The sequence below is a fragment of the Ptychodera flava genome, chromosome 7 (genome assembly GCF_041260155.1).
Source record: "Ptychodera flava strain L36383 chromosome 7, AS_Pfla_20210202, whole genome shotgun sequence".
Classification (NCBI taxonomy): domain Eukaryota; kingdom Metazoa; phylum Hemichordata; class Enteropneusta; family Ptychoderidae; genus Ptychodera; species Ptychodera flava.
This window is the reverse complement of record NC_091934.1, coordinates 34,681,749-34,746,184: the sequence shown is the minus strand read 5'-3', so window position 1 is coordinate 34,746,184 and position 64,436 is coordinate 34,681,749. Positions and strand designations below refer to the sequence as shown.

The 64,436-nt window shown below is 38.5% G+C and overlaps 6 protein-coding genes across 6 annotated transcripts in view; 1 reads left to right on the top strand and 5 right to left on the bottom strand.

Annotated features, from left to right (window-relative positions):
• The first annotated feature begins 4,407 nt into the window (after positions 1 to 4,407).
• LOC139137386 (kynurenine formamidase-like) lies at positions 4,408 to 21,792 on the top strand. Its single transcript, XM_070705441.1, has 9 exons — positions 4,408 to 4,750; positions 5,340 to 5,543; positions 11,488 to 11,582; positions 12,630 to 12,722; positions 13,992 to 14,344; positions 15,036 to 15,239; positions 20,417 to 20,512; positions 20,736 to 20,829; positions 21,231 to 21,792. The coding sequence occupies exons 5-9, from the start codon at positions 14,171 to 14,173 to the stop codon at positions 21,461 to 21,463; spliced, it is 801 nt and encodes a 266-aa protein (XP_070561542.1). The 5' UTR covers positions 4,408 to 4,750; positions 5,340 to 5,543; positions 11,488 to 11,582; positions 12,630 to 12,722; positions 13,992 to 14,170; the 3' UTR covers positions 21,464 to 21,792.
• A 7,477-nt stretch (positions 21,793 to 29,269) lies between these two features.
• Positions 29,270 to 30,265, bottom strand: LOC139136462 (E3 ubiquitin-protein ligase TRIM56-like). The gene has a single exon (XM_070704188.1). It carries the CDS (start codon positions 30,263 to 30,265, stop codon positions 29,270 to 29,272), a length of 996 nt encoding a protein of 331 aa, XP_070560289.1.
• A 4,692-nt stretch (positions 30,266 to 34,957) lies between these two features.
• On the bottom strand, positions 34,958 to 35,404 carry LOC139136461 (tripartite motif-containing protein 2-like). Its single transcript, XM_070704187.1, has one exon. The coding sequence runs from the start codon at positions 35,402 to 35,404 to the stop codon at positions 34,958 to 34,960; it is 447 nt and encodes a 148-aa protein (XP_070560288.1).
• A 13,193-nt stretch (positions 35,405 to 48,597) lies between these two features.
• Positions 48,598 to 50,196, bottom strand: LOC139136460 (tripartite motif-containing protein 2-like). Its single transcript, XM_070704186.1, has one exon. The coding sequence runs from the start codon at positions 50,194 to 50,196 to the stop codon at positions 48,598 to 48,600; it is 1,599 nt and encodes a 532-aa protein (XP_070560287.1).
• A 9,114-nt stretch (positions 50,197 to 59,310) lies between these two features.
• On the bottom strand, positions 59,311 to 60,495 carry LOC139136459 (E3 ubiquitin-protein ligase TRIM56-like). Its single transcript, XM_070704184.1, has one exon. The coding sequence runs from the start codon at positions 60,493 to 60,495 to the stop codon at positions 59,311 to 59,313; it is 1,185 nt and encodes a 394-aa protein (XP_070560285.1).
• A 2,036-nt stretch (positions 60,496 to 62,531) lies between these two features.
• LOC139137389 (G-protein coupled receptor GRL101-like) overlaps positions 62,532 to 64,436 on the bottom strand; it is a 38,074-nt gene continuing 36,169 nt past the window's right edge. Inside the window, exons 24-25 of the mRNA XM_070705445.1 lie at positions 63,997 to 64,072; positions 62,532 to 63,074 (exon numbers count right to left, since the gene is read on the bottom strand). The gene's annotated coding sequence lies outside the window, so the exon portion shown is untranslated. The remainder of the gene's footprint in view (positions 63,075 to 63,996; positions 64,073 to 64,436) is intronic.

Sequence of the window (64,436 nt, the reverse complement as noted above, 5' to 3'; positions counted from 1 at the left end):
GCCCGTGTTCAAATATCACTTAAGGTTAACACATCGCAAAATGTCATTACCTTCTCAAACTTAGTCTCATTCTCATTGATACAAACGACTAGTCTATCGTATGTAGTCTAGGATCAGGCTATTTGATTATGCAAGTTATAGTTGATAATGTTTTACAAACTCACATCCATCGTTGACTGAGCGATGGTTCCCTGTACAAGCATGCCATTTTAATAAACAAATGTAAAATGGAGCGTGCTTCGCCTAGTGAATTGATGTAGGCCAAACAAGGTCAAAATTCACTACATGTTTCTTTCATCTAGCGCTAAAAACTCTCAAAGCCATACCATTGTGGGGCCGAAATTTTTTGGGTTCGACCAAAAATCAGGGTATCGGCACCAGACAATAGGATTGACCATGATTTATTACATGCCTCGATGTGAGTGCAATTCAGTGCATTGATTGGAATAGGAATATTCGGGATGTTAACGGGCCGATGAAAGATGTACTGACCGGTTTCCATGGTTACCCTGTCCAGTGAAGCCTTTCGAAGTTTTCGACGTACAAGTAGACGCTTAACACTAGATGTAAAAAATCCATGCGCGCACTGCTATTTGACCTTCTTTAAAATCTAATTGATGGTGGTCGATAATGGTAAAAATGTTTGAAAATGCCCTGCATGTAACTAAATGTCATATGCATTTACTGTGAAGAGGCATGTAATAAAAAATATAATTGCCTGAATACATAGGTTTATGTGCCCTCGCAGCAGGAGACAATATGCCCTCCTGGCGTCGGGCAAATTGTCACCTGCGCTCGGGCACATAAACCCATGTATTCAGGCAATAATATATAATATTAAATGGTTTGTCCTGAGATTTCAAGTGACAGACATATTTTGATAATTCTGTGCTGTTGGCGTATGCCTTACTTCGGAAAGATTGGACATGATTCGCATAGCGTGTTTTAAATGTGTTGTCAGTTAGACCGATGTAATGTTTCGCCTCATTGGCATCGCTTGTAACAGTAGCTTTATAAATTATAGATTTAGACTGGCAAGCTCCCTGGAGTGGGCAATTGGTCTTGATGCGGCAATTACATACGTTTGTGTGTTTTAATTCCCACGGACACCGTCCATGGTGAGTTATAGGTTTTGTCATGTCCGTGCGTGCGCGCGTCCGTCCGTCCGTCCGTCCGTTCACGCAGATATCTCAGAGATGCCTGAAGCGATTTCATTCAAACTTTGTACAAGGATTACTTCATATGTTATACATATGCACCTTGATTTGTTTTGTGATACGATCCAATATGGCCGCCAAGTGGCCATTTTATTACGAGTTTTTCATGTACAAAACCATAATCAGACATGTTTCAAGTTATTTTATTCAACATTGGTACAAGGACATTGACGTATGTCGTACATATGAACGTCAATTTGTTTTGTGATACGATCCAATATGGCTGCTGTGCGGCCATTTGTTACAATTTTTACATGTCTTTAGCCAAAACTCAGGCATGTCTCAACCGATTTTCTTCAAACTAGGTATAAGAACATTGACCCATGATATACATATGCACATTGATTTGTTTTGTGACACGATCCAATATGGCCGCTGTGTGGCCATTTTGCTACTATTTTTCTTATATGGAGCCATAACTCAGGCACATCTCAACTGATTTTATTCAAAGTTGGTACAAGGACATTGACCTATGTCATACATATGCATGTCAATTTGTTTCACGATATGATCCAATATGGCTGCATGGCGGCCAGTTTGTTACAATTTTTTCATGTCCTTAGCCATAACTCAGGCACGTCTCAACGAATTTATTCAAAGTTGGTACAAGGACATTGACCTATGTCATGCATATGCACATTGATTTGTTTTACGATAAGATTGAATATGGCTGCATGGTGACCATTTTCGTACGATTTTTCATGTCCGTAACCATAACTCAGACATGTGTCAAGCATTTTATTCAAAGTTGGTACAAGGACATTGACTTATGTTATATATATGTACGCCGATTTGTTTCACGATGTGATCCAATATGGCCACATGGTGGCCATTTTGTTTTGTTTTGTTGTTTTTTCATGTCGAGAGCCATAACTCTGGCAAATCTCAACCGAATTTATTCAAAGTTGGTACATGAACATTGGTACATGAACATTGACTTATGTCATAAATATGCATGGCTATTTTTTAGACAGTAAGATCAAATATGGCTGCGTGGCGGCGATTCTGTTACGATTTTTTCATGTACACAGCCATAACTTAGACATATTTCCACAGTATCATTCAAAGCTGGTACAAGTACATTGACCTATTGACTACATGCACATCAATTTGTTTCACGGCATGCAGTAGTATCATGTCAATTACAGAAGTTTTGTAATTAGGCTGATATGTCAAGAACACTGCATCAAATTTATTAGATTTGGTATAGATGTTAAGCTCACATTGCTTTAACAGTGAAAAAAGACATTTATCAGTGTCCTTTTAATAAATTTGTAATTGCATATGTAATGAACTTTCCTAATTAGAGTGATATATCCACAAATACTGCGTCAAATTTGATGAAATTTGATACAGATGTTGATCTCATAGTGTTGTAAATACTGCATCAAACTTTATGAAATATGGTACCGGTGATAATCAGTTAGTGTTTGCAAAAATGTTTGGCAACGTTCTGTCCATTAATTCCTACTTCACTCATTGATGACCTTTTGTAATTAGGATGGCCTACATTGGTTTTATGTGTTCACCACCATGGAACTCATTCTTAGCCATTGAGCGCCATCTGTATCAAAGTATCGTTATCACAGACCTAATTAATGAAGAGGACTCTATCCTCTCCCAGGACTTGTAATTAAAGTACCCATTAACAAGTCGGGAATGTGTCATCAACGATGACTTGTTTATCATGCGCGGGGTGACCCGTTTTTTGTGTGATTTTATAATACTGTCCATGTTCTGTATGCAGCAAACAAGCGTTCCGAGTTGGTCTCCAAGTGCCGACACGAAAACAAATTTTACTTGTCAAATTTCAATCCAACCTACCAAACACAATGGTTTGACCAAACCTGATACTTATATGTCAGCACCTGAAGCAAATTTCATAAATAAAATCTACCTATCTGACGATCGCGTGTATGCGTGAAACTCGAGTAATAGGTACCAAACATACTTGATATGTTCTCATATTTATTGTAATATTGTTCTGCATCCCCTGCATCGAGCACTTTACCCCTCTGAGAAGAAAAAAAAAATTTTGGTATATATATATATATAATATATATATATATATATATATATATATATATATATATATATATATATATATATATATATATATATATATATATATATATATATATATATATGACACCTCTTCATCGAATCTTCCAGAGCCCCCCACAATATTACATTGTCCACCCTTATCTGCCTCTACAGGTGTTATTGCCTGGATATTGTCCATGTTTTACAACCAAACCCATTCGTTGATGTATTAGACCTTTATCAATCCTTTCAATCTGTAAGTCCGCAGTTGATTTGTGTTTACTCTGGGCGTACACTGCATGTCAGTGTAAACTTTAACCATCACTGCACAGTTCGTTCATTCACGTCACCGATGTAGCGCATTTGGCTCTATACTCCGAAACTTTGGGCGTTTTTACACTAAAGCTATATTCTACTATATCCAGAGAATATATTCAAACGTAAGCGAACGGATCTGACTCAAAAGAAGTCAACAGAATTTTAAAAATAGTTTTGAGAGACAACAATATAGTCGAGTTACTTCCAGAACTACAATGCAGTGAGCAAAATGAGACACTAAGTGTATATTTTCTAGAGGTATTTGTTTAGCGGAACGCAATCCTTCAAGGGACTCTGTTTACATCAAGCTAGTTCCGAAGTAATCTCTGACCAATAGCAGTCAGTGTTGTGATAACTCCATTTTCCGACGTGCATTTGCATTATTTTGAAGAAAACCAAAGTTGGACCGGAACACATCATGGTAAATGATTAAAATTAAAAGAATTAGCCAGTCAATAAGTCACAAGTCAGTCATGATTCTGTCAAGACTGAAGAAAATGGGTCACGTGTTATAATAGAACTTCACTAATTTTCCTCCAGGGTGGTCTTTGAGTTTAATTTATTCTAAAAGATCCCATTTGAATGGAGATGACAAAAGTACAATGGATTGTGCTTTGTATTCAGTCCAAAGTCCCTCATCCCACTGGGTGGGCGGAGAGACTGTGGTCAGATCCAGGCCGTCATGGCACGTCACCAATGCTCGATCGCTTGATCAATGACTGGCAGCACAAAGCAGTGAACCATGGGTAATGTGTCTTAAAAAAGACATTGCGAAACCCAGTGAAGTATTTTATGGTCATTGTGTTATTGAAGCTTACGCATTTCATTTAAGATCGACAGAAGACCACTGAGAGACACACCAAGGAAGTAGTCAACTGGAATATCGAGACTCCTTTTACAATGAGAAGAAAGGAGTATTTCCCACATATTTTGTAATCGTCATCGCTGCCACGTCGATTGTCTCAACATTAGCAGACGTCTCCCCCTTCTTGGATATGACATATGCGTTTAAGACGGGCGAGACCATCTACTGGCCGACAGCAAGACCCTTCGAATTAGAGATTGTGCAAGCTGGAGAAAATGATCGATTCGGAATATACATAGAGAGGAATAACTTCTGTGCAGGTGAACACGGAGGGACGCATTTGGATTCTCCCTCTCATTTTATGGAGGTAGGAGACGTGCATGTTGGCCAGCTGAAACCATATGTTTTTTTGATATTTTTCAACAGTTGACACAAGATCACTCGCACACATCAATTTTTACCCTTCTGGTGTCTTTTATTACCGTTTGATATGAATCCATCAGCAAGGCATTTCAGTGTAGCAATAGACGGGTCAGAGTCTTATGAAATCCGCGAGGAGAAATTGTATATGCATTCTGAGCTCTGTTTTAAATGAAATGATGAAATCACATCCGATATTTTGCTTCATATGCCATTGAATACCGTTTGCGAAGGCCAACACAAAGTAAATTCGACACAGCTGCGAATTGAAATTCCTGGAGGCTTTTTTCCACAGAAAGTCAGTCATGTTTCTCATAGCCACCAAGGGACTTGCCAGAGAGAGAGAGAGAGAGAGAGAGAGAGAGAGAGAGAGAGAGAGAGAGAGAGAGAGAGAGAGAGAGAGAGAGAGAGAGAGAGACTGTATTGGTAATTCATTTACAGGGAAAATAAAATAGGAAGGAATGCCAATTGTTATACTTTGTTTTTACTGCGGCCCTCGTAATGGTAGCTACCGATACTTATTGTTACTGACATAGGGGCGCAATAGGGTCCACGAAGTAGCACTGGACACCTTAATTGGACCGGCAGTCAAGCTAGACATCAAAGATAAGGCAGACGAGAATAGCGATGCCGAGTTGACCGTTTCTGACATACAAGACTGGGAGAAAATCCACGGAGAGATACCAGATGACGTCATCTTGTTGGTCTACAGTGGTTGGGGAAGTCGATGGCCAGACAAGGTACACTTCTTGTATACATATCCTAGTCTTTCCGGTTTAAAATGTCTATGTAGACTGCAGTATTTGATACCATATTCGAAAAGCAGTGTTTCAATATTGTGACTGTCCTGTATATCAATTTAAATCTTTGTCAAGCAAAATTATGCGATGGGCAGCTCATCTGCCATGTAAAATGAGATGTTAAATACGATTACAATTTCACTTTTTTGTAGTAACGTGCTCCGGAATTGAGAGACTGAAACTTTCGTTCAAGTTTTCCTTGTGGTAACTTTAGACGATTCCCTTTCCGAAATCAAGAATAAAAAATTAGGAATCACATTGAGAAATTTGGTGCTACAGAAACAATACACCTTGTATATTTCATGACACTTGAAATTCAAATTGGCCACCACACCTTTTTTGACTCGGTTGGGAAAAATAACTTTTCGATTTTCACAAAAATAAGTGGGAGCTTCAAAATGAACCCCACAAGTTGTAGACCGAATAAGTATCGTAAATGTTTTAAGTACGAATATCTGTCCCCGATGCTACTCTATCTTATCATACACCTACATTCACGTGCCTTTGTAAAGCTATGGGAGAAAGCGCCCTCAGATCCGTACATTTTTTTACGTATCACACCCCGGCCCGGAGCGCGTTCGATTAATACGATCATTATCGTGATTGGCCAATCATGATTGTTATCGTGCGTTCGAACATGTCCAATAACAATAATATTTACGGCCACGCACAACATGATCTGACCCAGCAGACGTTTTCCTAATCTCGCACTGGCTCTGTATACGAATGGAACGTTTGCGGATAGCAACGCGCTTAGTAACCAGAATCGAGGTAGTTCAGAAATGCACGCGATTGCCCATATTTGGGCACTGGACCGGGGCGTGATACGTAAAAAAATGCAGGGATCAGAGGCCGGGGCGTGATGTCGCCTCTGTTATTAAAATATAAAATACCTTGATTTACTACGAAATTTGAAAAAAAAATGTTTATTTGTTCAGAACACAGTGCTGGGCGCACTGTACCGAGTACATGTATAGGAGTGCATGTAGACACTCAGTGTGACAGTTTTCGGACAGGGTAGTGAATTTCGCCCAAAGCCGTTTCATAAATGACGAGCAGTACGAAATCTTATTACTCGAAACTTTATCGTGTTTATCCTCAAACTGTTAACACAATGGAAGTGGTATTTAGGGGTCAAAGTTGCCAAATTGTTGACCCCATGTTGAGTGCGTAGTATCGGACTGCTATCGCAGTAATGGGACGTCGTATTTGGAATGTGATTATAGGGGCTAAATATGATATTTTGAAACTTCGAACCCCCGATTTTCAATTTCGATGTGTTTAGAAAACTGTTTGTAAAAATGTGGTGATAAATTAGTTACGTTTAATCCATGTACGACGCAACTATATTTCGACGTGTATATCGGACACGGACTGTCTCTGTGTGTTACTTCCGACACTTTGAATCGTACGGTGTGGCTAACTTCGCCAAGTTTGTAGCGCCCGAAATAGCTTCTACCGAAAAAACTACAAAACTGTCACAGCACGGGTCACTCATGACTTAATATGCTGTCATATGACTTGTAAAACGCTATCGAAGTGAGTACAACGAACAGCATGTCATTAAATGTCCGAAAACTGAGGTCGTCTGAAAACTGTCACACTGAGTGTAGGTACAATAAACTTTTCAACATGACAAAGATTTGACGGAAACTTTTACTGATGAACTTGAAGGCGTCGCTACGTATGCTGCAGCTCTGCAGAAATGCATCAACACAGAGGGCAGCCATGTCAACTGAAAACATGATCGTGATAGCCAGTTTTGTTTACAACCTCGATTTCAAAAATGATGTCACATATATCATAATCATGATCGTGCAAATCGAACGCGCCCCCCGGTGCCCAAATACTAGTTTGGGCACTCGCGTGCATTTCTGAACTACCTCGATTCTGATTGCAACGCGCGTTGCTATCCACAAACGTTCCATGCAAAGCCAGCGCGAGACGTCTGCACGTCTGTCTCGCTCAGATCGTAGTTGCGCGTGGCGCGCGCGACAGTGGAGCCGCGACATCGGCTTTCATTTCTAAATTCTAGTGAATCCTGTGTATACTAAGTGCGTGCCTGTTCAGTATAAATTGCAATAAATTGACATCACGCTTTTGTCCTTCTTAGGGACGATTCAGAATTTACTTCCGGGGGGGGGGTGGAGGATTTTCAGGGGGGGCCACCCATTTTCCCAAGAAAATTTAGGGGGGCCAGACAAAAATACCACAATCTTTTAGGGGGGGGGCCAAGGAAAAAAAACATCAATTCAATATTTACCCAGAATTTCTGATCTCTACAAAAGAGAACCATAGACGCTACCTGGGTGACAGATAAACTCAACATGTTTAGTTAAACTCCTTTAGCTGCAAATTCGGTAATATTCACAGTGGTTGTTTTATGCATCTACTGCAGTATCTTGTTCTCCTCCCTGAAGCGTTATGAAATGTCCAGTATTTAGCATGTCAACACAAACCATACAGTGAACAGTCAGGGTTGTTTTTGTTGAAAAGAGGTCTCAAGTCCAGACTAGAATTCATTTATCAACAATAACAATGGTCATTTATGTTCACACTGGTATGTTGCTAAATACAGCATTGGGTGTTCTATGTAGTGATAGAATAACAAACAAATGCTGATACACAGAGATGAACATTGAACAAATGCTAAAAATTACAGCAAATGTCTTTTAAGGTTGGGTTTACCTTGTAGCTTGTAAAGCAGTTGAAAGTTGCATGATAAAGAAGTGTTAATTTATGCAAATGTATGCAAATCACCTGATTTCTTGGCTTCTTTTGCCTCCCAATTTCAAAATTTCCAACGAATTTAACTCCACTCCGGCTGGGTCAAATTTTCTGAAATTTCACATTATGTTTTCATTAATGCTATATAACACAACAACTATCAATTGGTTTCGTTTGGCAATAAAGCTCTTACATTTTTAATATGAGGCATTTTGAATAGGAGGCATTTTAATTTTGCTGATCATGATTTTAATCAATTATTAGAGTGTCAGTCTTTAAACCCTACAATTATGAAGATGGATAATGCCAATAAAATAGTTGTTTTTTTCTACATGAATACTTTCCTTTCAAGTGAAATATTACATTTCAGAAAATACTGTCTAGTTTTCGACTTAAATTAATTTTTATCATTAATACAAAATTGAGGTTTTTTACCCCAAATATACACCCATTTCATCCTTTGAGTAAACTACTGCTACTGCTACTCTTCTTTTCTGCTCCTTTTTTCTATGTTTCATTCTCATCAATTTTACCCTTTCTAAATTTTTTAAATGTTCTACATAACTTTTTACAGTGCTTACATCTACTATAAACTTTTTGAAAATAAATTTATGGCCGTCTCATCTTCAAGGTGCTTTTCAGCGAATAGGTTTTAATGTTGAAAATAAAAATATTATGTATTACTGTCAAAAATATATGGTGAAAAATTTACAAAAGGGTTGATTTTCCAATAATCCTGTATGTGCATCCAGAAGATCATGTGGCACTGCACCAATGCTATGGTGTCGATTGTTGAAATATTGTGTACACAAGAAATTTGCTGTAGTCCAAGAAGTGATCTCAGTGTGTATGAGGCTAGGAGAAATGTGGATAGGCTTACACATTGTGTATTGATGCTAATACTTTTGTGTCCCATTCATTCTGATATGTATAATCAAAGATTTCAAAGTGGCGGCTGGCAGAAAAGGCAAGAAAACAAATTAACATGTATTGTTTCGTGTCATCTGAAAACATGCGCATCATGACTATTTTAAATTAGAGTTTGTTAAAAAATTTGAAATATGAATGCTCTGTCAATTTTGAAAAATACTGCTGACAAAATGTGAATTTTGACTTACACGGGGTTATCTGCATTTTAATATGAACATTGGATTGTGAATGGAATGAGCAGAATAACATGTGAATTCATGTTTTGGATAAGGTGTTTTGTTCAAGAAATGTTCTAAAATATTCCTCAGCATCGTTGCTTTCAGTGGCAGCTACTTGGTTTTATGACAACCAAATTAGAAAAAAAGAGAAAATTAAAAACAAGTTGCTTTCACCAATTTTAATTCCTAATGTTTAAAACTTTCACCGTGAGTCTGCAAATATTCAGCATCATCAAATGAAAATGTATGCTGAACGCGTGTGCATGTACATGTACATCTCACTTTCCAGAAATATCTGGATATCTGCAAATGAGATGTACCATTAAACTTCAAGATATATATCACTTTGCCAATTATCTGCTCCTCTGATTTTCTGTTCACCATTTCTAACTGACATCTTTGCTTGTCTTTGTGTGCATCATATGTATCAGTGAGACATAACGAAAAAAGTATTCATATTTAGTAATTAACTTTTCTTCAGAAATTTACAACCAGATATGTTTATTGCTACCCTTTTCAAAAGTGTGCCACTTGCAGTCCCTGCAAATCATTCTTTTTATAGTCACATAACCCTGAAATGATTTGTTATATCATCGATTAAATGTCCACTACAGTTCCTGCAACTTGTTAGACTGGATATGTCTATAATGTATAAGCATGCATGTATATATTAGGGGGGGGGGGCCATGGAAAAAAAACAGGAAAGATGAGGGGGGGGGCATAGATTTTTTCTATAATTTACTAGGGGGGGCCATGGAAAAAAATCACCGAGAAAATAGAAAATCCTCCACCCTCCCCCTGGAAGTAAATTCTGAATCGTCCCTTACACCTCGATTTTCAGCATGGATCTCTGTTGGTCACGTAATAGTACACATGATGCTTTGCGCGTTCTAGAATTGTGCAGGTAAACAAATGACGTCATTATGTATGTCAATCCGCGACGGGAAGCGGCTATCGCATTTATGAAAAATTGACACAAATGGCGGAGAATTTTTGATAACGCAGGCATTTTTATCGCCTAAACAATGTTGAATATTATGTAAATTACATATTTATCATTCCATATGGTATGATAAAACCTTTACGTCCCTGATACTGCTTTTGCGGCCCTTGGTCGTACGGCGTACGGGCCCCCGCACGCTCGGGCGCTTCCGCCGTACGATCTCGGGCTGCAAAAGCCGTATCAGGGCCGTAAAGATTAATAATACACTCAGTGTGACAGTTTTCGGACGACCTCAGTTTTCGGACATTTAATGACATGCTGTTCGTTGTACTCACTTCGCTTCGTATTGATAGCGTTTTACAAGTCATGTGACAGCATATTAAGTCAGGTGACGCTGCTGTCCCGTTTTGGATAATTTTTTTGTTTTGTTTTTGTTTTGTGTTTTTTTTTTGGTAGAAGCTATTTCGGGCTTTTAAAACTTGGCGAAGTTAGCCACACCGGACGATACTAGGACGATGACTAGCAACTTTGACCTCAGAAAACCCTACACGTACTGGCAAATCTGCCAGAAAAGGGTAAAAGAAGATACTGTGCATTTATCTTTTCAATATTATCCATTCTTCTTGCCTGATAAAAATAAAATTCGAGCATTTACGACAATTGTAAAGCAGGTACTCTTGTGTATGCTTTTTAGGTTTTTCTTTTGCGAGATAGATGGATATATAGAAATATAATTCCTTTCGATTTAAAAATAATGATTTCACCTGTAGTCCGGGATTAATGAATCTGACATTGACTTTATACACGGTTCCTGATCACAAGTATAATACCCTCAATAAAGAAGCTATGAAATGTATTTTAACATAAATTACTTTTAATAACTTGACCATCAAGATATTCATGACGTCTCCCTCTGATAAAGGACGCAATTATTTATGGTTGTCCCTTGAACTTCATATGAGCGAACAACCTATTGTTGTCGGATGAATTTGATTGTCTTTCAAAAAGCAGTAAGCAGCTTACAATATAATGCTCTGACTTTATCGAACACTTTAATTTCCAATAGAAAGCCTTTTTAGGAACAGACACAACGACACATCACAGCTTCATTTCCCTGGTATCAATCCCGAAGCTGCCCAATGGCTTGTCGACAACAGAAGGGTAAGTTCGAAATTCTTAATTATTCATTAAGGTAGCACGCGACTCGAAAGCGAAAATCTTAAACTTCTGCCCAAACTTTTCTCTATGAAACTTTGAACCATACTCACACAAAGTCAAGAATAAAAAACAGGAGTCACCGCACAAAGTTTGGAATTAGAGAAGCATGTTACTTTACATGTATTTCAAATTCAAAATGACCGCCACCCCTGTATTAACTCTGTGGGGAAGATATTTAAAAGAAACAAAGACGGTGAAAATTTTCTTCCTCTAAGAGCTTTAAATGAGCCCCCACGAGTGATAGATCAGAAAAGAATTACAAATATTTGAGAGTACGAATTAATATCTGTTCTGGAGGCATTACATTAAAAATGTCATGACAAACACATAACGAGAGGTTAATTTCATTTAGTATGATCATCATTGTTATTTCTTCTGTGCTCTATGGAAAAATGAAAAAATACCGTTGAAGAAGTTACAATGTACCCGGTACAGAACAAAATACATTCATATGAACGATCGCACAGGAATTCAATGTACGCCAATTTCTATGACTATTCATGCATTAGACTGAAAGATTCGTCGCTCGTGGGCACCCTACCCTGGGCGCCCTCAAGTGACGAATCTTTGAGTCTATTCATGCACGTATTTTATTCAAATTCAGCGTTTCGCCTATTAAATGTATACTGCCTAACACTCTTTCAAAAAGGCAGTGAATGCATCTCTTGTAAATAAGCACATTCTGCTTCTATTCCGCGTGAGCAGTTATTATAATTTTGGTGGTAAAATCGAAAGGTATGGGTAGCTGAAAGTAAAAAGACTGCAAACTCCAATATAAGATGTTTTAATAACATATTGTAACATTGACCCTTTTCATAAGTCTAGCGCCCTCCTGTGGCCACTGTGAATTTGAAGTCAAAGCGAGGCCACTGTGGAAAACCGTGGGCAGTGGCTAGAGGGTTTTCCCCAGTGGCCTCGCTTTGACTTGAAATTCACAGTGGCCACAGGAGGGGCGCTAGACTTATGAAAGGGTCTATTGCCTTTTTAAAGATAAAAGCTGTTGGTATTGATACCGCCTCCCTTGATTGCGGAAAATGTACGACGGTTCAGACACATGAGATTCTATTTGAAAAAATATACCGGGTAAGTATTACCGGGCAATGTATTAATCTAAGTTGTCGCGGAGTCTCTCTGGGGAGGGGGAGGCTTGAACATCAATGTTGTTTGATAAATAACTGTTTATAAAGATTAACCATTACATGGGTTGCATACTTCTAGATGCAAATTAACAACCCTTGTTTATATTTGAATATATTTTACTTGGAACAGTGCAGAAGGATAATTACAGTGCTTGTCAGTAAAAGGAGAGTTTTTAAGCCCTTTGTACCCTGACTTTAAAATAATCTGATCGGGTCGCGGTTGCCGTAAGCAATATTTTAAATCGTGCGACTATACACCAGTACATACTGTGATGGTTTTGTGCCAAAATGGCTTTTAGGGTAGTGAAGGACTTAAACTTTTGCTCAAAATTTCCTTAAGGAATCTTTCAACCATTCACTTTCAAAATCATGAATAAAAATCGAGGGTCACCGTGCAAATTTTGGTACTAAGGAAATAAATAACTCATGATTTACCGATGTTTAAATTAAAAATGGCCGCCATCCCTTTGTTAACTCTATGTAGAAAAATAAAAAATTCGAAAAAGTTTTCTTACACCAAGAGCTTAAAAAAGAACCCCCACATGTGATAGATCTGGAGAGAATTGTAAAAGTTTGAGAGTCCAAATTTGTGTTCCCTTAGGCGCGTTCTGCGTAAAAACAGCTATGCTACCTTAAATGGCAGTCTTCAATCCAATATCCTCGAACTTAGTGTTCCTTAACATTGACTTTTTATGTAATTTAGTTAGTCTTTTGTTCTTCTTTGAAAGTTGTGCACAGTTCCATAATTTGACCAGAATTAGAGCTGATCACAAACCTGTCCATTTAGAGTCTATCTCACTCTGTTGCCTCCGTTTTTCCTGTACTATTCTACGCCTAATAAGGTAGAGTGTGTTTCGGGGACAAGTTACGGGGCAGATTTCCATGTCTATTACCTTTCTAGTCTTTTGCCTTTGTGGACTCACTTCGGAGCTTGCTAGGAAAACTCAGTTTTTATCATCTGGTTGCTCAAAAAGTCCAACTTTATTCCCCTATAGAGTAAGCACAAGGTGTAGCGGCTATTTGGAACTTAAATACTAGTTTTTCTCTAACTGTAAACTTGTTAGAGGGTGTTCCAAACTTGTATTCTTTTATACCCGTATAGTGCCAGGTTTTTTTCATGGAGCACTTAATTATTTTGGGGGGATTTTGAGGGAACCATAAAACATTCTGTATGGGCTCTGAGGCAAAATGCTATCTTGTTCTTCTTCCAAAGCACTTGAAAACATCGCCAAACTTGATCAATTGCCGGCGAATCGGTGCCACCGTATACGCAGTGCCCATTGGAATTCATGATGGCAGTGGAGCTCCTACGCGGGTCTTCGCCACTGGGTGGCGCAGTGATATTCCGGAACCTTGCAACATAGAGGCAGGCGGTCCGTCTCCTAATTGGACATGAGTTACCACTTTAAGGAAAATGAAACCATCTATTGGCCGGGCTCAAGACCATTTGAATTAAACATCGACTTCCGTGGAGAAACAGAAAGGGGAAATTATTACGAAACCAACAGCTTTTGTGCAGCTGAGCATGGAGGCACTCACATGGATGCACCATCTCATTTTGTTCGGGTAAGAGAATAGGAGTGTTGAACGAGACACCCACACTCATCAGATACCTTAGCCTAGTTATCTGATGAGTGTAGGTTCTACCTACACGAAACTGACCAGTAATACAACGCCTACCTTTAAACTGCCTTAGTTCCCGTTAAAACTACACTAAATATATATATATATATATATATATATATATATATATATATATATATATATATATATATATATATATATATATATATATATATTCCGTAGAAAACCTAGTTTTTCTGAGGATTGCAAGATCAAGATCAGTGTTTTCTCTGCATGTTCATTGACAGGGGCACTTTGTGCCCCATTCATCAAAATTATATGTAGAGGGTAGACTTGACATATGAGGGAGCAGTCACTTTTTATATTGATTTTGCCTTCCTAGTAGGAAGCACTTCCCCGATATACCCTATTAATAGATAGATAGATAGATAGATAGATAGATAGATAGATAGTAGATAGATAGATAGATAGATAGATAGACATCATACATACATGTAACACACACATACTTTTATGGATACTTAAATGACAGTGCAGCTGGCGTTCGTTTCATAACTTCTGTCAACCACGCAAATCAACTTTTCATGGAGAAACACTAAGGTATCCTCTGTGATGATCACGCTGCATTTCATCCTCAAGTTACTGTATGCTTCCCTAACCTCGTTTACCACAGGGAAAACCTCGGGTTCACGACGTGCCCCTCGACGCTCTTATAGGGCCAGCTGTGAAGATTGATATAAAGTCAAAAGCGGACGAGGATTCATTAGCTGAGATGGAAGTTGCCGATCTTGAAGACTGGGAAGAGGCTAATGGTCGTATCCCTGATGACGTCATAGTTATGGTGTACTCTGGCCGGGGATCCCAATGGCTTAATAGGGTATATGTCATGACAGTTTGAACTTAATTCTTGGTGCGTGTTTTGTGGTGTTAACCCATATTTTAACAGGTTAAATCACAAATCACTGACCAGAACTGTTTTACAGAAAAACTTTGGGGTTTTCCAGCTTGGGTTTTCACACTAATACACCGAAACGAACAGAACTTTTAAGTTTGTGGCATTTGAGATAGAGTATAAAGACAGGTATATCAAAAATAACACCACATTTCGAAAATTGGCCAGTATTGCAACCGAGACCTTAACGTCACGCGCGATACTATGTTGCATGTCGTCTGCTTTCCGATAGCGATCGGCAGACTGCATCATACGGTACCGTTATTACACTTTACGTATCATTCGATTATCGTGATTGGCTTATACATAGTCAGATGACATATTCTAAAAGGTGGTAAAACATGGTTTAGAAAACCCTTGCCCACTTTCTGAGATGATCTTGATTGCTGCGGACGTACGTGGGTTCAGAAGGCATCTTTTCTACACTCAACAAATTGACGTGAACTGGTAGCCTACTAGAAAAGCGTGCGTACGACCCCCAATACATGCATACGAGTCGACACGTATTTCCGGTTGAATTAGACGATATTAGGTCGTGTAAATAAAATTCTTTGTTTGCTGTCCTTAGATTTTTGAAAAACCTACCAGCCAGCCAGCAAAAAAAAACAAACACAGAAAAAAAACACAACATAGATCAATCGCATAAACTTTAACTTTCCCATCGGTTTATGGGTCACAAGTATGAAAAATAATCTGTTACATTTACAATGTAGTGTTTCTTATGCTCTTCATTAAGCACGTTGAAAGCAATGCTTGGAAACAAAGGTTATACTTGTATAAGTACAACAAGCATACTTAGAGTTAGGTGACTGTGAGTCTGAACAAAAATTCCATAATAAACAATGGCAATAAACACTATACCAGTACAAAATGTACAACATGTACAGTGTGATAGTAATCAACTGGTTGTGTTACGAAGATCTATAGTTTGTCTCTGACGGAGGTTTATGCACTAGGTGGTCATAGGCGCCAGTAAAACTATTAATTAAAATAACAAGATCTCAATTATGAATACAAAGCATATTTGCGACAAATGTAAAAAGATGCAAATTACGTATTACGAGGATGTTTACGAAGTTTTGAAGAGTTCAATTTTGCAACGTGTCTCAGTGACAATTGTATGTTAATTTTGACATGTAAATTTAAGATCGAGACCAGTATTGATATTTACAATTGGACTTATATTTTCATCTTTAATTCATATCTATCATATGATCCAAACCAAGCCTTAAACATAACGTTTAAAATCCCATTCTAAAATAATACGGGAAAGGGAATACAAAGGACAAGAGAGAAAAATACAACAGACAGGGCAGGAGCACAGAACGACCAAAGAGTAGTCCGAGGCATTTGAACAATTGGAAAAGCGTATCTTGGGCGACGGCACCTGTCAAACTTGTCTACCGAGAAACTTTAAGTCTGTATAGTACCAACGAAATCTGAACATCTCGTGTTGCCAAGCGTACCAGTACCTCTCAGCAAGCTAAGACAAGCCCATGAGTAAAAGCAGGCAAAGATAAAGTAAAGAGATAACACGAGAAAAAAACAGGTATTAACAGCTGTTTTGACAACTGTACACTATGAATTTCAAAATGTTGGGTAAGCTTAGAACAAAAAGGTGTTCTTGCAAAACCTGAAAATTCCAAATATTAAACTGCAAAAGTTACTGAGTATAACAAAGTATGTAGTTGTCACTCAGAAAACAAATGCTAAACATCTTGGTAAAAGGTGAAACTACTATCTCTTCCATAAAATTACAATTTTTGCAGTAAGAAGAGTGGGTAGCTGAACAAATCATAACAGCCTTGAGTACAATCCTCCTTTTAAGTGTCAAATAATACTAGTCCTGAGCACTGTTTCTGTTGAGTTAAATGCTCCATTAGCTGTAACTTTAAAGGCTATTTATTCTGAATTTCGAGTATCAACTTCTTGTTAGCCGACTTCCAATAGCGCTGATCTCGATATCAGGTTGTTACTATAAATATAGCTGCACGCGCGACTTCAGACACCGCTGCCTGTAATTCGGACAAATTTTGTTATTGCATGCGCGGTCGTTGTTAAGCAGCTTGTAGTATGAGCCATAAATTCATAAGAATTAATGTGACTTTTTGTGTGCATTTTAACACTAGCAGGTTTTATTTTCATCGTTCTTGCCGAAAATGCGGACAATATTTATTTTTGCATATTGGGCTAATGAAAGAAAAATGACGTTAAGTGATCAGCGCTATTGCATAATAATTAAATGCCAAAATTCTGCTTCTAAAGACTGCAATGCCGAATGGCCATTGCTATTTTGAAAACTGAATTCTAATCCGGACTTATAAAATGACCAAATCGTTTTTTAGCAGAAAAAATGTTCAAAGTAAGAGAAACTTCAACAGCGTACGAACTATTTGGAGAATTCAACAACGAACATTTCACCGGCGGTACCTGATTGCCCCGGTGCAGATCCAATATCGTGATCAATCGTGATCAATCGCGGATCGCGGAAAAGCTGGTTGAAATTCAGTTCGGTTCCTTATTCGAAGCTAAACCAGTCAAGAATTGTTTTCGATCCGTCTTGTATGGAGACCAAAACAATTTCACGCACTTCCGCCGATTTCAAAACTTTGAGGGAGAAATCACCTTATGAAACGGTCGATCGATCTTCACTTACATTAGACTGCAGTCCGCTACAACAGGAGGTGCACATGTACACTTTACGTACAGCGGTTGATGTACCCCTTTACGATAGGTAATCTGATTGTGTTGAAACGATATCGCACGACATTTGCGTTTTTGCGACATTTAATTAAATTGGTGCGACATTGCGAACAAAGGAAGGGCACATCGCGTCGTATTTTCGAGCATACCATCTGTGTTTGTTTTTCAGATTTCGTTCAAAAACCTACCCGCACGCGGACGGCAAACAAAGAATTTATTTTACGGCGCCTTGTAGTGATTTAAGTATGAGAACGTGTTGCTATAGTTACAATTAGTCTTTGTTCTTAGATATTATTTGAAATCAATTTAGGTATTACCATCAGGAAGTGCACGGACAGCGGCTACTCTCTGCTTGTGACTACGTTCTGCTGTGACCGCGATTTCTACACATAGGTTCGGGTCCTGATTTTTTCTGTGTAACAAAATGATGTGTTGCCTGCCCTTGGACTGGCGTTCGTGACGGTAATATTAGCAGCTCGCATAAGGTACTATCCATCTACTACCTTATGAGCTGTTAACGAGTTATTTGGTCAGGGCGATAAGCCCCTACGTTTGTGATCGGCAGAACAAATTAATGATGGGGATTAGGGAGGGCAATTAACAGATATATATGCCGTTCATACACAGGACTGTTTTCTTTGAAATACTATACAGAGATAGCTAGGGTAAAGTAACAGGCACACACTAGACATGGGTAAGACTTGTATAATGAAAAAAAGTTTAATACATGTGGCGTAACTTGCCACAATACGGGCACATCTTTCGAAAACGATGTGCGATGTCGGCCAAATTTCGTGTAAGTATGCCCGAGTAATGATTGCAAATATACAGTGATCAAATTGGTCATGACACTGAAATGACAATGCACAATTAGAACACGCGTGACTTCTCACTTACTATCAACACAATTGGATCTAATTGGGGATAATTGGATGGTAAAGTAATGTCGATTTTATCTGCAAATGTAATCTCATCTGCTTTTCTTTTTAAGTTTCATACTTGTTTTTGTGAGTACTTTGTAATATTGCAACATTAAGCTGTAGGGCACCTAACACTTTTGAGAACTTTTTAAAATATGAAGATCCAATTATCCCAAATTAGTTCCAATAGTGTTTATTCCCTTTTAACATGTCGCATCATAATTTCAATGTACTGTTATATAAATGATAGCAATAAATGATAGCAATAAACCACCCGAGCGAGTGGTACATTACTAGGTTTTGACCAATGCACTCCATTAATCGATGTCGCTGGTGCATATGTGTCTTCAACTGGTCAGCATCTCGTAGTATACCTGTCACTTTGATTTATTGCTTAAATATGTGACTGTTAATGTTAGATCATTCAACAGTTAAGTCTAGCAACCTATTAAAAATTCAGTGGAAAGAAATATGGTCTATTTCCACGTCTTCTCGAGTAATCGGGCTAAATTAAAGCTGTGGTCAATAGTCCATAGCTTCAGTTGTGTCACATGTAAAGATTTTTCCATCGTTAACAATACATTGCTCTTGAAGTAAGATGATTTAAGCCCCCCCCCCCAAAAAAAAAAGAAATTCTGGCCCTTGACATTCAGCAAAAGTGATGCGGCGACGCGGTTTTCTTTTCTTTTATTCTTTTCCTTTTTTATTCCTAACAATGCTGGTTTGGCTCTATTGATGCAACAGTTACTGTCTTTTATCACTGGCTGCATAATACTTCCGTTTTCCTTTTAGCATTTTTTACATGCAAACAGGGATATCAAGGATAGCTGTAATGATGAGTATGTAACACCCCCCCCCGAAAAAAGCCATGACGCGCAGGCTCTGAAATGACGCCCCCCCCCCCGAAAAAAGCCATGACGCGCGGGCTCTAAAATGACGGGCGCGGTGACCAGAATCGATCTGGGAGAGGGTGGGGCTAAGCACCTTTTAATCTATTCACGCGTAACGAGCAATTTAGCAGTGATCGTTAGGGCGACATTTTTTATTTTGTGTTTCTCATCTCCCGACCGACCGTAAATTTCAGTTCCGACATGAAAATAAAAAAAACGTTTTTATTTGCGCCGCCTCTGAGGCGATCATCCTAGCACAGCACCACCGTCATCAAATTGTGAGATTGCAGCGACTCAGACTGAAAGGACAGAGAGTACAGAACACTGAACTGAAAGACAAGCAATTCCAGTGACGGTGAATGGACAGAACTGAAACAAATATACGGTTTTTTGTACTTACAAATTCTATAGACTGAATGGAACATTGAACTGAAACAAATACAGTTTGGTTTTTTTGGGTACTTGTTTTTTTTATTTCGACCGCCCGCCCTGCCCGAGTATTCCTCTGGAGATGAGAAACAAAAAAAAGTTCACCCTTATGATTGGTATAGGGCAAATTTTCTATTCCCGGTACATTTGTTTTTTTCAGACAGCCTATCTTGGATCAGAAACGAACAATGCATCCCTTCTGCATTTTCCCGGAATTCATCCCGACGCGGCAAGATGGCTAGTTAATAACAGAAAGGTAGGTGAAGCTTTACCGCTTCTAACTCTTTAGTTGCAGGCTCAGCGCATTTACACACGGAGATAGAGGTAGTACTGGGTAACTTCTGCTTAACTAAATAATATGATAATAGGCTGAGAAAGAAATGGAAAGTGTGCGAACATGAAAAATGAGGCATGTCGGGAGTTATATAATATTTTCTCGGAAACTGTGAGTTTTAGGAATTTACGTCATTGTATTTCAGATAAAATGTGTGGGAATCGACACGCCATCGCCGGATCATGGTCAGTCCCAAACACTTGCTAGCCACTTAACATTTTTTAACAACAATATCCCAGGTGAGTCCAGTGTTCATATGTTAGTTTGTGTGCTGGGCTGCGCGGCGCCGAAGCATGCACCGTCATTTTGGGGTATCGTGATGCGTTTGTCCTACAGCAAAAGTTGTGTTGACGATCCGACACACAGACATGTGATAAACACTAAGCCAGACTGTGGACAAAAGACGTAATGAAAATTTCCAGTGTTGTAATAACGATTTTCTTGTTCGATGGATTAATTATGATATTCTCTTGTAAACACCTTAAATGTTGTAAAGTTTAAATGTTTAAAAATTTATAAAAAGTAAAATTGGAGTTGATTATGGCTGTCACCATGATTAATGAAACAACAATTTCTGCTTCAATTTTAAAACCGACAAACCCATATTTATATAGCATTCTCACAATATGTTCTGTTTCAGTTCTTGAAAATGTCGCAAATCTTGACAAGCTGCCTTCAAAAGGTGCCACTGTTTTCGCCATTCCCATGAAAATACACGAAGGAAGCGGTGCTCCGACGAGAATCTTTGCCACCGGTTGGAATCCTGATCTCAATGATCCTTGCAGAGTCGTTGGTGGCGCTTGTCATCCAACTTTTGGCATATCGCTGCTCTTGTCGATCGTTGCTAACATTTTTATCAAACTGGTTTTCTAGTTCGTGCAACACATATTCCTTAGCGTTAAAATTTGAACATAACATGGATTATAAATTTGAAAAGTAATTACAAGGACAGAGTTTAAAATTTGTCATGATACCTTTTTATGTAACATTTGAAGGGTTGTAGTACGTGTTCTTGATATCACTTGGTCACTATAAACCCTATTTTGTTATGATAGCATTGTCTCCGATTGGAAGTGTTGCCTCGTTATTGAGTCAGTGATCTATTGAAACATGTCATTAGAGTATCTTTTGAGAACTACAGATTTACAGTATTGGGAGTCTAATGAAAGCCTTGAGCATAGCAATGCTACAGGTTTGGTCATCGTTTATTACAAGAAAGTGGGGATTGCAAGCGAACCGAATTATTGCAATTGCATCACACATTATATAAGTAACTTTGTTGCAGAAGATAAGCTTAAATCAAATGGATGGATCAAACATATACTGCGGCTATGATTATAAATGACAGATTGAGGACAGACAACGTTTCAGCCATTTAAAGAAAATTTCTTTGTTTGCCGTCCTTGGATCTTTGAAAACCTACCAGCCTGCCAGGGGGAAAACACATATAAAAACACAATGTATTGTCATAAGCTCATTTCTTATTTGGTTTCTTTTGGAAAAATAATATTTTCATTTGTAATAGTGTTAACATTGTGTTTGTTTTCTGAATTTTCTCTGAAAACTACAGCACGCGGGCGGCAAACCGCGTTTTAGAAAAAAGTGATAGGATGACAATGCATCTGTGAATCTCACAAATTGACGTTTGTGAAGACCTCAAAGGTGTCTCTGACGTCAAAGGTGTCCCCATGTTTTCAGTTAAATTTGATTTCCTTGCAGTCTAACTAATTTTCCGACTTTACAGAAACAATGAAATATTCGCTAATGCAAATATACTGAGTTTTAGAAAGATGAAACTGATTGCTCAAAGTTAGAGAGTTATTGTACTAACATCTACAGAAACCTACGCAGAACAACATGGCAAATGACAACGTATATGTAATCATATCACTTCTCAGACTGAGATGTGTTTGAATCGTTTGAACTCTTAATAAAATAAAAAAAATTAAGTACAGTTAAACCTGTCTATTAAGTAAAACTTCAGGAATTGAAAGTGTCCTTGATATAGAGGTGACAGGTTAAATTCTATTCAAAGTAACTTTTGGTTTGATAAAGCTGTCCTCAATAAAGAGTTGTCCTGAGGAGAGAGGTGTCCGTAAGTACAGGTTTCATTGCATATGTGTGTATAGCGGGCATGTTTTCACTGTACCCAGAAGGGCAAAAAGTTTAATAAAAAGTACAAAAATGGTATGACGTTGTCTAGTGAAGATTTTAGCTACTTGAACGGTTGGAAATTCTACAACGACTCACATGCACTGTTTCCATTTGTAAAAGTTCAATTACTGCGGCCAGTCGATCCATATAGTCATCGAAATGTGTTTTTTCAACGCTACCAGCAATGTTTAACCCTGGGAAGGAGCACTCACCCCCAAATTTAGTATAGCTGTAGGCCTACCTTGGAGATTTCAAACTACAAAACACAAACTGTACAATTTTTTATGTTTGTTTTAAAGATGACATGTAAAAAGGGTCTTTTTATGATCAAAGGTGCTAGATTAAAATACAGGGGTCAGAGGTTTACCTTTATATCGTCTCCTTGGTCAAAGGTCTACACGAGGCAAATTAGCGATCCCCATGATGCTTTCCGCTTGTAATTTGTTCAATCATTGCGAAATTAGCTAGTATCGTCTATCTCTATTGGTTTGAAATAATGTTTCATCTTCATTTGCAGATTGGTGTACCATTATCACTTAGTATACTTCATGCCACAGCATCACGGGTAAAGGCTAGCTTCTTGTCGTAAAAAAATGAAAAAGAGAATCACCATACTTATCTTCTTGTCCTGTTGTTTCAAAGTTGCAAAGCTCTCTCTCTGTCTCTGTCTCTGTCTCTGTCCTCTCCTCCTCCCCCTCCTCCTCATAGATTTTTTTACTGAAAGCCAGAGTATGCATAGCTCTAGTAATCTGACGTACCTATATTAATATCTTATCCCTAAACCTTTCGCATTTTCAAAAACACCGTGTTCTTTTCTTTCGTTTTCTACGGGCCATTACAGCTATTTGTATTGTTGGTTTGTGTAACTTTCTCCGTCATTGGTTCGAAAAGAATTCTTCATAGACTCTGCTTCTCCTATTGCGTGGAAATCTGGTTCGCTCGCCGCGCTCCGGGGGTGGGGAAAATTTCATTCACTTCATTATGATGAATTTGCCATCCGGTTTGCAGTTATAATAGGGATATTTGCATTTGGTTCAAATTATGAAAATTATGAAATTGAGAATGCTGCTTACGCCGTTATCTTGTGCTTTTGGTGAGCCCACCATCTTTTAAAACACCTCATATCAGGTTACTGTGAACAACATAGTGTACGGATAATTTATTTGATTTTGTTCTACGGCTTCTTGTGTTCTTCATTTCATTTGCTTCAAAATCTTGAATCGACCGCGTTCGAATTATCAACGATAAAATACCAGTAATTTATCACAAGCCAAGTATGGCCTGTAGATTTTGTTTCGTCTGTTTCACAAAATTTGTGTAGTGAAAATGTAACACTATGATTGGGTCATCTCAAACCATCACTTGACCTTCGAGAAATCCCTACATTACAAAATGCACGGCATTGTGATGTTATTTTTTTACCTATACAGCATAGCCCGGACAAAATCTACCGGCAGATTTCCTCTTTATTTTCGTCAACTACATGTGTGTATCTGTTGTAAGGATTCCTGTTAGGAATGTGTAGTTTCTATTCAGCCAAATCATATTCAAACGAACGTTTATATCCAATGGCCGGTACAAGTCACCCACGCAGGCATCAAACCCGGTGAAATATCCACAACACAATATTACTACACGTTTCTCAAACATATCATATGCTCCCAAGGATAGTTTGCTGACGAAATCCTAAGGCTTTGGACGCTACTGTCCATCGAGAAAAACATGTTCTTTTCTGACATTCAACCAACAGAAAAATTTTCGAAGGATGTTTACACAGTTAATTGAAAGAGCAAAAGGTACAACATGTCAGAATTAAAGCATTACCTTTGATAGTGTTTTTTATATTCTGTTACAGAAAACATTCCCTTACTCTCTAATCTACAGTGAAATACAACGTATAAGTTTTGTAACGGTAGAATGTGCCTCGAAAGTGAAAGATTTAAACTTTTGCTCAAACTTTCCTCAAGGATATTTCAATCACTCCCTTTCAAAATCAAGAGTAAAAATCGGGTGGGAGTGTCAAATTTTGGTACTACAGAGACAAATTACTTAAGATTTACCGATATTTGAAATTCAAAACCGCTGCCTTAACTGGGTTCATTGTGGAGAAAAATAAATTTTTCGATTTTCGAAAAACTAAGCAGGTGAAAAGTTTTCTTACACCAAGCACTTTAAAATGAACCCCTACAAGTGGTATATCAGTAAAGAATTGTAAAAGTTTGAGAGTCTGAATATCTGTCCCGAGGTGCATTCTACCTTAAGGCAACGCATGGTATAAGATTGCAGTGCTGCCGTTGTGTTTCAGAAGTAACTCGCTCCTCCATTTCTCAATATGTGAAAGCAAAGTTCGCACACCTTAATTTACATAATGTCCGATGTCAGTGACTCTTGATGTATGGACCTTGATGTAACATATTGAGAACATTTGACACAAAATACCAGTGTAACAGTTGACAAATTCTACCAATTTATTGAGCTACATATGCAGACTGCATTAACATAATGAAATTTCAACAAGAAATTGGCAATCGAAATAGACAAGGAGTGTATGAAAGAAACCAAAACGATTGGTGGAATATATATAAAAGTTACTGAGAGCTTTGAAATTACTGGTTATGCATAGTTTCCGCAAAACACATACAATATAAAATCGTGTATTTGTGTAGACGGGGCAGAGTTGGCTTATGCTTGTGATAAACATAAGTGTACCATGCAAACAATATGTGCTTGTTATATATCTAGTGGCATCAAACCGCATTGTAAACCCTAGGATAGAACATTGGACAAAACCGATATCTATTATAACAGTAAGCTGTTTGCTTTCAGTTAAATGGTAGGATCAACTGACGTGATAGGGTAAGTCAACTAAATTCAGCTCTATCTCGTAAAATTTGAACAATACTAAAATCTGCAGGCCCTGAAGATAACATAAGTTACAATACAGCGAAATTTAAAAAAAGCAGTATGAGCACCTTGCTTAGATTAGAAACAGAACACAGAGCGCATTTCGTCTGTGTTCGGTCCGTCAATGACAGTCATGTGAAATTATGATGCTGTCGTTCTGAATTTAAGCTTATAATTCACAAAATAACAAAAATCTTTACATAGGTAACACCAATATGTGAGAGCCACGCAGCAGCAAACCTACTCGGCTGTGTGAATGATGTACGCAAAAAGTTCAGTACAAAAACTATTAAATGTGGCATGCTACATCGTAGTTAAGTAACCGTCACGTCTCAAAAACTGTGAAAACTCAGCTCTTCTGAATACAGAGGTAGACTGAACAAGATATCAAATTATGTATCAATTTCAAGATTTTCAAAACGGGAGAGAATTCAGCACCATCTTGCAGCTTCGTATCTCCTCCTCTGTGAATGAATATTTATGACAGCGGGTGGTTTACAAAAAAAACTAAATACAGTCTACTAATAGCAATATTCGGTCTCAGTGAAAATTATTACATTCCTTGTTACAATCTCATGGAAAACCGAATTTAATCTTTTCATTACGTATCGCGCTATTTATTTGTGAGCGTAGTCCACTTGGAGAATGAGAATGTTAAAGTTTGGTACTTTTGAAATACTTTCTGCACAACACTCTGTAAAACACAGGGTGTTGGAAGCACATTTCCATGAAGTGTATCATCAAAAGATTTGGAACAAGCACGAAAAACCAATTAAGGCGTAATATTAGGGTATTAATTATGGTATGCGCACAACTCTGTGATGAGAATAGGTCAAACTGTTCAAAACCTTAGGAGGGTCTCACAGTGAATTGCTACAAGCTAATCTCTTTTCGGATTCCTATACCAATGAACATTCTGCCTGTGTATACGTACCTATGAGACAATCTACTGGATTATTCTTTGTGGTTGTCATGAGTTTATGGTTTAATTGAAGACATTCAATTAATGGACGCATCACAGGTGGAACGTCGATAACACATATTGTCATAAATCATGAGATTTCATCATCATCTATGTTTATAAACAAAAGGCCCAAATTAAATTTGAGGCTGCAAAGTCTTCCAATCTACCCGCATTTTTCTTTCACCTCACCTAAACATGTTGAAAACAATAAAGATCGAGAGACACAAACATTTTGATATAAATGAAATAAAGTATCTAAGGCCTACGTATGTATTGAATTGAAAATAGAGGCTGTGATTACATTTTAGATGTTAGATTTTACCTAGACTTGGTTCAAGTCTGTGATTTGTGAATGTTTGAGTAGAGTGAACGCAATGATTTGCATTTTGCTTTCATGTGAAACGGGCGTAGAGTGAACGCTATACAGGGAGTTTCACCCGGAATCACACACTTGCCTTTCCTGCAGGGTTTGCGTTGCTATAAATTATTCATGAATGACGTTATTCATAAGATGACGTTATCATAAGATGTCGTGCGCGATCACTCCCATAAAAGTCAGCACGACCTCTGTTGTATCACCGAAAACGTGTGAAAAAATATGTGTTGTTTGTGGGGCCCAATTGCAAAATGCGATAATCGTCGCCGGTTATTCATGGATGGAAAAAAGACACTGTCCTGTGAAGAAATAGAGTTTGCCGTTGGTACAAGTCTTGACCCCTTTCTGCACACTCATGTGAGTTTCAGATCATGCAGCAATCGGGCATCGACTCTGCTGAAAAGCCCCACGCAGTTCCGACACTAGTTCAAATTTACATGATCAACCATTGGGACCAAAGAAGAAATTGTCAAGCGGTTAGTTCCGTGCGAAAATCAAAGGCCCAGCAAAAGGGTCTATTCGACGCCACTGACACTAAGTTCATGCGTTCTCCTTATTGGCCAGAATAATGGCTGGAGCTGTCAATCATTTTGTATTTGCTTGACGTCACTGTGTACACAGTCCGTCTGGCCGCCGGTACTTTGCAAGAAGTCCAAGTCGGTGAATCTGGCAGAAACTAACTCACTGTAGGCCTACTGCGCAGACTCAAAGGTAACGCATTCAATTGCTAGGGAAAACCTGGCCTGGGCTACCAAATTCCGAAAAGGTTTGTGCGAAATAGCAGAGACACAAGAGAAACTAATTATAATTGAAATTCACCGACTTGAACCAAGCTAATTTTTACCTTCTCACGACGTTTGAAACTTCATTAATTCAATAGGCTATGGATGTGTTGTCGCAAGCGGTAGACTGGAGAAGCGAGAAAAGAGTTGTAAAAAATTGAGTATGAGAAAAACTATCCCCTAGGAGCATTCAAATTAGAGTTCTACATGTTTTGTCTGGGTGTGTCATCGTGTTCTCATGTTTGTTCATACTGTATCGTGCCATATCATGTCATTTCATATGACGTCAAGTCATGTTGTGCCTTGTCAGGACTTTACTGTGAAAAAACTTTGATGCAATAATTCCCATAATCACACACCGCTACTTTCAAGTCATCGGTCACACAAATGCCAGTCGGGTTTTCAAGCCGTCGGAAGTATCATCAATGCGACAAACAAAGTCCCCTTTTCGGTCGTATTTTAAAATGTTATTATAGTAGTTATCTGTGACATACACGTAGCCATGTTTGTCCACGGCGAGTCCGGTTGGACTGAGCAACTCACCATGTCCAAAGGCAAACAGGAAACGGTCCATCATCATCAAACACCTGTACTCTTCCATTAACGCAATCAGATACATAAACATTTCCACCATGATCAACAAAGACATACCTTGGGTATCGAAATTGGCCCTCGTGACTACCAAGGCTACCGAATGAGCGAATATAGCTGCCGTCTTGATTGTAGATTAGGACACAGTGTCCCTTATTATCAACAACATAGACCCTCCCATTAATAGGATTGACGGAAACACCAATTGGGTTTTTAATTTTGCCATTTCCCAAACACCTTATTAGCTTGCCATTCTCATCACAGACAATAACGTGCTTATTTCCAAAGTCGGTGATATTGAGGTGACCGTTCTCTGACAGGGCTACATCATAGGGGCGAAAATCATCGAGTTTTGGAAACGTGATTGTCTTACGATGTTGCCCCCCTACTGTGAAAGACTGCAATCGTCCATTATTATGTTCACAGATCAACAAATCCCCATTGCTCATACCTTTATTCCCTGTAAACCATAAATTGGCCAGCGCCTGAACCTCGCCCTCCAAACTCACATACCAACCCTTTCGTTCGTAACGGTGCTCTTGGTGACACCGCTATTGGTGTCTTACTCTCTGCTGCTTTTTGTATGTATCTCTGCGAAATTCGTGCATTTCGACATTCCTTTGGTCTTATCATTTTCCGTGGGTTTCGTATTCCGTCCTTCGTTATCTTTTCCATTCTCTTCAAATTCTGGTCCCGATTCAGCCGAGATGGACTCGGTCACCACTTCGGTTGGGGTCACCGTGATGGAGTCGTCTTCATCGCCATCCTTTTTCGTCTCGATGTTGTCAGTTTTTTTAGTCTCTCTTCGAAGCAGGTTTATTTCACCGAGCCTCCAGTCTTTACAGACATCGTCACATCGTATAAATTCCATGTAGTCGTCTTCCGTCGGCGATACTCGTGTCTTTAGCTTAAGCAATTCTTCCGTCTGGTCCTCGACTCCCTTCTTTGCTGACGTCACCTGTGGCGCGTTCCCATACTGCAACAACTGTCTCTACGTATTCACGGGTACATTTGAGGTCATCTTCAGCGATGTCCAGTTCTTTCAATTGCGCTGTGAGGTTGAATTTCCGTTTTTCGTATTCTGCTTTCAGTTCTGCCTGAAGTTTGTTTCCGTTTTCTTGTATCACACGTGTGTGTTCTTCGACCTTCTGACGGATGTGCTGGCTAACCTCATCCGTCTCTTTCCGAAAACAGCTGTCCAAAGAGTCTAACACTTGTTGTACTGCAACTTTGCTCTGAACGGTTTCAGTCTCTTTCTCTTTCATTTTGTTGATTATGGCTGATAAATTCTCCATGAAACTTCCCGCGGCCTCTTGAACACATCTGTAGCGATGTTCTGGTTTCCCATGGTCTAACGCAGTACACTTCAGACAGATTGCTTCTTTACATGTATCGCAGAAGAACTCAATCTGGTACTCCCTGTGAGCGGAGCAGTAGACTGGTGGTTGAATGGAGGTGAGATCACTGCACCGTGCGGCATTGTAGTCGTCGAGCGACATGAGACGATGTGATTTCATCAGAGGAAATTTTGTGTGGGCGGACGCACATAACTGACAAATTTCAAAAGCGCATTCAATACAGCGTGTCGTCGCACCTTCTTGTTCACATGCTTGACAGTTTCTGGACCCGTCCTCGCTTTCTCGTTTGGCGAAGAGATCAACTAAGTCATTGAGGAAACCATTGGACGAAATTGAAGAGACGCCGTTTGGGAGCTCGTGTGACCGACGGCATACTGGGCATGTGATACTGCTGTCACTTGTCTTCACTAGCTTATTCGTGCACGGCTCACAGAAACTATGTAAACACGGTAGGATTTTTGCATTCCTGTATCGCTCTGAACAAATTCCACATAGGAGAAAATTTCTGTCGATTTCTGCAAGAAGGTTTGAATCTCTGGCAGCCATTTTGTGTACTAAAGTTGGCAAATACTGAGAATACGATAATTTTCTACGAAATTAAAGCATTAGTGGAGAGGGGTGGTGAATTATGAGGGAAATCTCAAAATCAAAATTGCCAAAACATAGTGCTTCTTTTTTAAACATTAATGAAATCAAAGTCTGCGAAAAATAGTATGCATGCCGAGCGAAGTCCGAAGAAATAGTTTGTCAAATATTAAACAGGGCAAGATGCACTCAGCATCCTGACCACCCCTACCGGCATCGAGTGGTCCATACTTGATCTCGTGTTACGCGTACATTCGTCCTTATGAAAAGTTTTTATATCGACTATAAATCATGAGATGTGAAATCACTTCCGGGTTCTTTACCCCGGGGTGTAAACAAATCCGTCTGATTTATTACACATTCATTGATCTTTGTTGATGCTTGTTTGGCTTGAGCCGAGATTTGAAACATTTTGGCAAAAATCGTTGTCTGCAGACTGCTGTGATAGCTGGCAGTAGCATCTTTGGTAAAACAGAGTTATAAAGCCCGGTGGGGGTGATTTCATTCACTTCATTATGATGAATTTGCCATCAGGTTTGCAGGTGTAATAGGGATATTTGCATTTGGTTCAAATTATGAAAGTTATGAAATTGAGTATGCTGCATACGCCGTTATCTTGTCGCTTTTGGTGCAGACCACCATCTTCTAAAACACCTCACATAAGGTTACTGTGAACAACAACAGATTTTTGAAAACTACTATAATTTATTTGATTTTGTTCTACGGCTTCTTGGGTTTTGAATTTTATTTGCTTCAAAATCTTGAGTCGACCACTTTCGAATTGTCAACGATAAAATACCAGTAATTTATCAAAACCAAGTATGGCCTGTAGATTTTGTTTCGCCTGTTTCACAAATTTGTGTAGTGAAAAAGTAGCACCATGATTTTGGGTCATCTCAAACCGTCATTTGACCTTCGAGAAATCTCTACATCACAAACAAATGCACGGCATTGTGATGTTAGTTTTTACCTATACAGCATAGCCGAGACAAAATACCGGCAGATTCCCTCGTTATTTTCATCAACTACATGTGTGCGTATCTGATGCAAGAATTCCTGTTAGGAATGAGTAGTTTCTCTTCAGCCAAATCATATACAAACGAACGTTTTATATACACAGGCAGTACAAGTCACACACGCAGGCATCAAATCCGGTCAAATATCCACAACACAATGGTACTACACGTTTCACAAACATATCATATGCTTCGAAGGATATTTTGCTGACGAAATCCTAAGGTGTGGAGGCTACTGTCCATCTAGAAAAATATTCTTTGTGACATACAAGCAACAGAAGAATTTAAGGATGTTAATAATAAGAGCAAGTGTACAGAATTTAAGGAATCAGAGTTAGCATTACCTTTGATTGTGTTTTTTTTTATTTTTGTCACAGAAAACATTCTCTTACTCTCTAATATACAGTGAAATACAACGTATAAGTTTTGTAACGGTAGAATGTGCCTCGAAAAGTGAAAGATTTATACTTTTGCTCAAACTTTCCTTAAGGAATAGTTCAATCACTCTCTTTCAAAATCAAGAATAATAATCGGCAAGGGGGGCAAATTTTGGTACTACAGACACAAATTACTCAATATTTACCGATATTTGAAATTCAAAATGGCTGCCATCCCTGTGTTAATTCTGTAAAGAAAAAATAAATTTTTCGATTTTCGAAAAACTAAGCAGGTGAAAAGTTTTCTTACACCAAGCACTTTAAAATGAACCCCCACAAGTGGTGGATTAAACACGAATTGTAAAAGTTTGAGAGTCTGAATATCAGTCCCCGAGGTGCATTCTACCTTAAGGCAACGCATGGTATAAGATTGCAGTGCTGCCGTTGTGTTTCAGAAGTAACTCGCTCCTCCATTTCTCAATATGTGAAAGCAAAGTTCGCACACCTTAATTTACATAATGTCCGATGTCAGTGACCTCTTGGTGTATGGACCTTAATGTAACATATTGAGAACATTTGACACAAATACCTGTGTAACAGTTAAGAAATTATATTAAGGCCAAAGTAATTAAATTCTTTGTTTTGCGTCCACTCAAAATGGGAAAAGGTACGCGTCTGAGCGGCTGAAAAACACACACAAGATAATTAACGCAATGTAATTGATTGCAGCAAATAAAAATTGTAACAAAATTTTTAGTTAAGAAAAGCTAAGCGGTATGTCCTAAAATTACTTATTCAAATACACTGTGTGTGTTTTTCATGAAAACCTTCAAAACCTAAGCGGGTGGGGACGCAAAACTAGAATTTAATTACTTTGGCCTAATTTATTGAGCTCACATATGCAGACTGCATCAACATAATGAAATTTCAACAAGAAATTGGCAGTTGAAATAGACAAAGAGTGTATGAAAGAAATCAAAACGATTGATGGAATATATATAAAAGTTACATCGTAATAGAGCTTTGAAATCACTGGTTATGCATAGTTTCCACAAAACAATATACAATATATAAATCTTGTATTTGTGTAGACGGGGCAGAGTTGGCTTATGCTTGTGATAAACATAAGTGTACCATGCAACAATATGTGCTTGTTATATATCTAGTGGCATCAAACCGCATTGTAAACCCTAGATTAGAACATTGGACAAAATCGATATCTACAATTACAGTAAGCTGTTTGCTTTCATTTAAATGGTAGGTTCAACTGACGTGATAGGGTAAGTCAACTAAATTCAGCTCTATCTCGTAAAATTTGAACAATACGAAAATCTGCAGGCCCTTTTTATAAGATAAGTTACAATACAGCAGAATTTAAAAAACAGTATTAAGCACCTTGCTTAGAGTAGAAACAGAACACAGAGCGCATTTCTTCTGTGTTAAATCAGTTAATGACTGTCATGTGAAATTATGATGCCGTCGTTCTGAATTTATAATTCAGAAAATAACAACAATCTTAACAAAGGTAACACCAATATATGTGAGCCACGCAACAGCAAACCTACTCGGCTGTGTCAATAAAATACGCAAAAAGTTCACCACCAAAGCTATTAAATATTGCATGCTACATCGTAGTTGTTAAGGAAACCGTCAAGTCTCAAAACTGTGAAAACTCAGCTCTGCTGAATACAGAGGTAGACAGAACAAGATATGAATTATGTATCAATTTCAAGATTTTCAAAAGAGAGAATTCAGCACCATCTTGCAGCTTCGTATCTACTTCTTTGTGAATGTATAGTTATGATCGCGGGTGGTTTACAAAAAAAAACCCACATACAGTCTACGAAAGCAATATTCGGTCTCAGTGAAAATTACTACATTCCTTGTTACAATCTGCTAGAAAGCTGAATTTAATCTTTTCATTACGTATTGTTCTATTTATTTGTGAGCGTTGTCCACTTGGAGAATGAGAATGCTAAAGTTTAAAGAAAAACATTGGTACTTTTGAAATACTTTCGGCACAACACTCTGCAAAACACAGGGTGTTGGAAGCACATTTCCGTAAAGTCGCTCATCAAAAGATTTGAAACAAGAACGGAAAACCAATTAAGGTGTAATATTAGGGTATTAATTATGATATGCACACTGCTCTGTGATGAGAATAGATCAAACTGTTCAAAACCTTTGGAGAGTCTCACAGTGAATTGCTACACGCGAATTTGTATTCCTAAACTGAGACCATTTAAAGGAATTCTTCGTTTGCCGTCCTTGGATTTTTGAAATAAAACCTGCCAGCCAGCAAGGGAAAAGAACAAACACAGAGAAAAAAAACACGTGTATTAACATAAGCTCATGTAACAGTGTTAACATTGTGTTTGGTTGCTCAATTTTCTTTTAAAACCTACCAGCAAGCGGACGGCAAACTTTCTCAAACGCTTGATCCCTGTTCATGGCAACATCCGGGGATCTCAGCCGGAGTCCGATGCCGTTGACTTATTAGCATAAATCATATAGGCTGATATTATATAATGTTTAACCAATGAGCGCTTAGCAACCTCTGCCTGATGACCCTATCGGCTGTATGCAGAGGTCAAGGTCATGTGATTTATGCTAATAAGTCAACGGCATCGAACTTCAGCTAAGATACCCGGATATTGCCATGAACAGGGGTCAAGCGTTTTAGAAACTGTATTTTGGGACTTTGCACAACATTTTAAAAGTGGTAGTTTATCAAGGCGACAATGATGAAGTCTCAAACAAGACAGATTTGATGGCCAGCTTATCAACCACCACGAATGCAGCGTAGATACAGCAATTTAAATGGTAGGAACGAGTAAAATAGGAAGTTTTTAAAGCTATGTAGAGGGGACTGGCTGGTAAGCTGGTCACCTTCCCATATATGTACTTCGCCCGGCTGCCTACGTCACACATAACTCATATAGCGATTTTATCGAGTGCTGCTCCGCATAAAGGAAGCTCAATCCGCATGAAATACTAACTGGGTTTTAGTGATATCAATATTTCATAACTATGATTTTATTATTTTTAATAATTACGAAGATAATATAATATTTTTAGACTATGCACGTCCATTTCGTCTGTGGAGTTTTACATGAGACGTATTATTATGTTCTCACGTGTCATGTTATGTCAAACTATATTGTGCCATATCATGTCATTTCATATCACATAAAGTTATGTAATGCCATTTCATGTCAGGACTTTACTGTGAAAAAACTTTGATGCAATCATTGCCATGATCACACACTGCTACTAATGAAGTCATCGGTCACACAAACACCAATCGGGTTTTTCAAGCCGTCGCGAGTATCATCTATGCGGCAAACAAATTCCCCTTGTCGGTCGTATTTTAAAATTTTATCATTTATGTTATCTGTGACATATACGTAGCCATGTTTGTCCACGGCGAGTCCGGTTGGACTGTACAGCTGATCACGTCCAAATGCAAAGAGGAAACGGCCATCACCATCAAACACCTGTATTCTATGGTTAACGCAATCAGACACATAAACATTTCCACTATGGTCAACAAAGACATACCTTGGGTGTCGCAATTGGCCCTCGTGACTACCAAAGCTACCGAATGAGCGATTATAGCTGCCGTCTTGATTGTAGATTAGGACACAGTGTCCCTTATTATCAACAACATAGACCCTCCCATTAATTGGATTGACGGAGACACCCATTGGTTATAAGTTGCCATTTCCTAAACACCTTATTAGCTTGCCATTCTCATCACAGACAATAACGTGCTTATTTCCATATCGGTGATATTGAGGTGACCGTTCTGTGACAGGGCCACATCATAGGGGCGAAAATCACCCAGTTTTGGAAACGTGATTGTCTTACGATATTGCCCCCCTACTGAGTAAGACTGCAATCGTCCATTATTATGTTCACAGATCAACAAATCCCATTGCTCATAACCTTTATTCCCTGTAAACCAATAAATTGGCCAGTGCCTGAACCTCGCCCTTTAAACTTACATACCAACCTTTTCGTTCGTAATGGTTTACTTGGTGATACCGCTTCTGGTTTTTACTCACTGATGCTTTTTGACATATCTCTGCGAAATTCATGCATTTCGACAATCCTGTGGTCTCATCATTTTCCATTCGCTTCATTTTCTGTTCATTTTTATCCTTTCCATTCTCTTCGAAATCGGTTTCCAATTCATCTGAGATGGACTGGGTCACCACCTCTGTTTGGGTGATGGCGATGGGGTCGTCTTTATCGTCTGACCCATCCTTTTTCGTCTCGATGTTGTCAGTTTTTTTAGTCTCTCTTCGAAGCAGGTTTATTTCACCGAGCCTCCAATCTTTACAAACATCGTCACATCGTACAAATTCCATGTAGTCGTCTTCCGTCGGTGATACTCGTGTCTTTAGTTTAAGCAATTCTCCCGCCTGGTCCTCGACTCCCTTCTTTGCTGACGTCACCTGTGGCGCGTTCCCGTACCGCAACAATGTCTCTACGTATTTACGGGTACATTTGAGGTCATCCTCAGCGATGTCCAGTTCTTTCAATTGCGCTGTTAGGTTGAATTTCCGTTTTTCATATTCTGCTTTCAGTTCTGCCTGAAGTTTGTTTCCGTTTTCTTGTATCACACGTGTGTGTTCTTCGACCTTCTGACGGATGTGCTGGCTAACCTCATCCGTCTCTTTGCGAAAACAGCTGTCCAACGAGTCTAACACTTGTTGTACTGCAACTTTGCTGTCAACGGCCTCCGTCTCTTTCTCTTTCACTTTGTCGATTATGACTGATAAATCCTCAATGAAACTTCCCGCGGCCTCACGAACACATCTGTAGCGATGTTCTGGTTTCGCATGGTCTAACGCAGTACACTTCAGACAGATTGCCTCTTTACATGTATCGCAGAAGAACTCAATCTGGTACCTCCCTAGTGAGCGGAGCAGTAGACTGGTGGTTGAATGGAGGTGAGGTCACTGCACCGTGCGACATTGTAGTCGTCGAGCGACATGAGACGATGTGCTTTCATCAGAGGAAATTTTGTGTGGGCGGACGCACATAACTGACAAATATCAAAAGCGCATTCAATACAGCGTGTCGTCGCACCTTCTTGTTCACATGCTTGACAGTTTCTCGACCCGTCCTCGCTTTCTCGTTTGGCGAAGAGATCAACTAAGTCATTGAGGAAACCATTGGACGAAATTGAAGAGACGCCATTCGGGAGCTCGTGTGACCGACGGCATACTGGGCATGTGATACTGCCGTCGCTTGTCTTCGCTAGCTTATTCGTGCACGGCTCACAGAAACTGTGTAAACATGGCAGGATTTTTGCATTTCTGTATCGCTCTGAACAAATTCCACATAGGAGAAAATTTCTGTCGATTTCTGCCAGAAGGTTTGAATCTCTAGCCGCCATTTTGCGAGCCTAAAGGTTGGCAAATACTGAGAATACGATAATTTTCTCCGAAATTAAAGCATTTGGGGGAGGGGTAGCGAAGTATGAGGGATTACTAAAAACGAAATTGCCAAAACATAGTGCTTCTTTTTTAAACATTATTGAAATCAATGTCTGCGAAAAATAGTATGCATGCCGAACGAAGTCCGAAGAAATAGTTTGTCAAACAATAAAACAGGCAACATGCACTCAGCATCCTGACCTCCCCTACCGGCATCGAATGGTCCATACTTGATCTCGTGTTACGTGTACATTCGTCCTTATGAAAAGTGTTTACATGGACTATCAATCACGAGATGTGAAATCACTTCCGGGTTCTTAATACCCTGGGGTGTAAACAAATCCGTCTGATTTTTCATACATCCCATTGATCTCTGTTGATGCTTGTTTGGCTTGAGCCGAGATTTGAAACATTTGGCAAAATTCGTTGTCTGCAGACTGCTGTGATAGCTGGCAGTAGCATCTTTGGTAAAACAGAGTTATAAAGCCATGAAAATCGTAGCAGCTGGCATGAATGGAGGAGGGGACACTCTCATAGAAAAGGCGTACGGGTATGTGCCGCCCGAATTCGTCACTTTTTCACGAAAAAAAAACTGAACATGGGTCGATTTTTCATCCGAAGAACCTAAATATGGGTCGATAACAATGTTCTAGGCTTTAGGAAAACCTGTACATGCAACATAATATATAGGGTTATTCACAAAATACGGCCCTGTATGGACGAGGGCTCAGTGAGTGACGTATTGGACGAGCCGAAGTAACTCACTGAGCCCGAGTCCATACAGGGCTGTATTTAAATAATAACACACGCCAGCAAGGGCAAGATCACGATTTGTTGCCCGCCCAAGGGATGGTGCTCATGACGGTAATATTGATGATGCCCGAGCCGAAGGCGAGGGTATCATCAATATTACCGTCATGAGCACCAGCCCGAGGGCAGGCAACAAATCGTGATCTTGCCCGTGCTAGCGTGTGTTATTAATTTTATTACACCGAACAAACACTTGTTTTCGAAAATTTGCTCAGAATGCAGTCAAGTGTCGATCGAGACTCGCCACAGTGAAACGTTCTATTTGTTGCTCGATCGCAATGCTACATGAAGTTGAATTAACGTCTAAAAACGAACACAGTGTTGTTCAAGCTTTTCTCGTTTAATGTACTAAACTTCGTTCTGTACTTCAGGTCGAGCTAATTTCTTGTGCCTTTTCAAAAGCCATTGCTTTACAGAAAATACCAAGCAAATGTACGCGACGATGTTGTACGCGCAGAAAGTACGCGCGGTATTCCAGAACGTGGTAGCGGGCTATATCACTGCACGCGACAGGGCTATATCAGCGCACGCGACAGGGCTATATCACCTAAGCCATGTTCTATCACTTTTTATTATATCACTGAGTGAGGCTCAGCCAATCACAGTACCTGAATAATAACGGAGGTGTAATAATTTGTGTTATCATATACCTACATTCACGTGCCTGTGTAAAGCTATGGGAGAAAGCGCCCTCAGATCCGTGCATTTTTTTTACGTATCACGCCCTGGCCCGGTGCCCAAATATGGGCAATCGCGTGCATTTCTGAACTATCTCGATTCTGGTTACTACGCGCGTTGCTATCCGCAAACGTTCCATTCGTACACAAAGCCAGCGCGAGATTTGGAAAACGTCTGCTCGCTCAGATCGTAGTTGCGCGTGGCGACAGTGGAGCCGCGCCGGTAAAATCGGCTTTTATTTCTAAATTCTAGTGAAATCCTGTGTATACTAAGTGCGTGCCTGTTCAGTATAAATTACAAGAAACTGACATCACGCTTTTGTCCTTCTTACACCTCGATTTCAGCCTTGATCTCTGTTGGTCACGTAGTGCGCATATTGCTTTGCGCGTTCTAGAATTCTGCAGGTAAACAAATGACGTCATTATGTATGTCAATCCGCGACGGGAAGCGGCCATCGTATTTATGAAAAACTGACACAAATGGCGATGAATTTTTGATATCGCACGCATTTTTATCTCCTAAACAATGTTGAATATTATGTAAACTACATATTTATCATTCCATAAGGTATATGATAAAACCTTTACGGCCCTGATACGGCTTTTTCGGCCCTTGGTCGTACGGCGTACGGGCCCTCGCACGCTCGGCCCTTCCGCCGTACGACCTCGGGCGCAAAAGCCGTATCAGGGCCGTAAAGATTATGGTATTATTATACACCTCCCTCCATTAATCGTCCGTATAAACTAATTCTATGGTAAATTTTGAGAGATGCGGCACGCGCGATATGAGTGGAACGCGCGCGATTACTACTCCATAGTACAAGTCCCTTCGGTTGGCACGAAGCCAATTAATTTTCAGTGCAGTACTACAAGAAAACTTCACTGAATGTTTTCAATTTAATTAGTTTTTTTAAAATAAAAATCAATTGCATTTAGACTCAGTTTTGTGTTTAGCGTGTTTTAAACCATATACTACGAATACATTTCGGTGGAAGTTGTTAAATATATATTATATATAAAATTAAAATTCATTGATCAAAATATTTTGTTGTGTGTGTGGCAATATCACAGAATTTCTATCCTCTATTCCACAAACGTATTAAATAAAAGGCTGTACTTATTTCCATGCTATTTGTGACATATGTTTTGTGTTTGGTAATTTCCGGTGAATGTGGCAACATCTTTGTACCATCAGGGATTCGATGAGCAGGTTGTCAAAGAACAAACAGGTCACAGATCAGATTAAGGTTCAAGCGCCTCAAATGTTTGTCGATCTCACTACAAAAGTATGTGTCGAATACATCTACCATTCTCATCTAGTGTTAAATCAGAGGAAACTGTAAGCAAACCAGTTTCTTAAGTTGCTACGAAACAACATAACAGGACAGGATTGGTCCAACCCAAGAAGACGCCGAATCAAAAATCAGATCTTCATCAACAAATCATGTTGCTTATATTGAGCATGGTTCAAAGAAAGTTAAAATTGAATTACAAAATGTGATGTTATAACATATCAGTTGAAAAATTGTCTTTAATGTGTTATTGAATGTGTGTGAATGCTTTAGGCATCCCGACTGGACTTATTGTTCTCATGCAAATTAGCAATCATTCATACTTTTTTCATATTCAAATGAAAAAAACCTTATACTACGAATACATTTTTGTGGAAGTTGTTATTATGTCTATACTCACCGTAAAATAGTTTGTTTACATCTGATAATCGCGAGGTCAAAGGTCAAACAGGCGCGTCGCGCGTCTCCCGTATTCGGGTCTCCGCGTACTATACACTATACGGAAAGTTATTGGACGGTCAAACACCCATAGGTTACGGCAGTAGGTGTATAATAATCCTGAAAACTCTCCAAATTTGGCAAGCATATCCCTAACAACGGTCATACTTTTGGAATATACATGGGTAGATGTTTTAAACTCGGCTGACACACCCATTTATGAAAATATCATGAGAAACCCCTCCCCCGGCATAAATTACTGCAAAAAAAAACAACAGCACAATATTAATCGACTTGCCAACGCGAAGAAAATAATCACGGCGACGTTAATTTAAGCACATTCCGACAGACTTTTTGTCGCTGAATGTTTTAAGGTAGAAAGTGCCGAAAAATTGAAAGACGTTGGCTCAAACTTTCCGAAACGAAACTTCCGAATATTCTCTAAATAGATCAAGAATGAAAATCAGGGGTCACCTTGCACATGTGGTATAGGGGAAACAATAACCGAGTTTCATTTACTGATACTTCGAATTCAAAATGGCCATCGTCCCTGTTTTAACTCGACGTGGCCACGTGGAAAGATTATTTTTTACACAAATAAGCCGATGAAAACTTTACTTACTCCGACAACTTCAAAATCAGCCCTTATAAGTGGTAGATCAGGAAAGAATTGGAAACATTTGAGAGTCCGATTACCTGTCCCCGGGGCGCATACCCTAAAATAAGATGCTTCTGGTCTTAAAGGTATACTGTCACCTCTTCAAACTTTGCCACAGTTACCATGGAAAGAGAAAATCTAACCAATCACAGATTTAAGTGGGTGGCCGCATTTAAAAAACAGCACCCTCACACGGGCATTTTGAATACCAAGGAACGCCCCTTTGACCGTATATGGGCATATTTAGATTACAGGTGACTGTATACGTTCAAGCCTGTAGTATAGCCTAAACTTTGTCAAACATTAGTATAGTCAATCGCACGAGTAGGTGTGCTGTTACAGTTGTAATCATCACACTTATGGTCAGGAACTTGTAAACATCACGAGGCCACGAAAAACAGGCCAATCTTCTCTAAAATTTGAAAATTACTACCAGTAAATTGTCGGCTTTTCATTTGAACACCTACAATGGAATGGAGCGACCCATTGTACGTCGAAAGGTTCACAGAGGTTATTATGCACCTGGCATGCGAGTTTGGGAGAATGACCTATCCCAGACAAGTAGGACAAGGGCACTGGTCAACTGCAAATCTGCATTTGAATAAGGGCTACAGAGTGGTATAATGCACCTGTGTAGAAGGAAACTGTTTTGGTCTAATTGGTTAAATAAATGGCTTGTCCTACTCTGTCGTTTTGGCTTTTGGCTAGGGAGAAGGCATTCAATCTGTAGATGCATGTGATTGCCTCGTGGATGCATCAGGCTTTCAATGCCATTTTCGTGTTTTCAACTGGTCACGCTTGATCTTGTCAACTTGTCTGATCTGATGACCCTAGAGACTTCCAAGAGGTCCATGGACGGCCATGTAAAACAACCAAAGTGGATTTTCACGAGCAAACTTCCCTATAAGAGCAGCCGCTACTACAGAGTGAATCCAATCCACGAATATGTAGTTCAACTTATAAAAAGAACTTGGCGATGATACCGCCGACAGGACCGTACTATCGACGACCCTTGCCAAGGGGTAATCAAGTTCTCCTCCCAGAAAGTAGGCGTCTTTACGTGAAGCAAATGTGCGAGATGGCTTGGATAGAAGGCCATTACACTGGGCATTCTGGCAAGGTAATTTATTCTTTAACTAAGATATTTATACAATCATAAAACGAATTCTGTAAAGTTATAAAATTAAATTCATTGATCAAATTATTTTGTTGTGTGTGTGGCAATATTACAGAATTTCTTTCCTCTATATCCACAAACGTATTAAATAAAAAGGCTGTACTTATTTCCCTGCTATTTGTGACATATGTTTTGTGTTTGATAATTTCCGGTGAATGTGACAACATCTTTGTACCATCAGGGATTCGATGAGCAGGTTATCAAAGAACAAACAGGTCACAGATCAGATGACGGTTTACGCACCTCAAATGTTTGTCGATCTCACTACAAAAGCATGTGTCGAATACATCTACCATTCTCATCTAGTGTTAATCAGAGGAAACTGTAAGCAAACCTGTTTCTTAAGTTGCTACGAAACAACATAACAGAACAGACAGGATTGGTCCAACCTAAAAAGACGCCGAATCAAAAAATCAGATCTTAATCAACAAATCATGTTGCTTATATTGAGCATGGTTCAAAGAAAGTTAAATTGAATTACAAAATGTGATATTATAACATATCAGTTGAAAACTTGTCTTTATTGTGTTATTGAATGTGTGTGAATGCTTTAGGCATCTCGACTGGACCTATTGTTCTCATGCAAATTAGTAATCATTCATACTTTTTTCATATTTAAAAGAGTAATCACTACACTTTTATTGATATGATAATGATTTTCTTTCATTAAAGTGTGGTGATTACTTATTTACATATGAATAAAAGTGTGACTGATTACGAATTTGCATAAGAACAATAGGTGGCGGTCGTGATTTCAGGGATAAATGGATGGCAAGAACATGGGTCACGTGACCTGGAGTGGTCTAAACAACATAAGTCAAAGGCCTACATTTTATAGACATTTTAGTAGTCAAAAGTCTACTAGAAGTAAATAAAAAAGAAGGGATTCAAGTTACGATGTGTGTGTCTACCCTTCGTATGACAATGGCCCGTGACCTAGGACTCATTACGATTAACTTGCATGACAACCTTATGTGCCAACTTTGCTTGAGCGGGCAAGTACTACACATTCCCTTCAGTACAGCGTAATCGTTTATCATACCTATGATATTCATTAATAGCGATGATGCCCATCCAAAATCAAAATTTATAGGTCAAAGTCACGTACATGGTCATTCTATACGACAAACACAACACAGCGCAGTACAGACAAGACAAAAATAGTTGTCATCAGAAATAGGGGCATTTTAAGGGGTTATGAAAATGCGTTTATAAGCAAATACCTTTAAATGTTGTTAAACACTACAATTAACTTGGAGTTGTTTTTTCTTCAAGGTTATCTTGGTCACCTGCCAAGAATAATTTGGTGACGAATGCGAATAAAGCCCAAGACACAGGTCATTGTTAAGAAATTAGGTAATATTCAACTAAAACAAGCATTCAAGCTGTTTGACACGTCCGTTGTTCCGATTTTATGTTAGGGAACAGAAATTTGGGGTTCTGAATACTCACCTGTCAATGAAAGTGTACAATTTAAGTTCTGTAGATTTCTTTTAGGTGTCAATTCCACTGTTAACAGCGAGATTTTTCTTGGAGAGTGTGGAAGCTTTTCACTCTCATGTACATATATGAAGCGTTTTATTTCATACTGGCTTAAAATTATTTTTAATGGATAAATCTCGTTACCCAAGGGCCTGCTACGATATGTTAAAAGATTTAGACTCTGCTGGGAGAAGTACTTAGGCTACGCAGGTACGATAATTATTATTCAGGTATGGATTTGGTATAGTTTGGTTTGAGCACCATGAGGGAGATACAAATGTATTTTTGAAAATGTTTCATGAAAGATTGCAAAACTGCTTTAAACAAGAATTGTCAGCTTCGATCAGGCAATCTCACTGGTCTCAACCTATGCTCAATTCAAATCAATGCTTGAACCTGAGTTATATCTGTCTTGTGTTAATATAACAAAATTTAGATTTGATTTGGCCAGGCTTCGATGCTCATAAATGACGGATTGAGGAGAGACAACGTTACCGAGTTTTAGATAAAGTGACAAGATGACAATTGATCTATGAATCTCACAAACTGAAGTCTGTGAAGACCTCAAAGGTGTCCCTGACCTCAAAGGTGTCCCTGACCTCAAAGGTGTCCCCATGTTTCAGTTGAACTTGATTTCCTTGCAGTCTAATTAATTTTCCGACTTTACAGAGACAATGAAATATTCGCTAATTCTATTCAAATATACTAAGTTTTAGAAAGAAGAAACTGATTGCTCAAAGTTACAGAGTTATTGTACTAACATCATACCGAAACCTACGCAGAACAAACATGGCACATGACAAGGTATTATTTGTTAGATTGAAAGAGATGTGCTCTTAATAAAATAAAAAAATGTAAGAACAATGAAACCTGTCTATTTAGGGCACCTTCAGGAATGGAAAAGAGTCCTCAATATAGAGGTGACAGGTTAAATTCTATGCAAAGTGCAACTTTTGGTTTGATAAATCTGTCCTTAATAAAGAGGTGTCCTGAGTAGAGAGGTGTTCGTAAATACAGGTTTCATTGTATATGCGTGTATAGCGGGCATATTTCGCTGTACCTAGATGGGCAAAGAGTTTTATAAAAGGTAAAAAATGGTATGACCCTGTCTAGTGAAGATTTGAGCTACTTGAACGGTTGCGAAATTTCTACAATCGACTTCTCACATGCACTGTTTCCATTTGTAAAGTTCAATTATTGCGGTCAGTCTATCCATACATTCATCGAAATGTGTTTGTCAAAGCTACAGCATTGTTTAACCTGCGGAGGGAGCACTGAACCCCAAAGTGAGTACAGGTGTACCTTGGAGAGTTCAAACTACAAAGCACAAACTGTACAATTTTTATGTTAATTTAGAAATGATAGGTCAAAAGAGTTTTTTAGATCAAAGGACGGTGATGCTAGATTAAAATGCAGAGGTCAAAGGTTTTCCTTTTTATCGTCTTCTTGTCATAGGTCTACATGAACCAAATTAGCGATCCCAATGATGCTTTCCGCTTGTAATTTCCTAAATGATTGCACAATTAGCTACTATCGTCTAGCTCTCTTTGTTTGAAACAATGTTTCATCTTCATAAGCAGATTAGTATACCATTATCACTTACCATAATTCATGCCACAGCATCACTGGGAAAGGATAGCTTCTTGTCGTGAAAAATGAAAAGGAAAAAGAATCAACATCCTTGTCTTCCCGTCCTGATGTTTCAAAGTTGCCAAGCTCTGTCTCTCTCCTCCCTCCCTACCTTCCCCCTCTCTCTCTCTCTCTCTCTCTCTCTCTCTCTCTCTCTCTCTCTCTCTCTCTCTCTCTCTCTCTCTCTCTCTCTCTCTCTCTCTCTCTCTCCCCTCCGCCTAGATTGTTTTACTGAAAGCCAGGAGTATGCATACTTTAGTAACCTGACGTACCTTTAATTAATATCCTATCCACAAATTAACCTTTTGCATTTTCAAAAACACCGTGTTATTTCCTTTTGTTTTCTAAGATTCATGAGAGTTTTGTGTGTTTGGTTTATGTAACTTTCTCCGTTTGGGTTCAAAAGAATGCTTCATAGACGCTGCTTGTTCTATCGCGTTGAAATCCAGTTCGCCGGCCGCGCTTAAGCGGGTGTTTTCGTTCACTTATATGATAAATTTGCCATCAGGTTTGCAAGTTCCATTTGTTTAAATTTTTATAAAATTTATGAAATTGAGAATGTTGCATACGCCATTTGTCTTATTGCTTTTGGTGAAACACAACCTTTTAAAACACCTCACGTATAAATTATAAGGTTACTGTGAACAACATTGTGTATAGATTTTGAAAATTAATATAATTTAGGTAATTTTGTGTTATGATTTCTTAGGTTCGTAATTTTCCTTTGCGTCAAAATCTTGAATCGACCGCGTTCGAATTATCAACGATAAAAATACCATTAACCTTTCACATGTCAAGCGTGGCCGGTAGATTTTGTTCTCGCTTGTTACACAAAATATGTCTAGTTAAAATGTTAACACATTGATTGGGGTCACCTCAAACCATCACTTGACCCCTGAGAAATCCCTCCATCACAAATGCATGGCGTCGTGGTTCTATTTTGCACCTATGCAGCTTAGCCGGGACAAAATCTATCGGCAGATTTCCAGAAATTTTCATTAACTACATTTGCGTGTATCTGGTGCAAGAATTCCTGTTAGGAATAAGTAGTTAAATTTCTCTAGAGGAGATAATAAAGTTTTCTGAATCTGAATCTGAATCTTTTCAGCCAAACTATATCCAAACGAACATTTTATATCCACAGGCCAGTACAAGTCACACGCGCAGGCATCAAATCCGGTCAAATATCCACAACACAACGGTACAACACGTTTCTCAAACATATCATATGCCCGAAGGATATTTTGCTGACGAAATCCTATGGCTGCGGACGCTACTGTCCATTCAGAAAAACATATTCTTTTCTGACATACAAGCAACAGAAGAATTTTCGAAGGATACTTACACTGCTAATTCAAAGAGCAAAAGTACAATAACATGTCAGAATTAAAGGAATCAGAGTTAGCATTACCTTTGATAGTGTTTCTTTTTTATAATTTTTGTTACAGAGATCATTCTCTTACTCCCTAATGTACAGTGAAATAGAACGTATAAGTTTTGTGAAGGAAGTATGCGCCTCGAAAGTGAAAGATTTAAACTTTTGCTCAAACTTTCCTTAAGGAATAGTTCAATCACTCTCTTTCAAAATCAAGAATAATAATCGGCGAGGGGGGCAAATTTTGGTACTACTGAGAAAAATTACTCAAGATTTACCGATATTTGGAATTCAAAATGGTCGCCATCCCTGTGTTAACTCTATGAAGAAAATAAAATCTAATAATTTCGAAAAACTAAGCAGGTGAAAAGTTTTCTTACACCAAGCACTTTAAAATGAACCCCTACAAGTGGTATATCAGTAAAGAATTGTAAAAGTTTGAGAGTCTGAATATCAGTCCCCGAGGTGCATTCTACCTTAAGGCAACGCATGGTATAAGATTGCAGTGCTGCCGTTGTGTTTCAGAAGTAACTCGCTCCTCCATTTCTCAATATGTGAAAGCAAAGTTCGCACACCTTAATTTACATAATGTCCGATGTCAGTGACCTCTTGGTATATGGACCTTGATGTAACATATTGAGAACATTTGACACAAAATACCTGTGTAACAGTTGACAAATTCTACTAATTTATTGAGCTCACATATGCAGACAGCATTAACATAATGAATTTCAACAAGATGTTGGCAATTGAATTAGACAAAGAGTGTGTATGAAAGAAACCCAAACGATTGGTGGAATATATACAAAAGTTACATCTAATAGAACTACTTTGAAATCAGTGGTTATGCATAGTTTCCGCAAAACAATATACAATATAAAATCTTGTATTTGTGTAGACGGCGTAGAGTTGGCTTATGCTTGTGATAAACATATGTGTACCATGCAAACAATATTTGCTTGTTATATATCTAGTGGCATCAAACCGCATTGTAAACCTTAGGATAGAACATTGGACAAAACCTATATCTATAATTACAGTAAGTTGTTTGTTTCCAGTTAAATAGTAGGTTCAACTGACGTGATAGGGTAAGTCAACTAAATTTAGCTCTATAGCGTAAAATTTTAACAATACAAAAATCTGCAGGTCCTGTCTATAACATAAGTTACAATACAGTAGAATTTTAAAAACAGTATAAGCACCTTGCTTAGAGTAGAAACAGAACACAGAGCGCATTTCTTCTGTGTGAAGTCCGTCAATGACAGTCATGTGAAATTATGATGCTGTTGTTCTGAATTTATAATTCAGAAAATAAAAAAAATCTTAACATAGGTAACACCAGTATGTGAGCCACGCAACAGCAAACCTACTGGGCTGACATAAAAGAGCTATAACATTGTACGCATCACAAGAAGAAAGTCGCTTACATATTGTCATAAATCATTAAATTTCTTCATGATTTATGTTAATTAACAAGGTTCAAAATTAAGTACGACAGCGTTTGCAAATTCAAGGCTGCAAAGTTTTCCAATCTACTCGTATTTTCCTTCCACCTCAACGTGTTCAAAACAATAAAAATCAAGAGACACACATTTGGGGATAGGGGAAATAAAGTACCCAAGGTTTACCCAACGGCATGTATTGAATTCAAAATGGTGGCTTTGACAGTGTGTACACTGATAGGAAATAAAAATTTCAGATTTTTACTTCATTAACAGACCACGAATGCGTCGACGTCCGCACAAGCGGTATACTAGAGAAACTAGAAAAGAGTGGTAAAACCATTGAGTACTATCCCGAGGAGTTTTATATGAGCTATGTCATCGTGTACTGACGTTTCACGTTGTCATACCGCATTGTGGTATATTATGTCACTTCATATCACGTCAAGTCATGGTTGTGCCGTGGCAGGACTTTACTGTGAATACACTTTGATGCAATCATTGCCATGATCACACACTGCTACTTTGAAGTCATGGGTCACACAAACACCAGTCGGACTTTTCAAGCCGTCGTGAGTTTCATCAATGCGACAAACAAATTCCCCTTGTCGGTCGTATTTCAAAACTTTGTTATTGATGTTATCTGTGACATACACGTAGCCATGTTTGTCCACCGCGAGTCCGGCAGGACTAAACAGCTCATCACGTCCAAATGCAAACAGGAAACGACCATCATCGTCAAACACCTGTATTCTATGGTTAACGCAATCAGAAATAAAAACATTGCCGCCATGATCAACAAAGACATACCTTGGGTATCGAAATTGGCCCTCCTGACTACCAAAGCTACCGAATGAGCGAATATAGCTACCGTCTTGATTGTAGATTAGGACACAGTGTCCCTTATTATCAACAACATAGACCCTCCCATTAATGGGATTAACGGAGACACCCATTGGGTGTTTAAGTTTGCCATTGCCAAAACACCTTATTAGCTTGCCATTCTCATTACAGAAAATAATGTGCTTATTTCCATAGTCGGTGATATTAAGGTGACCGTTCCCTGACAAGGCTACGTCATAGGGGCGAAAATCATCAAGTTTTGGAAAAGTGATTGTCTTACGATGTTTCCCCCCTACTGTGTAAGACTGCAATCGTCCATTATTATGTTCACAGATCAACAAATCCCCATTGCCCATCACCTTTATGGCCTGTAAACCAATAAATTGACCAGTACCTGAACCTCGCCCTCCAAACTTACACACCAACCTTTTCGTTCTTAATGGTTTACTTGGTGATACCGCTTCTGGTTTTTTACTCACTGATGCTTTTTGACATATCTCTGCGAAATTCATGCATTTTGACAATCCTTTGTTCTCATCATTTTCCATGGGTTTCATTTTCTGTTTATTTTTATCTTTTCCATTCTCTTCGAACTCGGGTTCCAATTCATCTGAGATGGACTGGGTCACCACCTCTGTTTGGGTGATGGCGATGGGGTCATCTTTATCGTCATCCTTTTTCGTCTCGATGTTGTCAGTTTTTTTAGTCTCTCTTCGAAGCAGGTTTATTTCACCGAGCCTCCAATCTTTACAAACATCGTCACATCGTACAAATTCCATGTAGTCGTCTTCCGTCGGTGATACTCGTGTCTTTAGTTTAAGCAATTCTCCCGCCTGGTCCTCGACTCCCTTCTTTGCTGACGTCACCTGTGGCGCGTTCCCGTACCGCAACAATGTCTCTACGTATTTACGGGTACATTTGAGGTCATCCTCAGCGATGTCCAGTTCTTTCAATTGCGCTGTTAGGTTGAATTTCCGTTTTTCATATGCTGCTCTCAGTTCTGCCAGAAGTTTGTTTCCGTTTTCTTGTATCAGACGTGTGTGTTCTTCGACCTTCTGACGGATGTGCTGGCTAACCTCATCCGTCTCTTTCCGAAAACAGCTGTCCAACGAGTCTAACACTTGTTGTACTGCAACTTTGCTGTCAACGGCCTCCGTCTCTTTCTCTTTCACTTGTCGATTATGGCTGATAAATCCTCGATGAAACTTCCCGCGGCCTCTCGAACACATCTGTAGCGATGTTCTGGTTTTGCATGGTCTAACGCAGTACACTTCAGACAGATTGCCTGTTTACATGTATCGCAGAAGAACTCAATCTGGTACTCCCTATGAGCAGAGCAGTAGACTGGTGGTTGAATGGAGGTGAGGTCACTGCACCGTGCGACATTGTAGTCGTCGAGCGACATGAGACGATGTGCTTTCATCAGAGGAAATTTTGTGTGGGCGGACGCACATAACTGACAAATATCAAAAGCGCATTCAATACAGCGTGTCGTCGCACCTTCTTGTTCACATGCTTGACAGTTTCTGCGACCCGTCCTCGCTTTCTCGTTTGGCGAAGAGATCAACTAAGTCATTCAAGGAAACCATTGGACGAAATTGAAGAGACGCCGTTTGGGAGCTCGTGTGACCGACGGCATACTGGGCATGTGATACTGCTGTCACTTGTCTTCACTAGCTTATTCGTGCACGGCTCACAGAAACTGTGTAAACACGGTAGGATTTTTGCATTCCTGTATCGCTCTGAACAAATTCCACATAGGAGAAATTTCTGTCGATTTCTGCCAGAAGGTTTGAATCTCTGGCAGCCATTTTGTGTACTAAAGGTTGGCAAATACTGAGAATACGATACTTTTCTACGAAATTAAAGCATTAGTGGAGAGGGGTGGTGAATTTTGAGGAAAATCTAAAAATCAAAATTGCCAAAACATAGTGCTTCTTTTTGAAACATTAATGAAATCAAAGTCTGCGAAAAATAGTATGCATGCCGAGCGAAGTCCGAAGAAATAGTTTGTCAAATATTAAGACAGGGCAAAATGCACTCAGCATCCTGACCACCCCTACCGGCATCGAATGGTCCATACTTGATCTCGTGTTACGCGTACATTCGTCCTTATGACGTCCTTATATCGACTATTAATCATGAGATGTGAAATCACTTCCTGGTTCTTTACCCCGGGGTGTAAACAAATCCGTCTGATTTTTTATACATCCATTGATCTTTGTTGATGCTTGTTTGGCTTGAGCCGAGATTGAAACATTTTGGCAAAAATTGTTGTCTGCAGACTGCTGTGATAGCTGGCAGTAGCATCTTTTGTAAAACAGAGTTATAAAGCCCGTGAAAATCGTAGCAGCTGGCATGAATGGAGGGAGGGGACACTCTCATAGAAAAGGCGTACGGGTATATGCCGCCCGAATTGGTCACTTTTTTACGAAAAAAAAACCTGAACATGGGTCGATTTTTCAACCGAAGAACCTAAATATGGGTCGATAACAATGTTCTACGCTTTAGGAAAACCTGTACATGCAACATAATAATCCTGAATACTCTCCAAATTTGTCAAGCAAATCCCTAACAACGGGTCATATTTTTGGAATATACATGGGTAGATGTTTTAACTCGGCTGACACATCCACTTATGAAAATATCAGGAGTAACCCCTCCCCGGCATGAATTACTGCAAAAAACAACACAGCAGTTCACATCTGGTTATAACATAAGTTACAATACAGTACAATTAAAAAAACAGTATAAGCACCTTGCTTAGAGTAGAAACAGAACACAGAGCGCATTTTTCTGTGTTCAGTCTATCAATGACTGTCATATGAAATTATGATGCTGTCTTTCTGAATTTATAATTCACATAATAACAAAATTTTTATGTAGGTAACACCAATACTCAAAAAGTTCAATACAAAAACTATTAAATGTGGCATGCTACATCGTAGGTAAGGAAACTTAGTCTCAAAAACTATGAAAACTCAGCTCTTCTGAATACAGAGGTAGACAGAATAAGATATGAAATTATGTATCAATTCCAAGATTTTCAAAAGAGAGAATTCAGCACCATCTTGCAGTTTCGCATCTACTTCTCTGTGCATGTATAGTTATGACAGCGGGTGGTTTACAAAAAACTAAATACAGTCTACTAATAGCAATATTCGGTCGTAGTGAAAATTACTACATTCCTTGTTACAATCTGCTTGAAAAACCTATGGCAAGCCAAGTGTTGCAAAATTATTGAAAACTATTTTTATGTTCATAGAAAACATTTGTGTGTTCATGAATTCCATTTTATGTTCATGAAAACAATTTTTGTGTTCATGAATTTTATGTTTATGTTCATCAAAACAATTTTTATGTTCATGAAAACTATTTTTGTGTTCATAAAAAATCATTTTCGTGTTCATGAAAACCGTTTTTTGTGTTCATGAATTTTATGTTTATGTTCATTAAACCATTTTTGTGTTCATAAAAGCTATTTTTGTGTTCATGAAGTTTATGTTTATGTTCATCAAAACCATTTTGTGTTCATAAAATCTATTTTGTGTTCATAAAATCAACGTTTATGTTCATAAAACCTATTTTTGTTTTCATAAAAGCCATTTTTGTGTTGATGAATTCCATGTTTATGTTCATGAAAACCAATTTCATGTTCATGAATTTTATGTTTATGTTCATCAAGCTATTTTTGTTTTCATGAAATCCACGTTTATGTTCATGAAAACCATTTTTGTGTTCATGAAAGCTATTTTTGAATTCATGAAGTTTATGTTCATAAAAACCATTTTTATGTTCATAAAAACTACTTTTGTGTTCATAAAAGCTATTTTTGTGTTAATGAATTCCATGTTTATGTTCATGAAAACCAATTTCATTTCATGAATTTTATGTTTGTGTTCATTAAACCATTTTTATGTTCATGAAAATCATTTTTGTGTTCATGAAAACCTTATAGTAGTAGTATGCCTGAAAGAGTGGCATGTTTTCTGCTAACATGCCTATTTGAACGTGCCGAGGGATTACGGGGAAAGACGTCGACTCAACTTTGCCACAAGGAAAGCAAGTGTACATTACCCTGGCTAGAAGACAAATGATCGTCCATTACTGTTATTTCGCCTCGCGTAAACATAATCTCCGCGGTCTCTTGGTGATACGAGACTACCACAGCAAAACGGGACGAACAAACCTGGCAGCCGGGCAATCAGCGACCTGTGCTCGCAGATATATAAAACTATACACCGTGCAAATCGTTTGAAATCACGTGACGGAGTAACCAGTCCGTAACTAACACGCCGTTTCTCCTCGGAATAAACGTCGCATTAGATCTGATGACACAGAAACGCACTGTCAGTTGCGAATTTCAGTCCCTGTCGAAAATGCCACAAGAAATAGCAAAGTGCAACAAAGGGAGTTTTTGTTTAATAAGGATAAGGCAGATAATAAATTCCATAGGCAGTTTGAGCTTATTACACTTCCCTTGTATTTCATCCGGGAAACTTATGTAAACCGTAAGCTTAAGGTTCCTACCTGATTTAATGCAATCTCTAAATTGAATTGAATTGGCCAAAGTGGATTGGGACTCGTGAAAAGGGATTGTGCACACTGAAGTAATTTACACTGTCGGGCCCTAAATTTCGCTAGACATGCCAGAAACAGGCGATAGGCTTAGCAAGTTTGTCTCTCACTGCGATGATCAATGGCTGTCTTACCATGGCGGATGCACACTCCAAGAGAGTTTTTTGTACAGTGTATGCCAAGGGCGCGATTTCCGCCTTAAGGGACTGGACACAAATTACAGGGGGGGTGGGCCGGTGTTTTTCGAAACACCGCTGCGTCAAAAATAGTGACCCTTCAAAAGTTCATGCACAAAAATTAGTGACCCTCCCCCGTATCCGTGCATGAAAATAAATGACCCTTCCCTGTTACTCAATACCCCCAAACAAAACCGCAAAGTCTTCAAGACCCCCCTTCTGACTTGCTATACTTTTGAAATGCCCCTCCCAAAATGAAGGCAAAATGTGGCTTATATAACGCTTTGTCCAAAAAATTTCAAAGCATATGTATGTGATAATTCATGTAAATGTACTTTGCTTGAAGCGGCAGGTAAAAAGTGCATGCGTGTACAAACAATGTAATTTTTAGATTTCATCGATAATGTTGATTCACTATACATGGGAGTCTATGACAAAACTGTAAAAAAATTCTTTCACAATTAATAATATGCACTTTTTGTGCATATATGGACCCTGAATAATTGACATAATTGTACTTGATTAGAAGAGGGTGGTAACACGTGCATCTGTGTACAAGAACTTTGTTTTTGGAATTTCGCATAAAAAGTTCATCCATCATACATTGTAGTCTATGACAAAAGTAAGAATAATTGTTTTAAAATACAAAACTTGGCAAATCTGTCTATTTATGTACACTCGATTATTGGTATAAATGTTCATGATTAGACTAGAGTGGTTTCAAGTCCATGGTTGTGCAAGAAATGAAATGTCACTGAAATGTCGATTCACTATGCATAGCAGTCTATGACAAAACTATAATATTTGTTTTTCAATACAAACTAAGTAAATCTGTGCATTTATGTACACCTAATTATTAGTATTAATGTTAATGATTAGACCAGAGTGGCTTCAAGTCCATGGTTGTGCAAGAAATTTGATTTTGGAATTTCACTGAAATGTCGATTCACAATGCATAGCAGTCTATGACAAAACTATGAATATTTTTTTCGAATACAAAACTAAGTAAATCTGTGCATTTATGTACACCTAATTATTAGTATTAATGTTCATGATTAGACCAGAGTGGTTTCAAGTCCATGGTTGTGCAAGAAATTTGATTTTGGAATTTCACTGAAATGTCGATTCACTATGCATAGCAGTCTATGACAAAACTATGAATATTTTTTTTTAATACAAAAACTAAGTAAATCTGTGCATTTCTGTACACCTAATTATTAGTATTAATGTTCATGATTAGACCAGAGTGGTTTCAAGTCCATGGTTGTGCAAGAAATTTGATTTTGGAATTTCACTGAAATGTCGATTCACTATGCATAGCAGTCTATGACAAAACTATGAATATTTTTTTCCAATACAAAACTAAGTAAATCTGTGCATTTATGTACACCTAATTATTAGTATTAATGTTCATGATTAGACCAGAGTGGTTTCAAGTCCATGGTTGTGCAAGAAATTTGATTTTGGAATTTCACTGAAATGTCGATTCACTATGCATAGCAGTCTATGACAAAACTATGAATATTTTTTTTTCCAATACATAACTAAGTAAATCTGTGCATTTATGTTCACTTAATTATTAGTATTAATGTTCATGATTAGACTAGTGTGGTTTCAAGTCCATGGTTGTGCAAGAAATTTGATTTTGGACTTTCATGGAAATGTTGATTCACTATACATTGTAGGCTATGAGGACACTACAAATAACTCATAGGTTATCTGATCCTAAATTGTTATTCAAAAGTTGTTCGACCTGAAACTTCCAGTTGTTATTGGTGACATTTTGAACTATTCTGAATAGTTTGTATTCTGTCAATGTCCTCAAAAAATAAAAAATGTACATACAGCGACATGAACATTTGACACCGACCTATACCTAATGTATTGCCAATGGGAGAATGATATCAAATAAGTGATCTCCCAAATTGTTATTGAAAGAGTCATAATAGGGGACAGTTATGCACAATAGAGGAGTTGGATAAGTAGAAATCATGACAACTTAAATCAATGTGGCTGCTTGGATCATCAATACATTGTTTATTATACCCTTAAAATTGCGCCCGAAGGGCGCGCCGAAAATGGAAATGGCAGAAAATGAAAGTGCCAGGAGGTTTTTTTTCTTTTTCAGTATTCCATATTCTTCAATACGTGCACATGCAAGTTCAGCTTTGATGCATAAAAAAAGGTGACCCTCCCCCATAGGCATACACAAAATTTTATGACCCTTCAAAAATGCTTGCGCGAAAAATGGCGACCCACCCCCAAAAACACCGGCCCACCCCCTGTAATTTGTGTCCAGTCCCTAAGACGGATCTGTTCTCGAGAAAATGGTTCATCATCGCGTCGTTTTAGGATTTTGGGATATGCCGCGCTGACGGTGTGGTGGGCAGGGTGTTCGGAGGGTGAAGGGGATAAAACACTGTGGCTACAAATCAGTCTGTCATAATATGGCCACCTCTGAGAACTGCAGAGCGCCACCTAGCGCTGAAAAAGTGCATGCATACAAACATGTTTTTTAGAACGCAAAATTGATTTTACGAAAAAATATGGTCCATACACTAAACGTGAAATCTATGAACACATATTGTTTTTCATAAACAAAAACATAAAATCTATGAACAAAATGATGTTTTCAATGAACATAAATATCGAATTCATGAAAATAATTTGTTTCAAGAAGACAAACATGAGATTCCTGAACATAAAAACAAACTATGAAAACAAAAAATATGGTTCATAGACACAAAAATGGGTTTCTTGAACATATACATAAAATTCAAGAACACAAAAATGTATGTTTTCATAAACATAAACATAAACTTTATGAACATAATAACATAATTTCAAGAACACAAAAATGGTTTTATGAACACAAAAACGGATTTTATGAACAAAAAACATATATTCATGAACACAAAAATGGTTTTAGAACACAAAAATGTTTTTATGAACATAAACATGAAATTTATGAACATAAACATGAAATTTACGAACATAAACATAAAATTCATGACACAAAAATGGTTTTCATGAACATAAACATGGAATTCATGAACATAACCATGGTTTTCATGAACACCAAAAATAATTTTCATGAACATAAAAGTGGTTTTGATGAACATAAACATACAATTCATGAACACAAAAATTTGTTTCATGAACACAAAAATGTTTTTTTATGAACACAAAAAATGGTTTTATGAATATAAAAATGGTTTTTATGAACACAAAAATGCTTTTCATGAACATAAAACATCACGAATTTTTCAACACTTGGCTTGCCATAAAAACCGATTCCATCGCCATTATTCATTATGTATCGTACTATTTATTTGTGAAAGTAGTAAACTTGGAAAATGAAAATGCTAAAGTTTGACGAAAATTGGCACTTTTGAAATACTATCGACAAGACGCTTTGCAAACCACGGGGTGTGGGAAGCATATTTCCGTAAAGTTGCTCATCAAAAGAAATTTGAACAAAAACAAAAAACCACGAAAAACAAATTAAGGCGTAATATTAGGGTATTACTTATGCACGCAACTCTGTGATGAGAATAGGTCAAACTGTTAAAAACCTTTGGAGTGGCTTACAGTGAATTGCTACACGCGACTTTGGATTCCTATATAATGACCATTCTGCTAGTGTACCTAATAGACATTCTACCAGATTATTCTCAATCTCCGCACAGAGACTGCAGCCCAGCGAGGATAATTATAGCCTAGCTAGGGACTCAGAGACTCTCTAGGTAGGTTAAAATTATCCACTCCGTGGTACAATCTCTGTGTAGAGATTTGATAATCTTTGATGTTTAGTTTATGGTTTTATTGAAGACATAAAAGACTATCTATAACATTGTACGCATCACAAGAAGAAAGTCGCTTACTTTTAATAAACAACTTGCAGATTATATTTTTACTTTATATAAACAAAGAAATACCTAGTTATATTTACTATTAGCTAATATAATTATACTGTAATACTTTATCTTTATCGAAGAAAATTTGAACTTATTTTCGTATCACACTTTTATTGCCACAAATGTGATGTAAATCTTATATTTACAAGCAAGCAATAAAAATATTACTATTATTATTACATATTGTCATAAATCATGAGATTTCTTCATGATTGATGCTTATTAACAAGGTTCAAAATTAAATATGACAGCGTTTGCAAATTCAAGGCTGCAAAGTTTTTCCAATCTACTCGTATTTTTTTCCACCTCAACGTGTTCAAAACAATAAGAATCAAGAGACACGCATTTGGGGATAGGGGAAACAAAGTACTCAAGGTTTACCCAATGATATGTATTGAATTCAAAATAGTGGCTTTGACAGTGTTTAATCTGATAGGAAAATTAAGATTTGACATTTTTATAAAATGACGTTTGGTACTTCATTAGCAGACCACAAATGCATCCGTGCAAGCAGTATACTACAGAACTAGAAAAGAGTCGTAAAACCATTGAGCACTATCCGAGGAGTTTTATATGAGCTATGTCATCGTGTTCTGACGTTTCACGTTGTCATACCGCATTGTGGTATATTATGCCACTTCGTATCACGTCTAGTCATGGTTAAGCTATCGCAGGACTTTACTGTGAAAAAACTTTGATGCAATCATTCCCACGATCACACACTGCTACTTTGAAGTCATCGGTCACACAAACACCAGTCGGGTTGTTCAAGCTGTCGTGAGTATCATCAATACGGCAAACAAATTCCCCTTGTCGGCCGTATTTTAAAATTTTGTTATTGCTGTTATCTGTGACATACACGTAGCCATGTTTGTCCACGGCGAGTCCGGTTGGACTGTACAGCTGATCACGTCCAAATGCAGAGAGGAATCGGCCATCATTATCAAACACTTGTATTCTACGGTTATCGCAATCAGAAACATAAACATTTCCACCATGATGAACAAAGACATACCTTGGGTGTCGAAATTGGCCCTCGTGACAACCAAGGCTACCGAATGAGCGAATATAACTGCCGTCTTGATTGTAGATCAGGACACGGTGTTCCTCATTATCAACAACATACACCCTCCCATTAATAGGATTGACGGAGACACCAATGGGTTTTATATGTTTGCCATTTCCTGAACATCTTATCAGCTTGCCATTCTCATCACAGACAATAACGTGCTTATTTCCAAAGTCGGTGATATTGAGGTGACCGTTCTCTGACAGGGCCACATCATAGGGGCGAAAATCACCCAGTTTTGGAAACGTGATTGTCTTACGATATTGCCCCTCTACTGTGTAAGACTGCAATCGTCCATTATTATTTCACAGAGCAACAAATGCCCATTGCTCATAACCTTTATTCCCTGTAAACCAATAAATGGGCCAGTGCCTGAACCTCGCCCTTTAAACTTACATACCAACCTTTTCGTTCGTAATGGTGTACTTGGTGATACCACTTCTGGCTTTTTACTCACTGATGCTTTTTGACATATCTCTGCGAAATTCATGCATTTCGACAATCCTTTGGTTTTATCATTTTCCTTGACTTTCGTTTTCTGTCCATTTTTATCGGTTCCCTGCTCTCCGAATTCGGGTTCCAATTCAGCCGAGATGGACTGGGTCACCACCTCCGTTGGGGTCGCCGTGATGGGGTCGTCTTCATCACTATCCGTTTTCGTCTTGATGTTGTCCGTTTTTTTAGTCTCTTTTCGAAGCAAATTATTTCACCAAGCCTCCAATCTTTACAAACATCGTCACATCGTACAAATTCCATGTAGTCGTCTTCCGTCGGCGATACTCGTGTCTTTAGTTTAAGCAATTCTCCCGCCTGGTCCTCGACTCCCTTCTTTGCTGACGTCACTTGTGGCGCGTTCCCATACCGCAACAATGTCTCTACGTATTCACAGGTACATTTTAGATCATTCTCAGCGATGTCCAGTTCTTTCAATTGCGCTGTGAGGTTGAATTTCCGCTTTTCGTATTCTGCTTTCAGTTCTGCCTGAAGTTTGTTTCCGTTTTCTTGTATCAGACGTGTGTGTTCTTCGACCTTCTGACGGATTTGCTGGCTAACCTCATCCGTCTCTTTGCGAAAACAGCTGTCCAATGAGTCCAGCACATGTTGTACTGCAACTTTGCTCTGAACGGTTTCAGTCTCTTTCTCTTTCATTTTGTCGATTATGGCTGATAAATCCTCCATGAAACTTCCCGCGGCCTCTTGAACACATCTGTAGCGATGTTCTGGTTTCGCATGGTCTAACGCAGTACACTTCAGACAGATTGCTTCTTTACATGTATCGCAGAAGAACTCAATCTGGTATTCTCTATGAGCGGAGCAGTAGACTGGTGGTTGAATGGAGGTGAGGTCACTGCACCGTGCGACATTGTAGTCGTCGAGCGACATGAGACGATGTGCTTTCATCAGAGGAAATTTTGTGTGGGCGGACGCACATAACTGACAAATATCAAAAGCGCATTCAATACAGCGTGTCGTCGCACCTTCTTGTTCACATGCTTGACAGTTTCTCGACCCGTCCTCGCTTTCTCGTTTGGCGAAGAGATCAACTAAGTCATTGAGGAAACCATTGGACGAAATTGAAGAGACGCCATTCGGGAGCTCGTGTGACCGACGGCATACTGGGCATGTGATACTGCCGTCGCTTGTCTTCGCTAGCTTATTCGTGCACGGCTCACAGAAACTGTGTAAACATGGCAGGATTTTTGCATTTCTGTATCGCTCTGAACAAATTCCACATAGGAGAAAATTTCTGTCGATTTCTGCCAGAAGGTTTGAATCTCTAGCCGCCATTTTGTCTACCTAACGGTACTGAGCAGAATACGATAATTTTCTCCGAAATTAAAGCATTTGGGGGAGGGGTAGCGAAGTATGAGGGATTACTTAAAGACGAAATTGCCAAAAAATTGTGCTTATTTTAGAGACATTATTTACATCAAAATCGGCGAAAAAGAGTTTGTATGCCGTGCGAAGTCCGAAGAAATAGTTTATCAAGTATTGACAAAGGGAAACAAGCAACTCAGCATCCTGGCCACCCCTCCCGGCATAGAATGTTCCATACTTGATCACGTGTACATTCATTGTTGGAAAAAGTGTTGACGTGGACTACATTAACGAAACACGCGAAACCTGGCTGTATCATCTGCGGTAATACAGAGTGAAGGTTAACGTTGGTAGAGAGTTCGATTACCTGTCCCCGGGGCGCATAACCTGAAATGATACGATGCTTCTGTGTCTTGCCCTAAGCCTTCAGTCTTCATGCATGCACGTACGCATTACGCACTACGCGGGAGAAGCACTCAGCCCAATTTGGATAAAGGTGTATCGAGGACTTTTTGAACTACAAGTCCCCAGAGTCTAGAATTCTCAGACTCCTTTAACGTTGCGGGGGCGGGGTGCCAAAATTGTACATGTTTGGCTAAATCAATCTTCGCTATGTCCATAAAATGATAGGCCTATTTGGGGTAAAAAGCTGTCCTAGCAATGACATCATGGTTCAAAGGCCCACATTTCATCGACATTTCAATAGTTAAAAGTCTGGGAGAGGCAAATTAAAAAGTGGGATTAAAAGCAACGGTGCGTGTGCGTCTACCTGTCCTATGACAGTAGCCTTGGACTCATTACAATTAGCTGGCGTACAAACCTTGTGTGCGAACTGAGGGTGAACGGGACAAATACAGCACAGCGTTCAGTACAGTGCAATCGTTTATCATACCGTTGATATTCATTAATAGCAATTATGCTAATCCCTAATCCTGAAGTCAAAGGTCAAAAGTCATGTTACATGGTCATTGCACATGACAAACATCGCATAGCACAGCACAGCACAGACAGTGTTCCCTTATCATGAAATAGCTAACACCTTAATGCTATTATTTTCAATTATAATTTATTTTTGCTTGTTAAACATGTTAAGTTGATGATATTAAGCTTTCGATCTAACGATAAATTTCTCTAAAATTTATCAAACAGGAGTATTAGGCATTCTAGCGTTACTTGAAGGATATTTGCGGTGCGGTTAGTAAAACGGAGTGTTCTGACTAGTGGTTTCAGTATAATGACAATCTTCATATTGATTACAAAATTACAGTTTTGAAAAAGTAAGATTGTTGTTTTTGCACTCACTATCAAAGATTTTGGGTCTACTCATATGCTCTCATAAAAAAATTACATTTCGATGCATACTGAGGAGCCTCTTCTTATAAACTGTGATAGTCTTCCTTACAATTCGACAGCGCATTTTTTACCACGGGAATGTCTTTCACAACACCCGAGAGTCCTAGATGATTATCACAAACGAAGAAAATTATCTTTTATAAAGTGCATCTCCATCACTTGCATTTACTTCGGCTCGATTCTTCAATGCAGGTCACACTATCTCTTGGTCCCTGCTGTGGACACGATGTCACACAAGTCTTGATAGTATTCCCTTGAATTACAAACTCCACGACAGCTCTGGACCACATGCCTAAGCCACACAATGTTCCTTCACAATTTGAGAGAAGTGATATGGTGGAGAATCTGCAGGAATCGAGACTGCTGGTGGAACATAAGCCTTTCCCCCTTGTCAAGAGAGTTGTCTACAGAAAAACCCAATGTTTTCCCGAACAATACTTTAAAGGACAAAACTTTTATATCAGAGTAGCCATAACCCTGAATCTGCTATCCGATTCAAGATCAAGGGAGCAAGTATTTTACTGAAAATACAATATTTCTTGGATTCTTGATCGAGAGGCTTCTTCATTTGAAATTGCCAGGTGTTAATTCATTTGACTATAATTAATTACATTTAAAATGCTCAACAAATATAAAAAGTTGTGGTGTGAAGAATAATACATTATTTAGAAAGAGTAGAGAAATGGGAACCATTTCTTACAAAACAAACTAAAGTTGTAAAGAGTTTAGTCAAAGTGCTGTTGAGTCGTTTTGGAATTTGCGACGAAGCATGCAGTAGAGTCGGATACAAAGAAAGCAATAATGTGTAAAGTACAAAATTATGTAGAATAATGTAAATCGCGGAATTTAAGAACACTACGTTGGTGCTTTTAGAGTTCCAGTTTGGTCGGTGAAACCCGAATCACTTATACTCGGATCCGGAAGGACTGTGTTGATCTGATTTTCAGAGATTTAGAAGTTCTCTTTCCCTTTCTGTTCAAACTGACAAAAATAATTCCAGGTAGACGTTTTGCAGCATTTTACTAAAGTGTTTCGCACTACATTTCAGAAGTTGTGTCATTCCGTTTTCTTCTCTTTTCAATGTTGCCTCTCGTGACTACTTCGAAAATGAACTCAGCAAATTCAATTACTGTGATGACGGACAGACCGATCCACAAACCAAGTGCGCCCCCTATGTCAGCCAAGAGTTGACTAGCCTGCAAGGAAAATTTAGTGATCAGACCACAAACACACATTGTCAAAATAACTTCATAAACAATAAGCAATAGGAGTTCGTTTTCTCTTCGCATTGGAAACAAGAATCATAATTTCAAACTTGAAATTGTCTGATACGTTATTATGATTTACACGGTCATTTACAACATACAATCAGCTGGGCTGTACTTGGACTGGCCACAAGAAAGTATGTCCAATTAATGTAGCCAACGGGGGCACGTCTCCAGGACCATGCCTGTGTTATGAGTGTTAGAGGAATCGCCTTGGCTTACCGAGACCATAACACAAAACCATAGTATATGCAGGTGTCTTTGTCCATTTTCCTTACAGACGCATTTTTAACGACAAGATTTAACCTACAATGTAGCGATTATTCGCCATGCTGTCTGCTATAATTTCATTTGATGAGAAAATGTATCCATCCTTACTAAGTTATTGTATTGATAATATGCCTTAAGGTAGTTCACGCTTCGAAAAAGAAAGACTTAAACGATTGTTCAAACTTTCCTCAAGCACATTTCAGCCAGTCACTTTCAAAATTAAGAATATAATTCGGGGGTCCCGTGAAAATTTTAGAGAAACAAATTACCCGATATTTACCGATGTTTAAAATTCAAAATGGCTACCATCTCAGTGTTGTCTCTAGGGGGAAAATAAAAGTTCAAATTTTCACTAAACCAAGGCGTTCGAAACTATTTAATACATAACCTTCAAAATGAGTGGCAGGCCGGGAAAATATTGTGAACGTTTGAGAGGCCGAATATCTGTCCCTGAGGCGCGCTCTACCTTAAGGAAATGTCCCTCTCCCCTTGAAGAATTTTGATGCATTAAGCACTGACAGTAAAATTTTGCGTGCAAAGCGCAACCGAGTCGCATACTTTCTCTATTTGATAATAAACTTACTGGGTAATCTTCAACTTCCGACATTCGCTCAAGATTCAGTGATTCGTAGTATATCTTCAAACGTGCCAGGTTGTTCCTGAAATAAGAAAGTGATAATTTAAACCTGAAAAGGATGTTTGTATATCCTCTGGCCTTGCCAATCAGGTGTGGCATATAAAACTGTAGTTATCAGGTAAATTGTAAGTTTATTATGGTCAGCAAATATACAGCCTTTTCTTCTGTCAACTATCTTACATACAAAATAATAGTTTTCACATATTTTAAATGTTTTCTTCTGTTAAACAAGGTTAAATTTTATTTTCCATATTTGAATTTTGCATGAAGAATTTTATGGAATCATCGCACAGGCTGTAATAAGTTTTATACAGATTTATACATATGTCAGAGGAGAGTCTTTATCATTATTATTTGCAGAGAGCGAAACATGAAAATAGATATTA

What these genes read in the sequence shown, in the direction of transcription:
- LOC139136459 (XM_070704184.1), bottom strand. Translation starts at nt 60,495, where the DNA reads ATGGCGGCTAGAGATTCAAACCTTCTGGCAGAAATCGACAGAAATTTT.
- LOC139137386 (XM_070705441.1), top strand. Translation starts at nt 14,171, where the DNA reads ATGAGTTACCACTTTAAGGAAAATGAAACCATCTATTGGCCGGGCTCA. An exon ending in GGCTAGTTAATAACAGAAAG is followed by an intron (nt 20,513 to 20,735) that starts GTAGGTGAAGCT and finishes ATTGTATTTCAG; the next exon opens with ATAAAATGTGTGGGAATCGA. An exon ending in TTTTAACAACAATATCCCAG is followed by an intron (nt 20,830 to 21,230) that starts GTGAGTCCAGTG and finishes GTTCTGTTTCAG; the next exon opens with TTCTTGAAAATGTCGCAAAT.
- LOC139136462 (XM_070704188.1), bottom strand. Translation starts at nt 30,265, where the DNA reads ATGGCTGCCAGAGATTCAAACCTTCTTGCAGAAATCGACAGAAATTTT.
- LOC139136461 (XM_070704187.1), bottom strand. Translation starts at nt 35,404, where the DNA reads ATGGGTGTCTCCGTCAATCCAATTAATGGGAGGGTCTATGTTGTTGAT.
- LOC139136460 (XM_070704186.1), bottom strand. Translation starts at nt 50,196, where the DNA reads ATGTGTTCGAGAGGCCGCGGGAAGTTTCATCGAGGATTTATCAGCCAT.